General features: G+C 42.6%; 1 protein-coding gene and 1 long non-coding RNA gene across 3 annotated transcripts; one reads left to right on the top strand and one right to left on the bottom strand.

Annotated features, from left to right (window-relative positions):
- Window positions 1–25760: 25760 nt before the first annotated feature.
- Window positions 25761–34524, bottom strand: KLF6 (KLF transcription factor 6). Its single transcript, XM_002720810.6, has 4 exons — window positions 34227–34524; window positions 30832–31405; window positions 29298–29421; window positions 25761–28802 (listed from the first exon to the last, which is right to left on the bottom strand). Exons 1-4 carry the CDS (start codon window positions 34428–34430, stop codon window positions 28751–28753), a joined length of 954 nt encoding a protein of 317 aa, XP_002720856.1. The 5' UTR covers window positions 34431–34524; the 3' UTR covers window positions 25761–28750.
- Window positions 34525–53421: 18897 nt separating this feature from the next.
- On the top strand, window positions 53422–54859 carry LOC138844885 (uncharacterized). Of its 2 annotated transcripts, XR_016219389.1 has the most exons (3): window positions 53439–53685; window positions 53960–54075; window positions 54616–54859. It is a non-coding gene; the product is annotated as an uncharacterized LOC138844885 (long non-coding RNA). The 2 variants fall into 2 exon arrangements; XR_011381300.2 differs by lacking the exon at window positions 53960–54075 and having other exon boundaries at window positions 53422–53685.
- Window positions 54860–72089: the final 17230 nt, after the last annotated feature.

The raw sequence follows: 72089 nt of genomic DNA, 5'->3' as shown, positions 1-72089 counted from the left end.
TGGGCCCCTGCACCTGCATGGAAGACCCAGAAGAAGCTGCTGGCTCCTGGTTTCAGATTGGTGCAGCTCCGGCCATTGTGGCCATCTGGGGAGTGAACAAGCAGATGGAAGACTTCTCTCTCTCTCTCCCTCTGCCTCTCTGTAACTCTGCCTCTCAAATAAATAAATCTTTTTAAAAAGAGAAAGAAAGAAAATCATAGAGACATGCAGACAAAGATCTTCCATTCACTGTTTCATTCCCCAAGTGCCTGCAATGACTGGGACTAGGACAGACCAGGTTTCCTATATGGGTCGTGGGAACCAAGCTACTTGAACCATCGCTTATACTCCCAGGGTACACATCAGCAAGATGCTAGAATCAGAAGCAGAGCTGAGGACCCAGACACTCCGATATGGGTTGCAGGCATCCCGAGCAGCATCTTAACCATCAGGCCAAATAGCCATCCCAACATTATTTTTTTTTTAATTTCCACATAGGAACTAGAACATGTGGTATCTATGTTTCTATGCTTGGCTTATTTCATTTAACGTAACAATCTCCAGGACCTTCCATTTTGCTGCAAATGTCAGGATCTCATTGTCTTTTATGACTTAATAATATTCCATCATGCGTATATACATTTGCTTTATCAATTCATCAATGGAGTCACTAAGGTTGATTCCATGCCTCGGCTGTTGTGAATAGTGCTGCTATGCAAATGGGAGTGCAAATATCTCTTTTGCATGCTGACTTCATTTCCTTTGACTATATACTCACATGCAGGATAGCTAGGCCATATGGTAGATTTATTTTTGGCTTTTGAGGAACCTCCATACTGTTCTCCGTAATAATTTGCATTCTCACCAACAGTGTATATGAGTTCCTTTTACTCCAAATCCTCACCAGCATTTGCTATTCTTTGTCTTTTGTGAGAGAAATCATTCTTGTTGATTTGCAATTCCAGAGTGGTTAGTGATACTGAACATTTTTCCAACTATTTGTTGGCAATTTGTATTTCTTATTTTCAGCAACATCTATTCATAACCTATGCATGCATATTTTTTAGGATTTCTTTTTTTTTGGTTGTTGAGTCTTTTGAATTGTTTACATGTTTTATTTATTCTAGATGTATTTATTCCAATTGTATTTTTTAATTATTATCATTGGATTACGTGTATATTTGTTGTTTGATGAGTTCATTATTGATGTATAATAATGCTATGTGATAGGCATTTAGTCTAGCAGTCAAGATGCAAGTTAGGTGAACTGGATCCCACTTCAGAGTATCTCACTTTGACGCCATGTCCAGTCCTTGATTCCAGCTTCCTTCTGATGTGGACCCTGGGAGGTGGTGGTGATGGTCCAAGTAGTTGAGTTATTTCAGCTGTTCAGTTACCTAGAGAGAGTTTCCTGGCTTCTGGGTTTGGACTGGCCCACTCCCAGCAGTTGCAGGTATTTAGGGAACTAACTCTCTCTCCCCACCTCTAAAATAAATGTTTTAAATGTTACTGATTTTTGTGTGTTGATTCAGTATACTGTGATGTCATTGAATTCACTTATCAGTTCATTATAGTGTCTTGGTATATGCTGGAACATTCCTGTGACACTTGGATAATTCCCCTTTAACCAGGATGAGTGATATTTCTGCTGTGTCGATAAATTCAATTTGTTAGTATATTGTTGAGAATTTTTACACCTCACACTTATGTTCATCAGGGATACAGGTCTATAATTTTCTTTCTGTGCTGTTTTCTTGCCTGGTTCTGAAATCATAGTAATGTTGATCTCATAGAATGAGTTTATAAGGAGTCTCATCATTTCAATTTTTTGGAATAGTTTGAAAAGAATCAGCACTAGTTCTTCCTTGAAAGTTTGGTAAGATTTAGCAATATAGCCTTCTTGTCCTAGACTATTCCTTCTTGGGAGAGATGGTAATGACTGACTCAATTTAATCACTCATAATTCATCTGTTCAATGTCTTCAGGGTTCAATTTTGGCAAATCTTATGTAACCAGGAAAGTTAGCCATTTCTTCAAGTTTTCCAATTTGTTTGCATATAGAACTTCTCAATAGTCTATAATGATGTTTTGTATTTCTGTGGTATCAGTTATAAAATCTTCTTTTTTCTCTGATTGTACTTGTATCAATCTTCTCTCTTAGATTAAATAAAGGTTTATTGATTTTGTTTTTTAAAAAACAACTCTATTGATACTTTAAATTTTCTTTTCTTTTGTTAATATTTTATTTATTTATCTGAGAGACAGAGTTACAGACAGAGAAAGGAGAGACAGAGAGAAAGTTTTTCCATCTGCTGATTCACTAGCTGGTCTGATCCAAATGCAGGAGCCAGGAGCTTCTTCTGGGTTTCCTGCATGGGTGCAGGGGCCCAAGCCCTTGGGCCTTCTTCCACTGCTTTATCAGGATCAGAGGAAGAGCAGCCAAGAAGCAAGCCAGTGCCCATATGGGATATCAGTGCTGCAGGCAGAGGCTTAGCTACTATGCCGCAGCACTGGCCCTAATTTTATTTTCTAACTCATTTATTGGTGCTCTGATCTTTTTGTTCATTTTCACTAACCTTGTGCTTGATTTGTTTTTGGTTTCCTTTAAGGTGTTGGTTTTTATTTGATATATTTTTATTTTTTTGATATAGGCACTTATTACTTGTAACCTCTTAGTACTACTTTTGCTATATTGCATCTGATATGTTGGTTTCCATTCTCATTAATTTCAAGGAAAATTTAAATTTCCTGTTTGGTTTCTTCATTGGCCTATTATTGCTCATTCAGAAGCATGATGTTCTTTCTGTCTTTGTACATCTATATATTTTCTAGAGTTTTTTTCTGATGCTGATACCTTTTTTTTTTTAAGAATTATTTTATTTATTTGAAAGACAGAGTTACAGAAAGAGGTAGAGCCAGAGGAGGGGGGGTTCCATTCCACTGGTTCACTCCCCAAATGACCACAAAGGCCAGAGCTGAGCTGACTAAAGCCAGGAGCAAGGAGCTTCTTGCAGGGCTCCCAGACGGGTGCAGGGACCCAGATAGTTGGGTCATCTTCTAATGCTTTTCCAGGCCAAAGCAGAGAGCAGATGGGAAGACAAGCATCTGGGACTCGAACTGGCATCCTTATGGGATGTGCTGGGACTGCAGGCTGGGGCTTTAACTCACTGCACCATAGCGCCAGCCCCAACACCTTGTTTTATTCCATTTTAATTTGAAAAAAATGTATGCTATGATTTCTATTGTTTAGAATCTGTTGAGACATGTTTTGTGGCTTAATATGTGGTATATTCCAGAAAATGTTTCATGTGCTGATGAGATGAATGCATATTCTGCAGCTGTTGGGTAGAATGTTCTGTACATAATCTGTAGGTCTGATTGTTCTATAGTGTAGCTAACTTACTTTTTTCTTGAATTTCTGTCTGAATGATCTATCCTTTGATAAAATGAGGCGTTCAAATACTCTACTAGTATGGTATTAGAGATTGTCTCTCATTTTAGATCCAGTAATGTTTGTTTTATAAAATTGGGTGCATCAGCATGAGATGCACATACATTTACAATTGTCATTATCTTTTTTATTGAACTGATCCCTTAATAGTGACCTTATTAGTCTCATTTTAATTTTTTCTTGAAGTCTATTTTATCCACAAGCTTGACTACAGCTAGTCTTGGTCACTTTTGTTTCCACTTGTGAAATATCCTTTTCCATACTTTCACTTTCAGTCTCTGTGTCTTTACTGAGGCGGTAGCTGGCAGCTATGGGAAGGTGTTGTTTTAAATCCATTCAGACAGTATGTACCTTTTAATTAGAGAATTTAGTCCATTTTAATTCTAGGTTACAATTGACCAGTAATAACTTAGCCCTGTCATTTGAAAATTTTTCCTCTCTTTATTTTGAATACCCTTTGTTCTATTTCTAAGTGTTTTTTGTCCTTTCACATGTTTTCATGATGGTTGTTATCTGCCTTTTGCTTACACCTGTAGGACTCCCTTAAATGTGTTTTATAAGGGTAGTCTGGTGGTGATGAGCTCCCTGCTTTTGCTTGTCCTGGAAAGTCTTTGTTCTCTATCATTTATGAAAGTTAACTTCACTGGGTAAAATATTCTTGGTTAATAGTTGTTTTTTTCCTTTCAGAAGTGGAAATATATCTCTCTGTTCCCTCCCAGCTTGCAAATTTTCTATTGAAAAATCTGTCATTTAAACAAGTTCAGAGTCAGTGAACTCAAGGGGCTTCCATAGCCTAGACAGCTCATAGCAAGAGTCTCAGGTGATTGCTGACGTCATAAATAAGAGTGCCAATTGTTAAATCAACAACAGGAGTCACTGGGTACATGCTCCCCACGAAGGATCTCTGTCCTTAATGTGTTTTACTATGAAACTTAAAGACAACACTACTAGTCGAACAATACCCTATACCTTGTGCAGTTGTGTGAGGGCAGCCTGTTGAAATCCTTGCTTAGTGTGTACTAAGTTGATCTTCAGTATATGAAGGTAATTGAAAATGAAACTCGGTGGAGGGCGGGATGGGAGAGGGGAGGGCCACGGGAGGGAGGGAGGTTGGGGGGGGAGCCATAACAGTACAAAAGTTGCACTTTGTAAATTCACATTTATTAAATAAAAAAAAACTATATAACAAACAAAAAAAGAACTTAATACTTTACCCTTTTAGTGTTTTTATATTCTACTTAAAACTATAGGTTGAACTCTGTAATTAATACACAATTACTCTTAGGTGTTTAATTAATGCTATAACTAGTACTCAAATAGTATTTTACACTTTGTGTTTCTGTGTGGGTGCAAACTGTTGAAATCTTTACTTAATATATGCTAAATTGATCTTCTGTATATAAAGATAATTGAAAATGAATCTTGATGTGAATGGGAGGGGAGAGGGAGTGGAGAGGGGAGTGTTGTGGGTGGGAGGGAAGTTATGGGGGGGGGGAAGCTATTGTAATCCATAAGCTGTACTTTGGAAATTTATGTTCATTGAATAAAATAAAAGAAAAAGAAAAAAAAGAAAAATCTGTCATTAATTGTGTGCTTGTTTCCTTAAAGGTAACCTGGCACCTTTATCTTACAAATTTAAGAATTTTCTCTTCGTGTTGTACTTGGGAGAGTCTGACTATATTGTGTCATACTGAGAATCGTTTGTGAGTTAGTCTATCTGGTGTGCTCTGGGCCCCCTGTGGCTGAATGCCTACGTATGTCTCCAGATTGGGGGCATTTTAGGCAATAATATCATAAAGCCGATTTCCTAAGCCTCTATTCCTCTGTTCAACCTCAGGAATACTCACAGTCCATTTTTTCATTTCATCATGCCCCAAGTGTCTCAGAGGCTGTCTTCTTTCATATATAGATTTGTCTGACTGATATTTCAAAGGCTCATCTTCAAGTTTCAGTATTCTTTCTTCTGCTTGATCTAGTCTGTTGTTGAAACACTAAACTGTATTCTTGGTTTGATCTTACTGAGTTCATTTCTAAAACTTCTGGAGGTATCATTTTCAAGATCTACATTTCTTTGCTGAATATCTTAGTCATGTCATGCATTGTCTTTCTTATTTTGTTTGGTTGTCTGGATTCTTTTGCATCTCTGTAAGCATCCTTATAATCTTTCTAGTATATTCTTTTTCAGAGATTTTCTTCAATCTCCTTTTCATTGGGATCTGTTACTAAAGCATTATTGTCTTCCTTTGGGGACATGATATTGCCTTATGTTTTCATACCTTCTGTGTCTTTATGTTGGTGTTTTCACGTCGGGTGCACTAGTTGATTTTATCACTTTTAACAAGTGGATTTCATGCTAAAAAAAAAAAAAAACACTTTCTCTTAAAGATATGTCTTTTCTAAAAAACGGGGGTTTATTTGAAAGGCAGAGTTATAGAGGCAGAGAGAGAGAGAGAGAGAGAGAGATGTCTTCCATCTTCTGGTTCACTCCCCAAATGGCTGCAATGGACAGAGCTGGGCCAATCCAAAGCCAAGAGCCAGGAGTTTCCTCCAGGTCCCCCACATGGGTGCAGGGGCCCAAGGGCTTGAGCCATCTTCTACTGCTTTCCCAGGCCATAGCAGAGAGCTGGACAGGAAGAGGAGCTGGGACCCAATTCAGTGCCCATATGGGAGGCCAGCATTGCAGGCAGTGGCTCTACCCACTACACCACAGCACCGGTCCCGAAGATATGTCTTTAGCTGCAAGTTTGGGAGATGATTTTGGCTTTATTTCCAATTGAATGCAGTAGTCTTGTCTCATTATAGCTTCATCCACTGCAATTGACAACAGTGGCAGTGAGTATGTGGGGTGTTCCTCCAAGATCCAGCAAAGTTGTGTGGATCTTAGTAGCAGCCCATAAAGCAAGGCTTGGGGACAGTGGGACATTAACCCTCAGTCCACTAGGATTAGGTTAGGAGTATACTGGCCAGGGGCCCTTTATGGGTCACTTGGGTACCCACATTGGTATGGTCATGATCAGGGTTACAGTGGAACCTGCCAAAAGTCCAGCAGAGGTGTATGGCTCCCCACATGTCAGCCTCAGCTTTCTATGTAATGTGTTGGAACACATCTACATTTCATTCCTCCAGGCAATTTCTCTTCCCTGTTATGCTGCCTGGAGTTCAGGAGATGAAAGGAGTGAACTGTCCTGTGGTAAACAATGCCACAATATTACATCAAACCCAGAAACCAAAGCCAGTGCAGCATGGCATAGGGCCAGAGTTCCCTTTGCTATGGGGTACCTGCTGCTGAGGTAGGCTTCCAACGTGAGGCTGCTGCACTTAATATTGTGATACTGGATGGGACTGGTGCAAGTCCTGGGGCTCTGTCTACAGGCATTGACAATTGTAACAGACCCAAGATGCAGTTCTGTGCTCATGCTGATGTCATATTGCCCAGGGTTTGGGGACTTGCTCCTTGCTATCTGCCCATAGATGAGGAGTGGTGTGGTTAATGCAATCCATTGTTATACAGGCTGACACTAAACTAGGTTGCATCTGAGCCTCACACGTATAGGGCCCTGAACAGCCATGCAGATGCATGCTAAGCCTGCAAAAGGGTGATGCAGAGTGGCACAATCTGCTGTTTTAAGAGTGTGCAGGTCTCTGCCTGGTGCCAGGGCAGATCCATAGGCTGTGTCAGTGGCACTGGCTGATGATCACGGCCATTGCACTTTATCTGGTGTGGGCCTCACCACAGCAGACCCAGATCCGGACTCAAGGCAAAGCCCTATGCTCACTTTCTACTACTAATTCTGCTACTACCAATCTACCCCAACAGCCAGAGTCTTCCTCCACATCTGCTGGAGGTTGAGAGAGGAGTCTTGGAGATGGTTTCTTGGTCTCTGAGTTAGCACTAAGCTGGGTCATACCTGTGTCTCACAGATACCAGGCTCTACAAATCTTGGGAGTGTGTTTCTGGCCCACACATTGCTAGTGGCAATGCAAAATGAAGTCTGTCCTACCAGGATATATGCCTCCAACTGATACCTGCTCCAGGCTTCAAGGCAAAGTCCTGTGTTCACTCACTATCCTCCCCAGCAGCTGGAGTCTTCCTCTGCTGTCTACTTAGTAGACCTGGTACAGGATTTGACGTCTGAAGGTTGGTCTTGGGGCCAGGGCTGTGGTGCAGTGGGTTAAAGCCCTGGCCTAAAGCACTGGCATCCCATATGGGCATCGGTTCTAGTCCCAGCTGCTCCTCTTTCAATCCAAATCTCTGCTATGGCCTTGGAAAGCTGTAGAGGATGGCCCACGTCCTTGGGCCCCTGCACCCAAGTGGGAGACCCGGAAGAAGCTCCTGGCTCCTTGCTTCGGATAGGCACAGCTCTAGCCGTTGCAGCCATTTGGGGAGTAAACCAGCAGATGGAAGACTTCTCTCTCTGTCTCTACCTCTGTCTGTAACTCTTTCAAATAAATAAAATAAATCTTTAAAAAATGTTTAAAAATAAATAAAAAATAAAATCTGGTCTTTCTACTCTTTCCCTCCCCCAAGCAGGAAACATCTCTCTTCATGCTGTGCTACTTGGGGCTAGAAGAAAGGTGACGTGACAATTCTTTCCTTCCTGACTTCTTCAATGTGTCGCTCCTTTTTATTATATTCAAATCAGACACTGTGGCCTCTCATGTGAAAATGACTTGATACTGAGTTCAAATCGGTGCCTCTGTAGGCAGATTCCTTCTGCGTCTTGTTCAGTCACCCTCTTGCTTTGCCTCCTGAATAGGTTCTCAACATCACATTCCTACCCATCTTAATATTGGGCTGCTCTGGAGACTTCTGGCATCTTCAGCTGCCATTTTCCATGCTTTTCCTCTTTCTTTTAGGTTCCTTCCCCTGGGGCGAGACCCCAGATGCACTGTGTAGCCGTGAGATGCCAGTGTCAGGCAGAACGTGGCTCAGTGGCCACATGATCCAAGTAACACAACATAAATGTTACTCCTGGCTCCTTTCCAAAATTAGTTAATTGAGATAATGAGTTAAAAATGAAAGGGGGATTTTTGTTTTATTTTTCAAATTCACTTTACATAATCCTCAGAATAGACCTGAGTAATAATAAATGTTCTCATCTCTTTTAGACATGCTGAAGTTTAGGGAAAATTGTTAATCATGACCAGAACCACAGAGAATGTGACGAACATCACAACTAGAGTCAGGGAGACCCTCAAGATTTCTCTTTCTCTACATGTGAGCTCATTTTACTTTTTTTTTCTAGAACATTTTTATTTGTCACCAAGACATTTGTTCTTATTAGCAGTAAGCGTAAGAATGAAGGCTAAAAATAGTTCTTTCTTTTTTTAAACTGTAGAATGCTTTCCTTTCTTTCTCTCTCTCTCTTTCTCTTTTTCTGTGCATGTAAGATTGGTATAACATTCAGAAAGAAGTTGAATTTTTAATCCCTGAGTCAAAGTCATCTGCTAACTTTCAAGTTCCCTTGAATCTTCTACTGTTCTATTAGGTTCCAAACCACAGTTCCATGTGCAGTTGAAATGGCATGTTCTTCCATTCACAACTTCTGCATTTTGGTTATGTTGTGGGAGTGAGCACTGGCTCTGTGCTGCCCCCACATTCCACCGATAGTGCACCCTCCCTTACACTGAGAAGAGCTCTAGTCCCTCCAACCCCAAATTAACTCAGATCCTCTGTACAGAGACAGCTGCTCCTCTCACAAGAGACACAGGAAAGACCTTGCTCATCAGAATGACGGTCAATCAGGAGTAGATAGAAATGCCCAGAGCTGGCTTGGTGATACACTTGTTACAGGAAGTGAAAGACGGAACCAATGGTTTCAACCAAATTAGAGCAGAACTGAAAGTCTGCAAATAAAAATTACAGATCCTTAATCAGAGCTTTCCCCGTGCACAGGCTATATAAAAATATGCAATTCTCTAAAAGACTGAGTTTTTTTTCAAGAGCTCTTGAGTTATCTTGGTTTCTGTCTCTTGATTGAGAATTGACTCAGAAAGCAACGAAAGAGTAAATACACTGTATTCCCCTGGGTAGAACGTAAGTAGGTAACACACCAACCAGGAAGATACTTGTCCAAAACACGTCCCACTTCTGGGGCTGTTCACCTGACATAACCTGCTTGTACTTAGTTTGATATTCCCTTTTTGCAGTTTTAAAAAGCAAAAAGCACTTCAAGCCCTAACATTTTGTGTCATTTCTAGGCCAAACATTTTGGGGACCTTCTTAAAAATGAAATAAAGTCATCATTGACTCAGCTGGAAGGAATGTTAGGCAAAAAACAAATCTGACAAAGTCATTAAAAATTAAAAAGACTAAGTGGTTGAACAAAAGATGTCAAGCCAAGGTAATCTGTGAGATATCACTGATCCCTGCTCCAGCTGTTGAGTCTTTAAGCTTTGCACTCACACCTTAGATTTTCTAAATCGGTAATCAGAAGACACAGAAGGACAAATGGTACTTGCAAACAACTGTTTTGGATTCTTTGGGCTTCTTTCAATTCATACACGTTGTACAAAGCATTAGAAGGTCAAATGCGCATGCTTTTTGGTACTTTGAAAAAGAAGGAACTGACCATTGCTTACATTGCATGCCTTCAGTCTTCTCTTGAACACTAATAATTAAGCTTGAATTCCTGAACAATGACGCTGTGCTCCAGCATTAGAGTCTTGTGAAACAATGGCAGAATTTGCATATGAACCTCCCCCCAACCTGCTGGTTATAAAGACCAGTGCATCAAGATCTGTTTGTTCATTTGTTTTTCTCTCCTTTGAGAACATGGCATGAGGAGGGACTTCGAAGGGGAAGTCATGGCCAGGTGTCAGTTCTCATGTCATATGCACACTCCATGAAAAATATTTACCATGTCAATATGTTTTAATAAGCATTCATTATTTATTGGCTTATGACTGCTCAAGCAATACTACAGTAAAATGTGTTTGCATATGTCATTGCTTGTCATTGGAGGTCATTGGAAAGCACGCTCATTCCTACCTCAGCAGAAGTATGTGTGGGGGATTGAGACCCGAGAATCTTTAGGGAGGTCAGAGGCGCTCTGGGAATTAAGGATAAGGGCAATCTCCTTATTGTATTACCCATGAGGATAAAATAACACTTGCAAGCAATATGTACACTGTTATAAAATTACCCCAAAAACCAATATTCTTGAAATAAACTATTCTAGCAAACAGTCATGCGTACTGCTCAAAGTTATCATTTCTTTGTCTCTAATACGGCGGGCACACAATTCTATGACATTTTGGATTTGCTTTCTTACTTCTATCAATCCTGGGCCCTGTGTGTGTACCAACACCATTACCATTAACAGACTTTTCCTGATCAATTCTTTCTTTGTCCCTAGAAAAATGATGTTCTGTAAATTAGAAAGAAAGGGAACTAGTATTTGTTGAATGCCTGCTCCAGATAATTCTTACAATGTTTTGCGAGGAAGGGATTTTTTTTTTTTCCACAAGACTCAGAGAGGTTGAGTCGCTGCAGCCACAGGGATTTAAATGCAGTCCTCCACCCCATGTCACTCTGTTCCCCCTACACTGTCTCCCACGGGATAAGCAATCACCCGACAATCCTGTTCAACGAGGACACTCCTTGAAGGCACTCCTTTGTTTTTCAATAAGGTGAAGGGTGGAGTTTCTTTTTATGTACATGCCCAGGAAACTGAGTCCTGGTAAATGTGTCAAGCTACCATTTCCAGGGTAGGATGGATTTTCCCAGAACAGGTATGAATGGGCAATGAAAGTGCAGCTTCTCACTTCAGCATCCACCCAGTTGCCTGTCTTCTGACTCACCGACCTTCTGTGGGGTGTAGAGTGCTGAGTCACTGCATCCCTCCTCAGTCATCCTACAGAGAATCATCTTGGTTCTAGACGCTGCTCTATGAAGAGAATTGATGGCTTTCAGTGAGAATGACTAAGACCTCAGCTACACGGCAGTCCTGAAGGGTCATGGGCATATTAGCCCAGTGGAATATGGTCTGGCTTCCAGTTTAGTGACATCAGCCTACGGGTATTCCATCCTAAAATGGCTTCCATAACACTTGCCCTCAGAGGATTTGAAGAAGAACAAAATAAGACAGGTTTCAGTATGTAGAAGTGGTCATTGCAATAAAAATAACCAAGAACTAGAAACATCAGGAAAAGGAATACCTTTGAGGACTTTAAAAAAATAAGGTTGCTTTTTACTGCTGTGTTTTGTTTATCTGATGCTATTTAGGTTAGTTGCTTTTGGTTTAAACCATCAACCATCTGGGTTCCACCTAATCTTGCCAGTTTTCATTTAATAATTTCTACTGGGGAGCCAGTGTAGTAGCACAGCAGGTAAAACCACCACCTGCAGTGCTGGCCTCCCATATGGGCACTGGTTCTAGTCCCGGCTGCTCCACTTCTGATCCAGCTGCCTGCGATGGCCTGGGAAAGCAGTAGAAGATGGCCCAAGTCCTAGGGCCCCCGCACCCGAGTGGGAGACCCAGAAGAAGCTCCTGGCTCCTGGCTTTGGAGATGTTTCTTGTCTCTCTCTCCCTCTCTCTCTCTCTCTCTCTCTCTCTCACTGCCTCTGCCTCTTTGTGATCTGCCTTTCAAATAAATAAATAAATCTTTTAAACAAATCCTATCAGGACCTGACTGGCAGGACCTCAGTGAAGTTCAACATGCTGTATAAAGCTGTGTCAACCCCAGAACTGACTCCTCAGATTTGCCCATCAGGGAAGAAAAAGCAACACTTCCACTGAAGCCTTTCAAGCTGTACTTAACCAGACGAGAATCTCTACCAAATCTGCCCTGAAGACCACTGATTTCTCTTGCCCAGTGTCTGAAATTCACCCCATTGTTAGATGGAGGCATCCCTGGGAACTTCCTATCCTGGTGGGGATTTTTGGCTATTACTGGTGCTGGAAGGGGCAATGCGACAATCAGTAGGAAGCCCATTGTCCTATTCAGAAATAAAAATAGCTCAGCTTTGTGCCTCTCTAGCTTGAGGTGAGCACCAAAACCTCCAGTATCATTTGGACGACTTTCAAGCCAAATTAGTGACCTCCTGGTGCCAAATGTAATGACTCTCTCCCAGAGGTATAGGGAGCATGGCCATAGAAAAGCTTTAGACATGGGTCCTGGGCACCAAAGACTTGAAATCTGACTATACAAAGGACAAGCAGAAATGTTGTCTGAACAAGAGACTGGGCAACAGCTAGCCGAACCCTAATGTAGAAAGAATGTCACGGGGCCAGCACTGTGGTGTAGCAAGCAAAGCTGCACCTGCAGTGCCGGCATGCCATCTGGGCACCGGTGGCTGCTCCACTTCCGATCCCGCTCTCTTATGGCCTGGGAAAGCAGTCAAAGATGGCCCAAGTGCGTGGGCCCCTGCACCCACGTGGGAGACCCAGAAGAAGCTCCTGGCTCCTGGCTTTGAATCAGTGCAGCTCTGGCTGTTGCGGCCAACTGGGGAGTGAACTAGCAGATGGAAGACTTCTCTGTGTGTGTGCCTCTCCTTCTCTCTGTGTAACTCTGACTTTCAAATAAATAAATCTTTTTTAAAAAAATAAAGAATGTCAGTAGATGACTATTTATCTTGTGTATACTCCAAAACTCGTTTGTTAATTGTTAAATTGTTAATTACATCTGAATTGCAAATGGTTAATTCTCTTCACCATCCCCAACACAGCACACAATAGTTAGGATAAGTAACGTCATGTTTGAGCTTAGTTTCTGGGTATAGAAAGAAATTTAAATGTGCTCATAAAATCCAAATACCTATTGCATTATTGAAGGTCACTAATGGTCAATGATCAAGGCAAAAAATCAATTAGCTGATCAAAGGATTGCCTCACTTGGTTGATATCCAAGCAGCAGGATGGTTCATACAGAATTACAATTCTTCTAACAGCTATAGTCACTGACTATCGGGTTACACATAAAATATAAGAAAAGGGCTCTTTAACTTTGGTGGTGATGAGAGAGGAAATACTGGTATTAAAAAAATAAATGCTGACAAGGAGGATTGCAAATCCAGACAAGGTGAGGGTTTGATACTGTTGCAATCCATGCATTCTTCATTCTCCATATGGGACTTGCTTGAGGTTCCCAAGGTCACAGAAGCTGTGATGAAAGTGATGCAGTAGGAAGCAAACAGGTCTGGGTGCTGCAAGGCCTAGGTTCTTGCCTCAGCTCTGGCACTAACATCCTGGACTTATTACATAAGATTAAATAACATTCATATTTCATAAGCATGCAAATAAAAGGCAGCGCAAAGAAAGCCTCAGCGCTGAAATTGGTCCAGTGACTGAAAGGAAGCTGTGGCAAATAGGATCCTTTGATGAGTCTAAGCTCTGTAGGAGTTAGATACAATACTTGAACAGCCTCAAGTCCATATCTACAAGGTATCAGGACTTGGCATTGAAATGGAAATTGATTTTAAGCAGAATATTCTGTCTGCTGGGCATTGAGCTCTTGCCAAGAGGTCCATTCTTCTTCTCCTGCCTCTGCAGGCATCCCAAACTCCTGGCTCTGATGCACTGACCTCGGGGCTGTCATAGATTTGAACATCCAACGCAGAAGCTCATTCATCCTCACGATAAAGCTGAGAGGTAGACACTGCAAATCCCGTTTGAGAGACAAGAAGGATGGGGGCCCCACAGTTTAACAACTCCACGACTTCTCCTGGTTCCAGACTTTTGGAGCTGGCGTTTGAATCCAGGTCCGTGTGATGCTGAAGCAAGTCTGTCTTTGCATTTAAGACCTGTAAAACATTTCTCTCCATGGGCTGTGAGACTTGCCCTGTCAGTAATGTCCCTGCTGCTAAAGAAACAGGACAGGGCGGAGGATGGCTGGTGTGGGCCATCACCCTGGGGCTGGGTGAAGAAAGAACATTCTGGATGCCCAGATGGAATGTCACCAAGGAGATGACTGCCTAGAAACGCAGGTGTGATCTGTGCACACCAGAAATCATTTCAGGGTTTGTTTTGACACTGTCAGTGTTGCTGTTATTTGCTGGGGGGAGTGAGGAAGGCCTCTGGGTGGCTTTTTTGTTACCCTGTTGCCCTGAGGCCAATTTTTATCCAAAGTGTTCTCCATCCCTCAACTACAGCTACTGTTAACCCTCAGAATGATAGTGTAGAGTGGAGACAATGCTGTTTGGACTCCCAAGTCAAACAAGCATTGATCTGATGAATTCAAAGCAAGGCGGCCACTGCTTACCTCAACACACACTTAGTAATGCAGTTACTTAGCTGAATTTTCCTCTCCAGAAATACAAGGGTACATCAAAAAGTTCATGAAAAATGAGTATAAAATATATGTTCACTTTTCGTACACAAAAAAATTTAACTCTATCCAGTATTTTCATAGTATACATTTTCATAGGTTTTTTGAACACTTCACATTTGGCTAGATTTCAAAAATTTTGCACCAAAATAAATTAATCAATTTTTTTAAAAAAGAAAAACTATTTATTTATTTGGAAGCCAGAGTTAACAGAGAGAGGGAGAGACAAGGAGAAAAAGATTTTCCATGTGATGGTTCACTCCCAAGTGGTCTCAGTTGCCAGGGCTGAACCAGGCCAAAGGCAGGAATCAGGAGCTTCTTTCAGGTCTCCCATGTGGGTGGCAGGGGCCCAAACAATTGGGTCATCTTTTGTGGTTTTCCCAGGTACATTACCAAAGACTTGGATTGGAAGTGAAACACCTAGGGCTCCAACCCGTGCCCAAATGGGATGCCATTGCCAGTAGCATCAGCTTTACCTACTGCAACACAACGCTGGCCCCAAACTGATCTCTTTTTTTTTTAAGTTTTTTTTATTTATTTATTTTTTATTTTTTGACAGGCAGACTGGAGAGTGAGAGAGAGAGACAGAGAGAAAGGTCTTCCTTTGCCGTTGGTTCACCCTCCAATGGCCGCCGCGGCCAGCGCACTGCGCTGATCCGATGGCAGGAGCCAGGTACTTCTCCTGGTCTCCCATGGGGTGCAGAGCCCAAGGACTTGGGCCATCCTCCACTGCACTCCCTGGCCACAGCAGAGAGCTGGACTGGAATAGGGGCAACCGGGACAGAATCCGGCGCCCCGACCGGGAATAGAACCCAGTGTGCCGGCGCCACTAGGTGGAGGATTAGCCTAGTGAGCTGCGACTCCGGCCCCAAACTGATCTTTTAATCCCATTTTTCTAGGAGCTTTGTGAAGTGTCTTTATATCTGTCTCTCCATAAGTAAAGAGTAGTCAGCAGTAGGTTGATCATAAAGTGTATGACTGATCATGAAGCAAAGATGAAGACTGGAAGTAGATGGAATTTTCATGTCCAAATGCAGAAATCCTAATTTCTGTCAGCTACTTACTAGGGTCACTTATTTGGAGCAAAGGAACCATTAGCAGGAATGGCAAAATACAAGCACGTCCTAGGAAGAGCTCAAGTGGCACTAGAATGCCAACATCATCTGTGTGTGCTGCTTTCCACTTATTCAAAGTGCTTCTCTATGAGTCCCCTGGGACTCCATGATAGTTCACGAGTGCATTTTTAAACATTATTTTTCCTGTTTTACCAAGAAGGAATGATAACAGTAGTCTGAATCCCACTGAACTGTAATTATGAGGGTGTTTCATAAAATTCATGGAGAAATGGAATTAAAAGATCAGTTTAGGGTGCAGGCAAGTAGTGCCGTGGTGGAAACACTGCTTGAGATGGCTGGCTGGGTTCAGTCCTAGCTCCATTTCTAATTCCAGCTCCCTGCTAATGTGTTCCCTGGGAGACGACAAATGATGCCCGAAATTAATGGAAAAAAAAAAGATAAATTTGTATTGATGCAAAAACAATTTGGAAATCAGAGTGTATTGTTTTTTACTTTTTAAATTTTTTTGCATGTATTTGAAAACCAGAGAAACAGAGATATTCAGAAAGACAAAAAGAACTCCCATCTACTTAATGACTGCACAAGTACTTTCAACAACCAGGGCTGGAACAGGCTGAAGCCAGCAACTAGGAATGCAATCCAAGTTTCCTACATGGGTGACAGGGACCTAACTACTTGGGCCATCACCTGCTGCCTCTCATCACGCACATTAGTAGGAAGCTGGAAGCTAAGAGCTGAGACTTTAACCCAGACACTCCAATGTGGGATGCCGGCATCCCAAACAGTGTTTTCACCACTATACCTGTGCCAGATAGGGTTTTCCATGGTGCGCATTTCCCATGAGTCTTTTGAAGTCACCTTGTGTATTACCTACCTTCCTGCCAGATTCTAGGCTAAGTTCCTCCCACCTTTTATTTCCAGTCCTAACAACCATCCAGCATGTTTGTTATCAGCACCCTCAGTTTTACAAATGACAAAACTGAAGTAAAGAGAAATCACAGTACAGCCACATCATAATACGGGACAGAGTTCTACTGGTTAAAGGTCAAGGGAGTTTTTCTGTGCCACTGGACTTGAGAGCTGCACACAAGTCTGGGGAATTTAAGGAGACAGGGGTTCTTCCCTGAGCCGAGAAGAACATCTTGGCTGAAATCATAGAGCCAGTGGTGTACAACAGGCTGGAGATCAGACCTTCAGGCTCCAGCACGTTTAGTTTGTTGCTGACCTCTCTGGAATGGATATTTCCTCGTGATTGATCAAAAAAAATGATGGAATGGAAAAACGTGTGAAAGAGAAGGGCAGCATGTGGAAAAGTCCTTATGGAAGGGACGTGGGACAAGAACAAACTTCCTCTAAGTTATCCACTGCACTAAAAGTGGAGCGAGGCCATGCTTTTCTCAGTATCTCACAGGTGTTGAGCACCTCAGCAACACGCACACACATGGTTTCCCAGTTAGTGCTTACAGCGACCCTATGAAGCGGGTAAAGCTGCCACCTGCGGTGCCGGCATCCCGTATGGGCGCCAGTTCGAGTCCCAGCTGCTCCACTTCCGATCCAGCTCTCTGCTATGGCCTGGGAAAGCAGTAGAGGATGGCTTAAGGTCTCGGGCCCCTGCACCCAAGTGGGAGACCCAGAAGAAGCTCCTGGATCCTGGCTTCGGATAGGTGCAGCTCCGGCCATTGTGGCCATCTGGAGAGTGAACCTGTGGATAAAAGACCTCTCTCTCTCTCTCTCTCTCTCTCTCTCTCCCCTTCTCTCTGTGTAATTCTGACTTTCAAATAAATAAATAAATCTTTAAAAAAATAGAAATAGACTCAGAAAATACAACTTGCCCAGGATGCACCAAAAAGGGTCTTGACCTTGAGTTTTCCATCTCAGGTTCTACTGGCATCAAGTTCCCTTTAACTGGAAGAAGTCTACCTGCACTTTGCAGTGTCCTGTACACCAAGAGCAGTGACAATTTACTCATTCAGTGAACTTGAAGAAAAAGACAACTGTTCTGCTCTTATGTAGAAAATCAGTATGCAGTGGCTTGTAGGCAAAATCCACATTTTGTAGAAAAGGAAGTTTCAAGTTTGCATACATTTTAACAGGACATCTGGGAATATCCCATTCATTCCTCACATGCAAAAGAAATGTATCTGAAACGGAAAAGTTTTGCATTGAGTGTGGAAGTGATGTAAAACACTTGATGATTTTGGGGCTGGTGCTGTGGCACAGTGGATTAAAGCCCTGGCTTGAAGCGCCTGCATCCCATAGGTGCTGGTTCTAGTCCCGGCTGCTCCTCTTCCAATCCAGCTCTCTGCTGTGGCCTGGGATAGCAGTAGAAGATGGCCCAAGTCCTTGGGCCCCTGCACCCACGTGGGATACCCAGAAGAAGTTCCTAGCTCCTGGCTTTGGATCGGCGCAGCTCCGGCCCTTGCGGCCATCTGGGGAGTGAACCAGCAGACGGGAGACCTCTCTCTCTCTCTGTCTCTACCTCTCTCTGTAACTCTGTCTTTAAAATAAATAAAGTAAATCTTAAAAAAAAATACTTGATGATTTAAATTTTAATGACAGGCACAGAACCTGCTCTAACAAAGTTTCGCTTTCACTTCCTTGAGTAGTTCTGTTAAGAGGCATGTGCCTCTTCCTGGAGCATGAAATGCATTGGTGGATTTAGTGGATACGTCCTTCGCATTATTATATAATTGACACAAGAAGAGCTCATGGAGGGGATATTGCTGGATGGAGATAGCTCTTGCTAAAACGTCATGGTATTCAAAACCAAGTTAACGGGTTTTAGGATTTCCCTGATCAGTTGCCTCTGAACGTCAACTATTTCATCCTTTCAATTAGCTTTCCATTCAAGGTGAACAAGGAGAAGGATAAGAGTGAAACACCAAACGAGTGATTGGTCTTAGCTAAGCACTTCTAGGCCAAGAAGCTTCCAGAAGGGGTTTCAGTTTGGAGTGGATGAGTTGTCAAATTTTATTTAGCAGTTCTTCCTGGAATTAGTATATCCGTGATATTGGCAGAGAATGAAGTGGAGGCAGAAGATTTTTCTTCCCTTCCTTCCTTCATCCACTGAACTGCATTACTAGGTGTCCCGAAGTGAGAGATGTTGAATTGTAGATACACAGTTCTTTGTCCAAAGAAACCCAGATTCTGGGGAGGAAGAGAGAAAGGTGAAAAGGCCAGGTAATGACACTTACCTGGCTTTCCAGAAATGTCATTACACCTCTGGAGGGGTGTTTCTGACATCGTGATTCAACCACTGCATAGTAGAAATGAAAACGAGGTCTGTGTGCACCGTGTTCAGGTCTGTCCTGAGTATTACCTGGTTGAAATGCCAATACTTGTCCAGAATGGAGGACATTCTTCTGCCACTAATTCTCATGGCTATACCTCCTGAGCAGATCTGTGGCCAGAATGAATGGCCAGGTGACTTCGTATCTGACCAAATCACACACGAGTCGGGGGGGTTGTAAGGATGATGGTGGTGGAGCCATGGATATGCACAGAATGTGTGCATCTTTCATCATTATCACCAACAGGAGAAAGCACTGGCTCTTACAAACCCTGATGTGTGGTCTGGGGCCCCACACTCACAGCATTTGCTTTGAAAGGATCAGCTCATTAGCTTTGCAAACAATAAACAAAATCGTAAGTCGTCTCCTGCTAAGTATCACATAAAGTACAATAAGAAAGAAAGGACAGAAGTCAAAAGCAAGATACTTCCTTTGGGCTGGCAGAACCTGGAACTTTCATGAAAGATCTCAGGATTTAAACAAAGGCTTGAAGAGAAAATGCTGCAATAGATGTGGTCTTGTGTTCTCCCATTGACCATCATGCAATACGAGGTGGAAACACTCACGAAGTGGTGTCTGCAGTGGCCCTCAGTATTTGCTGAACTGCTTAGTTGTCTCTGAGATCACCTGTCCCTGGCTTCCATGGAGTTCAGTCGCAGGAAGGTAAGTAGGTGAGTAGGGAGCCTGCCCAGAAGACAACAGAATACATTGCAGTTCTGCCCCATGTTTTATGTAGGAGTACTTGCTCTTTATGTAGCGTCTAATGCGAGAAATTGATAAAATGGCCAAATATATTGCATTACTGTAATGGAAAGAGATGAGTTAGGTTGGATTCCTGAGTCTGACTCGCAGCGATGATTGTGTGAGTTAATTGTGTCTCAGTTTCAGCTCTACAGAACTGGTGTAATAATGGCTGCCCTACTTACCCCCGGGTAATGATTGGATGAGGGTACACATCAGTCAGTCTTGTTATTCAGAGCTATAGTCTCAATGCATCAGACTCCACTGCTCACTTCATGTTGAAAACTCTCAGTGAGACTGTGGTAAGAGAAAGGAAAGAACAACACAAAACCTCTGCAAATATATGATGTTTTCTTTTCACCAAGGAAAATGAAGGCACAGGAGGCGTGTTTGTGGGAGTTATGCATGTAGAAAAAAGGGCGGTGAAAATAATAAACAGCAAAGTACACAAAAATCAATTAATTCAAACCAAAAACAAAGAAAATATAACAAGTATAGCTGAATGTTAGCTCTATGATTTTAACTGGACAGAACTTATGCCAAATTAAATTGGCTTCTAGCACACAGATTAATACTTTGTGATGTATGAGGGTATTCCATGCTCATAACTCATTTCATTGGAAAGAATGTAAGAAATAATGCAAGGATTCCAGAGAACTACGAGGAGACATCTGTTTAGTGGGGACGTAAGTAGAGTCTACCTGATTCAGGGAGATTGAACAAATCTCGGGTTTATAGCCACTCACTCTAGAAGCACCAGGACTCCTGAGGCCTTTGTCTTTTGTCAATACCACGGTGAACTGAACTCATGGAATCTCCTAGTCAATTAAGTTCTGCCATTGGTCAGTATATTCTTGGCTTTTGACAGGAAAGTGTTGTACCCAAAGACTTGCAGAATTTCCTTCCTGAAACACTTCAGTATCACAGCAAATATTGCAAGAGGAAACTACTCATACAGCATAATGTTCTATGCTTGTTCTGCACTGAATTTACTGGAAAATTATGTTACAGGAGCGAAATGTGAGCATACTTATCTTAATGCCAATTATGAGAAAATCCTTTTTAAGTAAGTTCAATGGAAGGGTGAGAAATCTTTTTCTGATTCAAAAAATGCCTACCATTATCATAAAATAGTTATTATCTGTCAAATCACATATCAACCCTCCACAGACCTTATCTTGAATTCTTCAACGATCCAGAAAGGTTTCCTACTGTACCCATTTTACAGATGTGAAAAATAGTTCAAGAGCTTAAGCAACAAGCACAGAGTCAGAAATTAGCAGTCTTGTCATTACACGTGGGACGACTCACCCGATTGCACAAAGCAAAATAGGATGAATGTACACTCTGCAAATACGGGACTTGGAAATCCCTTAGAAAATAGTAACCCCTAGGTTATGCTCTGGCTAAAATTCTCCTAGGAATCTTAAAGTTTAAAGAAAGAGTTATGGCATGCTTGGGCAACAGCTACTCTGCCTTCTTGTACGGTTGCGTGGCTTCTAGGTGCCACCCCAGCCTGTCCTGAAAATATATGCATCCTTAAAAGGCAACAACATTCTTGATTACCTAAGTGCAGGAAGCTCTCTGGCTGGGTCATGATTGATTAATGGTGAGCCAGAAGCTCTGGGCAGGCCTTCCACACCGAAACCCTATAACCTTTCTGGTAAGGTGGAGAACTGTTGCCACAGTCTCCTCCTCTTTTTTTTTTTTCTTTTTTTTTTTTTTGAAGATTTATTTTATTTATTTTAAAGACAGAGTTACAGAGAGAGGTAGAGCCAGAGAGAGAGAGGTCTTCCATGCGCTGGTTCACTCCACCTGCTGGTTCTCTCCCCAGGTGGCTGCAAGGACCGGAGCTGCGCTGATCCAAAGCCAGGAGCCAGGAGCCAGGAGCTTCCTCCAGGTCTCCCAAAAGGGTGCAGGGGCCCAAGGACTTGGGCCATCTTTTACTGCTTTCCCAGGTCATAGCAGAGAGCTGGATTGGAAGAGGAGCAGCCGGGACTAGAACTGGAGCCCATGTGGGATGCAGGCACTTCAGGGCAGGGCTTTAACCCGCTGCGCCACAAGGCCGGCCCCAGTTCCCTCCTCTTGCCATACTTGAACACTAAGGGGGAAAATGCATTGGAGAAGTTCAGAAGACTGACCCAAGTCCTTTGAGATCATCCACAGGCACTGCCACTCCACACAGCACTGTGTGCAGTGCACTCTCCTGAAACGTAAGGCATATATATTGCTGAGAGCAACTTTAGAATGGAGAACTTCCTAGTGGCCTGTTGCCCTACAAATTCTCCAGTAGCTACTGTCTCCTCGTCTCCTTCTTGTGACAGGATATGATGACAGAAGATGTTTAAATTTGGATCTTTATAGCACAACATTTTAAATCTTGGCTGAGATGAATGTTCCCTTTCATTTACATTAACTAAATGATTTATATACTTGAATTTTTCCCAAAGACAATATTATCATGAAGAGTTCGATTTTTTAAAATCAACAGCTGTACAGACACACATGGATGCCTGTTGGTGTACTTGGTGCTCTAGCTTTCGAATTTGCGAATAAATAACTTGATTTGTGGAGGATGATATGGTGTGGAACGGAGGGTGGGCATGGTAGAGAAGGATTTTTCGAATCCCTGTCTGAGAGGGAAGATTTGGAACATTGCGTTTCACTGTTGTCTTAGCTCTCTTGCTTTCTCATCTCCTCACCAACACAGAGAAACGACACTTGGGTAATGCTGCTCGGTTTTAGAGGGAGTAAATTGACAATGTCAGTGCATGTCATTAAGCATCTTGCACATCTGGAAGCAAGTCTTGCACAATCCAAATGAAATGTGGTAATACGAAACTTCAGAATTGAGGAGAACAGAACTGTTTAGTGGGAACACTCAAGTCACCTATAAATGTGCTTTGTCATAGACAAAGGACAGATCTTAGGAAAATGATAGTATGTGGCATAATGTGCAGTTAGCCTTATCTAAGCACTTGAACTTTGAAAAAAAAAAATGTTGCTTGTTTGTGGCAGATTTGAGTCCAAGGATCTTAGGGAACAATTTCAGTGATCATGGTCCTGAGATGTCTATATATTATCTATCTCTCTATCTGATGATTGACCTATCTACACAGATTACATAAAGGAAGGTATGTGCATGGGTTAACATCTGGAGTATGGAGAGAATCATTTAGACAGTGGGCATTCTGGTTAAATCTGTCTTTTACTGAAAGTCCTGCAGTGACTCTTCAACCCAGAATGGCTTCAACCAGGCCATGTGGGACCCAGATTTGCTCTCTTCTTTGTTCAGAGAATTCTCATTAAGATTACTTAGAGTGAAACAGAAAGACCTTGCTATAAAATAAATCTAGTTAAATACACTTTGTTGTATTGCCTCATTTGCGTGATGCATGGACCTAATTTTCCTCTCTTTGTATCTTAACTATGTACATTAGGTGATTCCTGCCAATTAATGCAGTATGTCACATCCCCAATTGCTTTCTGTGTATTCTTAAACATTAAAAATAAATACGTGCCATCTGTCTCATATCTTGAAAGCAATTCAAAATGGTTACTTTTGTTTTCTCAGTATTACAGCACAGTTTATGGCTTTAGTGCTTCTGAATTGTGAGAAAGCTCAGTCTCCATCTCATAAATGAAACATCATTGTAGGATGAGTCCTACAGATTGAACAGAAGATACTCATGAGAGGTTGGGCAAGACAAAAAACAGGGTAGGACGCTGATTGGAAAATGTGATCTTTGGCATCCAAGAGGCTTGTACCAGACACTGATCCTGCTGCTTCCTAGCTGAGTGAAGGGAAAATGATATAGCCACTGAAAGCCTCAGCTTTCCTCATCCACAAAATGGGTTTTATAGTTGCTGTATACCGTATTACTACAAGCAATATGTACATAAGACATATCGCCTCCCAAATCCTGATTAAGGCATTTAGTAGATATCGACATCTTCATTGTAATCATCAAACTTTGTGCAGGGAACAATTCAGTTTGGAAAGGAGAATTATTAAAAAATAACTTAAGGGGGCATAATACTAAAACATAAGAAGGGAATTATGTATAAGAGCTGTTCTCTCTCTACAGCAATTAAAATATAAGAGCGAGAAGCTTCTCTTGAACTGTCTCCATTGTTCTTTGAGCAGAGAGGGGCTAGCCACTTCGACATGGAAAGAGGTTGGTGAATTGTGGAAACGCAGAAAACCTTGGATCCACTTACAGCTACAAGAGTACCTTTCAAAGAAGTTGTGTTATGTTTGCTGTCTTTACTTTCCAAATGGTGTGTCATAAAGCACCAAATGCCCGCATAACTTAACTGTGAAGGGAGAAGGTCAACCTGAGGATATTTTTTCCATTTTTTAGAACAATTTTCTTCAATGATACTTTCTCCTGTAGCACACGAGAAAGCTTTCTAGATCTAAACCAAGCACCCTGAAGATAGTGAGTGTGTAATTTGAAGTCCACCCTGTACTCAGAGACCACAGAATTGTAGTGCTATAGAAAATGCTAGACATGTGTGACCTAGCCCAAACTATTTTAGCAAGAAGCCAACTGAGGCCCATGTGGCTCAGCGTGCTGTCCGAAAGCACACAGCTCATTAGAGCTAGAACATTTCCTTTCTTTTAGTTAGTTTTCAAAAAATTTGTTAGGCGGACTGAAATATTTTAGACTTCTATAAATAATCTAGTTTTGCAGCTCATTCCCTGTGCGACAGTTCTGTTAACGGCCTTATTTGAACATAACTTAGCTGTTCGGCATAGCCTTTGCATGACAAAGTGGTCAAGTCTTTATAGTAGCTGAGAATGCATTATCAGGACTTTATTTAGACTGTACAGTTAGGGCAATCCAACTATTAGTCATCTTGACATGTGCTTCGGAACACACACACCCATGAATCCTGGCAAAAATGTCATCTGCTCCCTGCACCGTGCCCCACCACAACTCCTTCCAAACTGGTGGTGTTGTTACCATAGTTAACGAAAGAAAACGACCTAAAACTCCTAATGTGGGCATGCCTTTAAACCGTCTCTTCCCAATTACAGAACTCCACGTTTGCCCAAATGAAGATCTAGTAGGATGGGGAGCATTGCGCGCTGAAGCCACCTTAAACAGAGGGCACCCTTACCGTCAAGATATGAACGGAGCTCATTCCCACAGAAACACGCATTGATTTTACCCTGTCACTACTGAGCGGGCTAATAGAGTCTGAAAATGGACTGCAAGATGCATCAATCCAAGCTGATGCACGCAGTAATGTAAGACTGAGACTGACATCAAAAGCTACCCACTAGAACAGTCTTAAAAGACACAAAGCTGTGTATTTCACGTTCAAATGGTAGACTTAAGGCATCCCATTGGCCTTTAGAAGATGTAAAAATCCTCTGGTGCTATGATCTTTTACTTTCTGTGTTAATAGCACAGGCTGGGTGATAACGAAGAACAGGTTGAGGAAGGGCATGGGAAAGGCTTTCCTGCCTGCGATCACACTCACTCCTCCCAGACACTCCTCAGCCAGGTGTGTGGCCGAGCCAGGTGAGGGAAGGCACGTCCGGCTCTCACTGCTTAGCCAGAGCAGGGCTGCGGCTAAGTGGGAAGTGAAAGGGAGTCACTGGGGTTTGTCATTGTGCGGATGCCTCTGTAATACATTCCCCTGGCTGGAGTGACAGGAAGATAAAACGCAGCAAGTGTTTTCCTCCTGTGCCCCAAAGCTGCGTTGTGGTTTTGTCAATCTCTGGAGAACACTGGAGGCAGTTCAGAGAGAGTGTGTCAGGCTCCTCACTGCAGGTCCCAGGACGGGCTCTGGTGAGCAGAGAGGAAGGGACTGAAATAGGCAAATGGCCCTTAGGGTTGCACAATGGAAATCTCCAGGAGGAAGCCAAGATGATTAATGCCACAGGAATTTGTTTCAACATCCTCCCTCCCACCTCCCCCAGAAAAACAACCAGACTCAAGATGCTGATAAGAATTCTTTTATGTTATTCCAATAAAAAATACATTCATACAGAAATATAACAATCTTGCAAAAAACAATTTCAAATAAAATCTTGTAAAACAAAATTTTACAAAAATCTTACAAAGATTCTTTAGAGAACAGGGTGCTTCCAAAAAAAAAGAAATTTCACTAATAGAAATTTTTTTTTTAATTTCAAGCAAAAAAGTTTCTGCTTGATTGAGGCTCAGTTATCACCTGAACAGAATGTACTTCTTTATGCACTTGCTTATTATGAAAATTACAGGCATTGACATATATGGCACCCAGCCCCACCCAGTTAAACAACCCCAATGGTGTTTCATAAGTGAGACAAGCCAGTGCAAGTGTTTTTTTTTTGTTTTTTGTTTTTACTGTCTTTTGTTTGCCGTCTTGCTTAATGGAATTGTTATGGCTAAGCACACAGCAGGGCCAAAAAAGGAGTTTTCCAAAACCCAGCAAATCAAGGGCTTGGATTTTGAATAGCCAAAAGAAAAGTGCATTTCCCCCCTAAAAAAAATGAAAGGAGTTCTCTAGGTAAATGTGTTAATCAGCCAGATAAAAAACCAGTTAGGTGAGCTTTAATCATTGCCCATTTCCAGGAAGATCAAACAAAATACCAGCTCAGCCAGACTCACGTGTGTGTGTGTGTGTGTGTGTGTGTATAAAGATCCACACCCACAAGCCAGCAGCTGGATGAAATATCAGCTGTCCATGCTGTGGTATGCCAATTCGGGGAAATTACTTCCGGAAAAACTGGGAGAATCCACATGCTGAGAAAAAAAAAATAGCTTCATCTGCATAAAAAATGTTCTAAAAAAGATTCCCTGTGATTAGCTTACCCTTAGGTTAAATGTTCTAATAAGGCTGAAATTCAAAATCAAAACCTTAGTGTGTCTGAGTTCAACAAGTGTGCCAGTATTGTGTTCACGCCACTTCTGAATGGCCAAAGGTACCCTATTCCAGACCTGCCAACACAGACGAGTAGGCTGGCAGTTTGGAATAGATTCAACGCCAAGAAAGCCTTCAGCAAATCATTAAATTAAAGATAAAGCCTCTATAAAAGTTATAGTTTTCATTTTTTACCTCCTTTATGGCCATTTTGAAATATTTCTTCACAGGCTGTAGAGTTTTCTAGCTAAACATTCTAGCTTCTCCTTAAAAAAAATATTTATATATTATCTATATATATAATATATATACACATACACATACTGTACACACAAATATACATACACAAGAATTCCGCCCACTTTTTAAAAGTAGTATACTTTCTGTATTACCAACAGATAGCTAGATAGATATGTGAAACTTGTGCCTTTTAAGCAAATACACTGACTTTTTTTATACTTCTGTATCTTTTAATATGTGTGAAAATGTTACATATTAAATACAGCCGGTGTGATCTGTACACTTGGTGTGCAAGGTCTATATGAAAGTGTCATGGTGGCAGAATTGGTCAGATTTGTCAGTCATCGCGTGTTTTCCATCTCAACACTGACAGTCAAGTTGTGTAAATATTGAACAAATACTGACGTTTTAAGGGAGTTTTCATCTGCTTGTCTTTGTGAAGGAGGACCTCAGAGAGAATTTTTTTTCTGTATTATACATGGATACAGTACAATGCCAGGTGAAAAAAGAGCCTTAATAAAGCATGCATCACCCTTACCCCTGTATGAGACCCCCAATACGGGGTCACTTGCATAAGGCACCATTATGAAGGTCAACAGTGCATTAACAGCTAGAAAACCAGAAATTAGTCCTCAAGGCATAAATAAGAGAAACATAGCTGCATGAGAAAACAGTTTCTAAGCTTTAGTGGTTTTATCCACCCAACTGAGAAAATTTTTAGCTTCTTAGCCTAATGTACCATTAGACCAGCAATTTCTAGCCCAGCTTTTGGACACTCAACACATGTCCAGTTTCTTCAAAGGGCATCACAAAATTCTCCAAAAAGTTAATTCAAATTCAGAATCATTTAAAAAATAATCCTATGCTGCACAATGCCTTTCGAGAAGGGAGTGTTACAAAATTGAAGGGGGAAAAAAATTGTGTCTTGCCAGGCCCAGATGGCTAGGGATCGCTGTAATAGACAAACTGTATCTTAGCTGCTCCTTAACTGGAATCAAGATTGCAGTCTTGGTTTAAAAATGGAAAAGCATATAGTTTCCCCAGACCATGCATGACTCGTTGTATTATAAGGAAAAGTTATCATTGTGTTATATTTGTAAATACACAGCTTATACAATGGGTTACAAATGAGCTCCGTTGTAGCAAGTGAAACAAGCTACTTGACACATTGCACGTTTTAATAGCTGCACCAGACATCAAGAGTCCCTCTCATACAAAACAAGGGGGAGGGGGTCCCCCTCTCCACATCACTCGCCACTCTGGGGTCCTGAGTTCCCACTCCCACCCTCCAAGTTTTTCTTTCTTTTTTTTTTCTTTTTATTTTTTTTGTGTATTTTTGTTGTTGTTGTTTTTTATTGTTTTGTTTTTTTTTTTCTTTTCTAAGGTGCGGACACCCTCCCAGGAAATGATTGGTGGTCGTCTCATCTCATGGTATATTCCTTACACACAAAACATTCAAACTACTTTTTTTCTGTCTCTTGCAGTTTGGCGCCACAAGGAAAAAAAGTCTGCCTCATCATACAATCAGTAATAGATCCTCAACATACAGTCAACCCAACCATTAACATTCTCAGTGCGCATGCTCACAGCAAAGGCTTAAGAACCACTCGGAAGGTTAGGTACCAGTGGCGAGTCCAGGGTCACCCAAACACCACGCACCACAGGTGCTATGCCGCTTCCTCCATGACTTTTTAGCCCTCGAAAGACCTTCCAAGGAGAGGCCCTGGAGGCAACTGGGTAGGGTGCAAAATGGCATGCTTTGGCTGGAACACGCATCCCTCCTTCCACGGCCGTCTCTCAGCCTGGAAGCCTTTTAGCCCACAGGATTCACCTGCTCTCCGCCCTCAGAGGTGCCGCTTCATGTGCAGGGCCAGGTGGTCGGACCTGGAGAAACACCTGAGAGGAAAGCAGACGCACAGTTAGGTTCCCATCCTTCGCTTCCTCACAGACCCGCTCTCTCACTTCCTTGCAACCTAACCTCTGCTGCGGCAAAGGTGACTCTCCTCTAGTCAATGCCAGTGTTCTCAGGGACAGGAAGTCCAACTGATCGGGATGTGAATTAATTAAGCTGGCCAGTTCTTTGGAGAATGAGAGCTGACCTCCTTTCTAATTCTTCTAATTACAAAACTCTTGGAGGCCACTTTTCAAAAAGTATAAAGGAACTCCCTGTAGGTACCCATGGTACAGGTTCTCTTAGTATGGATAATTAAAAATAGGAAAGGCTTTCTCAAAATCCTAGACTTAAAAGAATAGGAACACACGGCAGGAAACTGTCTTTCTTCAAACATCTACTACACACCTACTCCGTTTTGGTCACTGCATTCCCACGGTCCCACACATCTTTCCAACACAGTTCTCATGCACATTACCTGTCACATACGTGTCACATACCTGTCACAGTGAGAGCATTTAAAAGGCTTGGCACCGGTGTGCTTTCGGAAGTGTCTGGTTAGCTCATCACTTCTTGCAAAACGCCACTCGCACCCTTCCCAAGAGCATCTGTAAGGCTTTTCTCCTGGGAAGAGAGCACATGACAAGTGAGCCATGACCTCCCCAGCACGCTGAGAGAAGGGGGAGACCCAACACGTGCCGGGGCAGCACGTAATTAGGGGCCCCAGGGGCCTCCAGAATCCATAACCCAGCTCTGCTTAAAGGAGGTCTTCACGTCACTAGGAGCAGCTCTTTGGCCATCTAGCCTCAAGCCTCCTCTAACTGCTGTCCCATGAAACCCATGTTTGGCAAAGCCCATGCTGCCACAAAGTTAACGTGTAACAATGACAATTACTCAGACTGGTGAAATGCTTGCAGGATGAGGTGTCAGCCCGCTGGACCCACAGCCTGGTGGAGGGCAGAGTTTTATTGCTTTCTCCATGGCAACTGTTTCTCGCCAGCACTATTGTGCTCCTTACTCACTTCTCTGTGGAATGAGTCTTTGTAGTTTTCCCCTGGGACCGTCTACATTTCTACAAAACTGGAGTCATGAGTTTCTGGTAAACTCCATTCCAAAGCCCTTCCAAATCGCTTTCCTAATGGCAAGCAAATGACCAAGTGCACTTCATTCCTCGGTCAATTGAGAAATGCGAATTCAATAAAAGTGCTGGCGGACAGGAAAGAAGTCCCTGAAACCAACCTCGAGGGTACATTGGGAACAGGCATAGACTTGGTTTTCAAGAAACCTGGGCCCCTAGCTCTGTCATCCAGCTCTTCTGGGACCCTGCCTCGGTGCCCCAGCCATTTGCTTTTCTGTTGGGAATTTAAGAATTTGCACCACATGATGCCTGAGGTCCCTTCCAGCTCTAAATTTTGCATTCGTTGTACTAGAGATTGTCATGGTGGTTTTAAATGGAATGTTTAGCTAAGGTGTGGTATTTCATTAAGAAATCACAGGGGTCGCTTTACGTGAAATCAAACAACACTGAGAACTTCTCAGTAAATACCCCCTGGTCAACACTTCTGCTGACAAGACACAGGGGCTCCCCCTGGGCTTCACAGCACTACCACCAATACTAGCATACATACTCCATGCCTCCCAGGGACCCTTGATCCTTGATCTCAACCCAGTTGAGTTTCACTTCCAAAAAAAAAAGAGGAAGAGCTCAACTGAATATTTTGCATGGGCCCTGGTAGAATGGGTACCATGAGCCTTGATAAATTGGATTGCTAGATTGGGTAGAAGCCTGGGTGTCAATCTAGCCTCTTCTCTGCTTAAATCTACAACTGTTAACCACGTGTCCACATCCAAGGTCTAGTCTTCACGATTCTACACTGAGCTCCAAAGAGACCCAATTCTTTGGTGGAAAGAATTTGAAGAAGTGAAGATGTGTGTGTTCCAATCGCATCCTGTGAAACGCTAGCTCCCTCCCAGGGCTGGTGCATTTCCGGGGCCCACCAATGGCTGGCCTCCCAGGCCCGTGAGGGGACTGACCTGTATGAGTACGCTGGTGTGCTTTCAAGTGGGAGCTTTTGGTGTAAACTTTTCTGCAGCCGTTGAAGTGGCACCGATGTACCCTCCTCCTGCCATCTGGGGAGGCGTCGCCGCTCCCCTTGTCCCCCGGCTTCCCCGAAGTCCCACTGCGTGCCTTCCCAGGTGAGGGCAGCTCACCGGGTCCACAACCCCACAGTTGAGAAGGCTCCCTGCTCAGTTCTGGAGAAGAAGGAGGCGTGGAGGTGACGGAGGAGCTCAGATTTCCTGAATTGACTAAGACGTCACTGATGGGGTCAGAGGTAAACTTGGAAGTGGGAGAAAGTTCCTCTGAACTATCAGATGATTCGCTGCTGACATCCGAGTTCAGGCTGTTGGTCTCCAGGCTGTAGCTAAAGCTCGGGCTGATCAGAGAATCCTCTGGAGGACTAGAAGTCACCTTCAGTTCAGATTCCTCCTTTTTCTCCCGAGCCAGAATGATTTTGGTCCACAGATCTTCCTGGCTGTCAAATTTGATTTCTGAGGCTGAAACATAGCAGGGTTCGCTCTGCAGGTAACGTTCCAATTCCAGGCAGGTCTGTACGAAGTGAACCGAGAGAGAAGGCACGTGACTGTTATGATTACTGAAAACGGAACCAACAGCACATTTCCAAAAACATGCAGGAACAAAGGACAGATAAAACTGCTGCAGTGCCACTATGGGTGCAAAACCTTTTGCAATTGGAATCCATGTCCTTAGGAAAGTTAGAAGAAATTTGTTTCCAGGAATGGGTAAGAATTCAGAAGGAAAAGCAGAGAGTGAAACAAACCTCTCTTAGCTTCCCCAATGTTGGATAAAGGGCCACAATGGGTGATGATCACTAAGCCTGTTTTTTGTTTTTGTTTTTTGCTATAGTTACAAGTGTTGACGTTTCTAATGCGTTTCCCCTGTAAACCACACAAAGAAAATCAGCCTTACGCTCACCACCGCCCCCCCCCAAACAGGTTTAACCAGATTATCTGACACTGTCAAGAACCCTGGGTATTAAGGAAAGCCCCAGTCATCCATCCACCCTTCACAAACCACAGGTATCCACACAACAGGACAGAAAGACTGCACAGCACATAATGTGTTCGGATGGACCCCGTTGGGGACACAGCTGACGACACAGGGCCATACTCAGAGAACAGACAGCAACTAACTGTCTGTATTCAAGGACATCAATGGAGCTGCAGAGAAACCACCCATTTCCTGTGTAGCCCAGACCGAGTCCATTTTCAAAGAATGCCATTCCCAAGTGCAGGGCCATGCATGCCACAAAACTTTAATTGCTTCTACAGTGGTCAGAGAAAAACAAGAAGCTTCAACAACAGGAGTGGAGGAATCATTCCAGAATGGCCATCTGCTATTGTAAAGGAAGCAAGGGGGAAATTACTCCACGGCCCTGCTGGGAGTCCCACAATGAACAAGAACTTTATCTACTGGCCAAGAGTACAACTGTATGAGTCATCACTCCTATTTCTTTCACGCAATGCCAAAGGAGACTTCCTTTTGAAATTCTGACCAGCAGCCAAATAAGGACCCGGTTCAAATATACATGCAGTGTGTCATGGACAGGGTGCCCCTCCCCAGCCCCACAACCAACCTTTCAAGAAGCTACAACTGCCGAGATCAGCATCCCCTCTCCCCACCATTTCAAACTTTCTAGCCACTGGAAAAGAAAAATGGTAGGAAACATTTTAGGATTAAATGATGTCTGCCCTGATACTCACTAGGATCAGTTGCCTGCATGCCCATATAAGGCTGGCTGTACTACTGGCAATTCCACACACTGAAATTGCTACACCAAGCTGCTCTTTTCAACAAATCATTTGCAGGGCGCGCACCGTCCTGAGCACAGGCTACCCAAGGGGTTCATGCTTACTTAGCAGTGTGCCTTCTATTGTAATATATGCACATCCTGCCCCCTCCCCACAGACTCATCAAAACAGCAAGCATGAGCAAGCAAAGGGGTAAAATCATTGTTTTCTCTCTCCCCCTAAAATTAGATGTCTGAGTTACAGTGCATACGAGAGTGTTCCGAAGAGAGGCGGCGATGTTATTTTATTGATGTTCCAAAGACACAGGAAAGCACATTTATTGCGATCTTGTTAAACTTTCATAATCTGGCTAATTTAAAATCTCCATTATCCTGATGAGCACCAGGGACCTCAACCAAGCTCTCAGAGAGTTTAAAAGCCTCTGAAGGCCACCAGGAGCCAAGTCTGGCTAGTTGCCCAAATCCCAAATGCCCGAAGGAAACTACTTAGATCAATTTCAATCACGTCCTGTCTTTGAGGAGGAAAAAGGGGGGAGGGGGAGAGGAAGGCAGGAGAGGATCGGGAACAATTAAGCAGGCATCGGAAGGCTGCAACACTTCGCATTTCATCCTTCTTAAAAGCTTTCTAGACTTGGAAACCCACAGAACCTATTTGATCAGCTAATTCACTCTGTGACAAAAAGCAAACAGCTCGTCAGGGCGGAGACACAACACGGGGACCCTCCTGCTATCTTTTTATAGACAATGGGGCAAGTGTTGGAGTCTCTCTCCTCAGGCAATCCGAGGTTTTTAGAAGGAGAAAAAAAAAATTAAGTTTCTAAAATTCGCAATGCCCCACATTCCAGTTCCAGTAAAATGCCGGAAACAGGGGTTCTTCTTCCCAAACTAAGACTTGAGGCAATTAGGAAGGGCTGCCTGTCATATGACTGACAAGTCACTGGTGTGTGCAAACAGTTTTTTTTTTTTTTTTCCTGGTCAACAAGAGAAGCAAGTAAGAAAAATAAGACAGAGCTAGGTTCATGTTAAGAATTCCAAACAAGGAAAACAAATGGGAAATGCCCTAGATCTATGTTTCGTTGTCAAAAATGTTAAGATTAAAAAAAAAAAAAAGCTGTATGGATACACACCAAACAGCAAAACAAAAACAAAATCTTAAAAAAAAATGCCTTGGCAGTCCGTGCGAGTGCGTTCATATGACAACGTCCAGCTGTGGAGTTTGGACCCGGTACAAACGCCAGACTCGTGCCAAGGGCTCGGGCCGGGATCAGGCCGAGGAGTTCGGGTTTCCCCCGGGGTGGATGCTCCAGACGCTCGGGTGGCAGGGAAAAAACACGCCGGGCACCGCGGAGCCGGGCTCGCTCGGCTCGGCTGTCAACTCCGCGGCGCGCTGCAGAGCGACCCCCGAGCGTGCCGAAGGGCGCTCCGAGATCAGGATTTCCATGTTTTTTTGTTTTTGTTTTTTTTTTTTTTTAAATGACTCGAACCACAGCAATCATCCTCATCCAAAGCTGCACCTCCGAGCACACACCACCCTGCCTGGCGCCTCCACGCACTCCCTCCTCGGCGCCCTGGACACGTGAGAAAAAAATCCCTATTTACCTGTTGCCAATATTCCTCCAGGGACGGGAGAGCCGAGAAGTAGCCCGTTTCGTGCACAATCTGGAGTTCCTGGAAGATACTGCACATTGGGAGCACATCCATGTCGGGTTGGAAAAGACAGTCCCCGCTGTCGGGAACACGGGGAGGTGTGCGTTCTGGAGTCGGAGCCGAAACTCTCCCCGCCAGGGCAGGTGAAAGTTTCATGCAAACTCAATCAGACGCCCCGGTCCGGACCCTCCCGCAGCCCGCAGCGCGCGCGCGGAGCCCACACAATATTTGCAAACACCGGACTGACTGCAAACGTAACCCCTGCAAAACTTCCCTATTCAAAGCTCCTCTGCCAGCCTCCCCCCTCCTCCCCGGGCTGGCTCCCCCCACTCCCCCTCCCCCCACGTGACTCGCCGCGCGCCCGCCCCGCGCGCTGCCCAATCCGGTCGCGCCCGGCCCGAGGGCCGCGCGCAGATGATGTCAGCTCCGGCCAATGGCGAGCGACATCGCGCAGCGGCCCCGCCTGGCGTGACCGAGCCTCTCCATCACAGCCCTCCTCATTGGCTCAATTCGAACTCTGCCCTCTCTGATTGGAAGGCGGCCTCGCAGGCTATTTTTAGCAGGGTATATAAGACGCGGGCCGTCGCGCGCCGGAGGAGTCGGTGCTGGGAGGTGCGCGGCCGAGCGCCGTCGTCGGCCGGCGGTCGGGGAAGCCGGGCTGAGGGAGCCGCTTTGGGGGGAACCGTGCCGGACTGCGCCCGCCCGGGCCCCTGCGTATCCGTCGGTGTGACCCTAGCCGGGCCCGGCCGGGTCCGGCAAAGCACCCTACGCAAGCTTGCTCCCTGGCGGCCGCTCCGTCCGTCTTTGTCCCACTCAGCTGCGTCCGGTTCCCCTCCGTTCTCACACCCGCGGCGTCCCACGCGGTCCCTTTCGCGCTGGTGCTCCGTCCCCCTCCCTGTGCAGCGCGCGGGGCCGCGCTGGCCTCCGCGGGCTGTCCCTGTCTCCCCCGGGGTCCCTGTCTCCCCCGGGGTCCCGGCTTCCGGCCCGTCCCTCTGTGCGTCCCGCTCCGCAGGACTGCTGCACGGAGCCGGGGCGGGGGCGCGCGGGGCGCAGGTTTGCTGAGGGGACCGCAGGGTCGGCTGGCGGGGACCTGGGGGACGGGTCGTGGGCGACCCTCCACCCCCTCCCCCGGGACCCTGCGTGAGGGGAGCCTGGGGCCCGCCCCCACCCGAGGGTCCCTGCGCTGCGCTGCCCACCCTGGGGCCGGCGGCGGGCACCGTCAGGTGCACACATCGGTTGAGCCTGAGGTTCAGGAAAAGGATCGAGGAGCCAGTGCGCTCAGATTCTGTGGAGCGAAGCTTACCTCTGCTTGTTAGAAACGCAGCGTCTAAGGTCTCCAACCCTGCTCGTGTGTTTTCCTAAGCCCCCAGTAGTGCCAGCTGAAGTTTGAGGACCAGGCGTGTATAGTTTAAACGTCCTTTTGTTTGTTGTCATACAATAACCCTCATTCTGTGAAAATGCGGTGTTTACTTCTGATTGGAAGAAATCTGTTTATGTTGCAGAAGGCAATCTCAAAGAACCCTCACCAAGGTTAACAACTAGGTTTTCCCACGAATGTGTAAACAATTCAAATTAGGTTGAGACTCTCATTCAGTGTGTGTGTGTGTTTAATAAAAATTATCTCCTAAAATACACTGTTATGTTCATCTTAAAGAAAAATTCCAGGAACATGAAGAAGAAGCATTTTTAAAATTCAAAACAGAAAACATAAAATTATAACCACTAATTTAGAATAGAGTGTGATTAATATCCTTTTTTAAATATTTCTGAAGAAAGGTGTGTGTAAAATAATTTTAGAAGATCTCGTATATTAAATTTGGGAAGACGAGTGATTTAGGATTATGAGGCTGTAAGATTCTAGAAAGTGAACTGTGTGAGTCAAAAGTTAAGAGAAGTATCTTTATTGTACCTGTTGTGTGTAGTAGATGAAGATGGGCTTGGCCTTTATTCAGCGACAGAGGCAGAACTGGCCCTCATAGGGACATGTGCCTTGTGTCTATTTCCAGGAACGGAAATGCCTGTGCCTTGACCCATCCACAGCTTGGGCAAAGTCTTCAGTCACCAGCAGCTGGTAGTATGTGGGAAATGGTAATTTGGGGAGAAGGTTTTCTCAGGTTTGTGGTGTTGGTCCTAATATTATCAAAGGAATCAAGAATCAGAGTAAATGAACAGCGGAGGGTCAGGCATTCCAGAACAAATAGAGGAGAGTTGGGTGAAGGGAAAAGGTAGCCCCTAAATCAAGGAAGTCGTAGTGGTATCAGTAACTTGCTGTGCAATGCATTTTGGGTGTCAAGGAGAACAAGTGTTTTAAGATGTTTATCGGGGACTGCCAGCTTTGTGGCGTAGGGGGCAAAGCCACTGCCTGTCATACAGGCATCCTATGTAGGCATCGGTTCAAGTCCCGGCTGCTCCATTTCCTGTCTGGGAAAGCAGCAGAAGATGGCAAAAAAAAAAAAAAAAAAAAAAGCAGCAGAAGATGGGACCCTGCACCCATGTGGGAGACCCAGAAGTTGTTCCTGGCCCATGGCTTCAGACTGGACCAGCTCAGGCAACTGCACCCTTTGGGGAGTGAACCAGCAGATGGAAGATTCTTTCTCTCTATATCGTTCTCTGTAAACTTTGCCTTTCAAATAGATAAATCATTTAAAAAATAGTGTATCTAACATTCTATCACCATAGAATGCTATAGAATGTAAATTCATCTTTAAAGCATGCAGTGCCTGATACTTACAAGATTGTATCATTTATTCTTACAAGCGTGAACACAATTTTAGATGTAATACAGATAAAATGAAAAACCTAATTTTCAGAAAAGAAATCATCAGGTATAAAAACAGGACAAATAGGTAGGCTGAATCCTGCTGTGTCCATTAGCAGCCAGGCCAGGTACTGACACACATAAATTTACAAAATAGGCAGAAGTCTCTACAATGCTTATGAGTGAGGATCAGGCAGGAGACAGTAAAAGTCTTACCACAGGGCAGCCCTGTGGCACAGTGGGTTAAGCCTCTGCCTACCACTCTGGCATCCCATATGAGTGCAGGTTCAAATCCGGGTTGTTCCCGGCACCAGAAATGACCCAAGTGCTTGGGCCCCTATGAACCCACATGGGAGACCCTGATGGAATTCAAGGCTTCTGGCTTCTGCCCAGCCCAGCCCTGAATATTGTGGCCATTTAGGGAGTAAACCAGCAGGTGAAAACTAACACTCTCTTTCACTTCCTCCCTCACTGTAAGTCTGCATTTCAAATACATCAATCTTAAAAACAACTAAGGCACTACCACTACTAAACAGCATATAACTCTTCAGTGGGAAAGTATCATTAGCTGTGTTAAAGACAAAAGATATGAATGGGTTCTTTTTTTTTAAAGATTTATTTATTTATTCGAAAGTCAGATTTACACAGAGAGGAGAGAGAGAGAAAGAGAAACACAGAGAGAGAGAGGTCTTCCATCCGATGGTTTACTCCCCAATTGGCCACAATGGCTGGAGTTGCACTGATCTGAAGCCAGGAGCCAGGAGCCAGGAGCTTCTTCCGGGTCTCCCATGAGGATGCAGGGGCCCAAGCACTTGGGCCATCTTCTACTGCTTTCCCAGGCCATAGCAGAGAGCTGCAGCGAAAGTGGAGCAGCTGGGACTCGAACCTGCGCCCATATGGGATGCTGGTGCTTCAGGCCAGTGCATTAACCTGCTGTGCCATAGCGCCAGCCCCGAATGGATTCTGAGTTTTAAAACAGAGCAAGAGCCACAGAAAATCAGAATCATTCACTGAGAGAAAGTGTGGCATGGGATTCTAGCTATCCATGCTACTTTTGACCTTGGTCATATTGCTTAAATCAGAGATTTAAAACTTAAAATTAGGTTGGGGGCAGGCACTGTGGTGCAGGGGGTTAAAGCCCCAGCCTGCAGGACCAGCATTCCATATGGGCACCAGTTCGAATCCTGGCTGCTCCTCTTCCTATCCAGCTCTCTGCTGTGTCCTGGGAACACAGTGGAAGATGGCCTAAGTGCTTGGGCCCCTGTACCCACATGGGAAACCCGGAAGAGGCTCCTGGCTCCTGGCTTCAGATCGGCTCAGCTCTGGCCATTGCAGTCATTTGGGGAGTGAACCAACGGAAAGGAAGACCTTTCTCTCCCTTTCTGTGTCTACCTCTCTTTCAAAGAAATAAAATAATTATTAAAAAATAAAAAAAATTAGTTTGGTTTGATTAGATGAGATAATGTATTAAAATATCCCCTTTCATGACAAATGGTAGAGTTCAATGAATTAAAGTAGTAGTCAATATTTCTCCGTTCCTAAGTTTGTTCTTCATATTTGTTTTCTAATAGTCCTCTGCCTTTTTAACAGAAGGGAGGGCGCAGACAGGAAAATGAAATCAACTTTGCAAATCAGAGACAATGTTGGACCAAGAGCTGTCTAATAACCCTACACAAGCTGATGTCTCTTACCCTGGACTGAAGATTCTGGCTCTCCTGTTCCCATCTCTCCCAGTCACAGAAAGCAAATCCAGTCGGTGGGTTTGGTCCTCAGTTTCTCTGGCAAGTTGCTCATCTATGCCGTCACTTCGCCCTCTGAAGTGTGGGCCCAGGCTCCTTTTTGCTCTCCTGAATGAAACTATTTCCTCACACCCTCACCACCTTTTCTTTTCTACCCTCCACTTTCTTTCCTTCTGTTCTCATGTTTCCAGGCCACACTGATTCATTTCATATCACAGAGCTCTTTTGGCTGCATTTACAAAATAAACAAAAAAGTAAAACCAAAACCATTGTTTAAAATAAAGGTTGCACTTTAAAACCAAGTTTTTATATAAATGTTAATGGATGATGTGTTTGTTTTGAGTGCTTTACAATTTTCCTGTTCTTCTAGATGATTCAAGAGGGCCTCTTAAGAGGACTCCTATAAATCTTGTTCTGAGAATCACCCCAATATTGCTCCCTTAATAATACTGACAGAAAATGCCATGCCTGTTGGGCAAGAAGTCAGTTTGCTTTGCCTTGCTGTGTTTTTGGTGTCATTGTCAATATATTGCTTCTCCTAAAGGAAACCAGTTAACCTTTCATCTGTTTTTTTGGTTGTTGTATAAAATATAATTGTTCAAGTACTTTTCAATCATTCAATGATAGGTGCTATGTCGGTGTAAAATTTTCATATTTGCTATCTTGTTTGCGTATAGGTTAAAAACCACAAGTCATCTTTTCCCTTTTTAGCTTTTTTCTGAAATTTTATGAATTTTTTCGGAATGAAGAAGGTCAATTACTACATGACATGTAAGGTATAGACCCACCATTTGAAGTAACTTGGTGCTGAGAATAGTTAATGAGGGACGGTGCCTTATGAATAACAGTCAGTACATGTCCTGCTTAGTTTATCAACGTAATTGCGCTAAGTGCAATGATCATAATTCTTCTGGGGCATTGGTGGGAGAAAATTTGTATATACCCAAAAGCTTTTTTGGAATAGTCCTCTTTCGAAAATATAATATTAAGGTGAGACAACTATGACATTCACCTCACAAAAGAGGCTCTTAAAGATCTTAGTGAAACAACAGATACCACATCTATAGATCAGAAAACTCAGCGTGGTGGTGGTGATGTCCATGCTCAAGTTAGTCTACATATTCAACACATTTCATTATAATTGCGGTAGAAATTGTCATATTGATTCTAAAATGTATAGAAAATGCCAAAGAAAGTTATAACAATCTTGAAAGTTGGAGGCCTGATATATTTCAAAACAATATAAAGCAAAAGAATGGCTTTATGACAATAGTGTAAATATGTACAAATTACTCTAAAAGAATGGAGAGTTCAGAAATACATCCACAGTTTTATTTTGATTATTTTATTTTATTTTATTTATTTGAAAGACAGAGTTACAGAAAGAGGGAGAGGGAGAGAGAGAGAGAGAGATCTTCCCTTTACTGGTTCACTCCCCAAATGGCCACTACAGCTGGAGCTGAACCAATCTGAAGCCAGGAGCCAGGAGCTTCTTCTGGGTCTCCCATGTGGCTGCAGGGGCCCAAAGACTTGGGCCATCTTCTACCGCTTTTCCAGGCCACACCAGAGAGCTAGATCAAAAATGTAGCAGGCAGGACTGAAACTGGTGCCCATATGGGATGCCAGTGCTGCCTGCAGGCCAGGGCTTTAACTGGTTGTACCACAGCGCTGGTCCCTGTTTTGATTACAGAAAGATGCTAAGGTAATCCTAGTGCAGCTTACTGAACTCTTGGATCTGTGGTTTACTATCTTTCATCACATTTTGGAGAATTACTAAGGCCCCATTTCCTCAAATCTTCTTCTGTCCCATTCTATTTATTTTCTCTTGAACTCCAGTTATTCATATGTTAGACAGCTTGCATTTTTCCACAGATGTCAGATGCTTGGTTTTGTTTACTTGTTTTTTCACTCTTTTTCCTCCATATGTTTCATTCTGATAGTTTCTATTGACCTGTCTTCAAGTTCCCAGATTCCTGACTTCATCTTGTCTTCTGATGGTCCCATTGAAAGAATTTCTTGGATGTCATGGTAGTTTTTATTTCTTTGATTTCCAATTCATTCTTTCTCGTAGTCTTTTTCTACTGAAATTCCTCATCTTTTCCTAGTTATTCATTTTACTCAAGAGATCATGTTTGTCTATCAATCATGGTTATTTTAAAGTCCTCTGATAGTTTGATCATCAATTCTGCTGATTTAACAATGGCTTGTTTTGCCTTGATTTTATTTCTCCTAGTGTTTGATTGTGTTGAATAGAAAAGTAGAGACTCAGCTAAGTAGAACTTTCTTCTCAAAATGGACCCAACAGTTTTCACTACTTAGCTCTGATTATAGGGCATGGACTGGCAAATTTTTTCTATAAAGGACTGTGTAAATACATAGCTTAAGCTACATGGTCCATAGGGTCTCCATTGCAACTCTGCTATTGTAGCCCTAAATGGGCTAATGGGGAGTGGACTGGATAGATGGATAGATATGCCATAATGCAGATATAGTAAAATACTAAATGTAGAATATGGATGGTATGTATATAGGTGTTCACTAAATTTTTAATTTCCTCTGTGTATATATATATTTGAAACTTTTCTTATTGAAAAATTGGGGGGTATGCTAGAACAGAAAATATAGGGGGCCATGCTACAGCGCAAATTGGTTAATTAGAGTTGCTCTAGATACTGAAACCTAATAGTTAATTTGAAGTTTGGACAATCACCTATCATCTCAAAGCTCCACTACTGTGTCCTATCAGATGGGTCAGCAATAATGCCTCCTGCTGGCTCCTGCTCCCCTGGGTAATCTACAGGCACATTCCGGCTTAACTAAATTATTCCTCATAACAACACACACAGAACAGTTTCTAGTAATCATCTCACTTTACAGATCAGAACTGAAGCTCTGAAAGAAAGAAAGAAAATGAAACAGCTTTCAGAGAGTATACCATTTACAAATGTTACATCTGGAGTTTGATCTGGGATTTCTTTGATTTCCAGCCTTGAGTTTACCCATCATGCTATAGGGCCTCATGATTCAAATTAACTATTTTGCTGAAACCCATATTGAATGGTGACATGAACATTTAAAGGCAACTTTTAAGAGTTTAGTTCAAAATTTCTGTCTTTAATTAATATTAAAGACATTAAATATTTAATAACATTAAATAATTAAATATTTGCTACAGTTATGCTATGAAGACTCAAAGCAACTGATGAGTCAGAATTTCAAATTAATGTTTGTTTATAGCATATTAGTTTCCTGCAACTGCTGTAACAAATACCACCATGTTAGTAACTCCACTGAAATTCTTTCCTCATGGCCATTATGACTACAAAGAAGAGGTTGCAAATTTCTTCTGAGCACACCGTCAGGGCATGGTAACAGGGAGATGAGGTCAGCTATAATCGTGTCTCTGCCATTTCCACTATGGATTGTACAGAGGTGGATCTCAAGTTTACAGCCTGAATCAGAGAAGTAGCTCAGTTAACTTCTTGCAAAATGGTGCATGGATGGTAAGCTTTCGGAGTTTTTGCCTGTCTGCAGATACATTGCTCTCTTTTATGATAGCAGACCTCTTCCAATGTCAGTCTCTGGGAAGTGACTGGGAAGTCTTCAGCCGTCCTTCTTCCCTCTGCAAATGTCAGCAGGCACTCATGTTAACAGAAACTTCTAAATGCAGTTATGTTACCCACTACTCTACAGGCCACCTATAGAAATTAGCATTCAGAACATCCCCTTAGGAATGTGAGCCTTTTTCTCCATTGCATTCCAGATTCAGTTTTTGTGCTTCATATGGCTTTTCTGGTTAATTTTCCAAACTTAGGGTTCTCCTTCTTTGCCCCATGATAAATCAGTATCTATAGCTTTCTCTTCCTGGTAGGAATTCTATCCAGGGCTCTGTAAGAGGCAAGTAATTTAGGAAAATGGGCAGGGGGCTGGGTAATTATCTGCATATTTACCCCAAACTAGACATTATCTCAAACATTTTCTCTAGCTTTGAGGCAGAGTGTTCTGCTGGAATGTAAATGGCTGAATTTCGGGGGGATGAGTGGTAAGGGTGAATTGGTGAGGTCTTGACTGGTGCACTTGCCCCACAAATAAGACAGTCAGTTGATTCCTCTTTGGTCGCTTCTTACCCCATTTCAGTTTCCATTGGAGCACAAAGGTGCTCCTTAGGGTGGCCTAATGCTCTTTGCTTCTTAAAGCCACTTTCAGTGTGGTCAGGCTGCAAACTTCTTTTACTCACCTTGTGCAAGGTACTGCTGTCTGCTTCCTGCTTTCTACAATTTCGTTGAAATCTCACATGCGTTGGTGACTCCCTGTTTAATCCCTGTTATATGTTCCTTTTTGTAACGGCACATTTTTATTTCACTGGGGTCTGAGAAGAATGGGGACATAAATCTTGTATTTTAGTTTAAACCAGAGACCTGAATTTCGTCCGAAAATAAGTTTAATAAGCCACATAATGATCTAATTAAATGTGAGTTCACAGTACATGTTTTCTTAGTTGCAAATGATGGACATCTATTATCTTACCATTTATGTTATTGAATTTTCCAAATGCTGATAAATCTAAGATGGAGGGAAAGAAGGAGGAAAGGAGAAAGAGAGAGGGGAAATGAGACAGAAAAAAAGGGAGAAGGAATGAAAAGAAAGGAAAACTTTTAACTATTCGTGGTATTTCAGGAAGAACGCAAACTGAGCTTACCTTAACTAGGGAAACTACATTTACAACCTCACCAATGCGAACATGGGCCAAATTTTTGTGATGCTTTTCTTTGAAAACAAAAATCTCCTCCAGAATAAGAGATACTCAACTTTGCTCAATTCAGATCTTTATCTCTTTTCTCATTTCCAAGAAGCAATAGCACATTCTATGAGTCAGAAATCTATCATCTATCAGGTAACACTTTTCAACCAGCAAATACATCCATTCCTCTTAGGCAAAGCGTCTGAAGTTTATTTAAAGAAAAGCATATTCTGTTTTGAGCACTCCAATTAACTTCTGTGTTAAACAACAGGGACCAAAGCAAGTCCCACATAGTTCAAATTCCAGTTGCTGGGATGAGCAGGGGACAGGTAAACAAATGACGTCTCAGAAAAGGACAAATGCCAGGAGGGAATGGGGATGGGGAAGGAAGGGCAGGGCTCAGGGAACACTGTCTTAGGTGCTTCCAGAACAGAAGACTGAGCTGGTGGATGAAAGCTAGGCATGGTGTTATTCGGCAGGAAGTGTTTCCAGGATGCCGTCATCACATGATATGCAGTCCTCATTTACCCTTAATTTTAAAAGATAGTTAAGGATTTCCTAAACGGGATTCCTTCATGTACACATTGTGCATTAGATGACATTTGTCGCAGGCCACCTCAAATACAAACGTTGAGTAGGTGGCAAGGAAATGCGCTTAGCTTCTTGGTAGAGACAAGTGATTTAAAGCATGGAAGGGTGTCTAGAAGACCCTTCTGCTTTAGTAGGTGGGACAGTATTTGATTCTGTCGTTGGAGACCTGGTCAGTCACTAGACCATTGCAACTGTCCCTTCAGCTCTCCCATGTCCTATGATTCCAAGCCAGTAAAATATCTCTGTTTTGCCATTTTGTGGATCAGATAAAAGTCCTTAAACGGGGGAGCTTTTTTAGGAGAGTCAGGATTCTGCAGGGGCTGGATCCTCCATCCAGCAATATCCTCCGACACTTGCTTCTTGTGCTGCCAAACTCTGGCCAGTGGACCAAACAAAGCCGGCCTCCACACGCATTTTGTTAGAGCACACATCGGGGTCTCTTCTGTTTCATTACGTGGTCCTGCCTCTTGTCATTGTCACTGGACTTGGACAAGGGAACTTGCAGCTCAATTCCCACATCTCAGAAAACTCAGGGCACCCTGGCAGTCCACACTGCCACTTCCAATGTAGAGGTGACATTTGCGCTCCAAGTTCTAACCAGATGGGGGAATGGTTTGAACGGTGTGTCTCCTTCATGCTTCCAGGATTCCTTGACATGTTTGCAGGGATCTGGAGGAAATGCTGAGTGAGTGAGATGAGAGATCCAGGCATCATGCAGACACATTTCCTAACTCCTCTGCATTTCTGTTCAAGACGTGCTTACCTGGCAGGACTGGCAGAGGGTTAAGTGAGATAATGTATGCCTTTTCCATAATACAAACTCGGCCAAACAGAAACACTTTTTTTAAATAGCACATGACAATTGCAAGCCTTCTCCACCTGAAGAGTCCATGGAGATGCAGGGAAGATGAGCACTCTTCTTTTTTTTTTTTTTTTCTTTTCCTGCATTTCCATTTCCACTTCATTTTAGAGACACCAACGTCCTCACTCAATGAACTTGAAACAGCCTCAACTCATAGGAATGCACCAAAGCGTCCCTCTCCCTGTGCTGGGTGGCTGAGGCTGTAGCAGGAGAGTTCTGGCTGTAGTGCCACTCAGCTCCTCCTTTGACCCAGCACTTGTCCCTGCCACCTCCTTTCAACCACAGATCATTGATTCCTTTGTTTGCGTGCATTTCCCCACCCCCACTCGCTGGAAAGATCTCAGTGGGAAGTGGAGACAGACACTCACACGGACGTACACAGACACGCGAACATCAACATGCAAACACACAGGCAGATGTAGAGCGAAACACGGAGGCACAGAGACACATCCACATATGCGCAGCTACACCGACTCAAAAAGCCATGCGCATGGCTACTATGGCCAACTAGTTCAAGAGTTTGTAGTCCACTTAAGGCAAGTTAGAGATTGAATGGGTCTCTTTGACTTCTCAAATCTTGCATTGTATTGCTGGGATGATCAGATTCATAAAAGATGTCAGGCCTTAAGAGTATTTCCATGATTAATTTTAGGGACTAAAATAGCAAATATGTGGCTAGAATTACCTGTGCTTAGACATCATGTAATTGAAAGCAAATCCGCTTGTTGATGTGCTATTTATAACATTATTTTAAAAGGTTATCTTGTTCGAATAGAACATCGCATTTACGAGTTAAATTCTGAAACTGCCCAACCAAAAAAAAAAAAAAATGATACTTTCAAATAACAGGTTGTCACGGCAGCGTGAAAATGTTACGGTGTGACCGTCCCTCTCTGAAATGAGCACGCCACCACAATGACTTCAACTTCTGTGGTGAGAAATCACAAGTCACTCTTAGGAGTCAAGAAGCCCTCACCAGATGGCAGAGCAGAGGATGTTTTCTTAAAGCTTGAAGGTAAACTATTACATGACAGAGCACAAGAAAATGCGTTATTCTGAAAAAGCAAATCGATGAGCTCTGTCACTTTCAAAAACTAAAATTACAAAGGCCTCTTCATGTCTCAAGGAAAATAATGGAGCGGAAACATCAGCCGCTGTGGTTTTCCTGAATAGATTTCAGCTTACATGCATCACCGGCCATTTTTTTGGAAAGTTAAAATTTCACACATTTACAGACATCAGTTGCTTCTGATCTGCCATAAAGGCTTGAAACCACATGTGTTTTTCAAACTGCCAACCCAAGATAATGTCTAGAGTGTCTTTTTTTTTTAAAAAAAATTTAATGCCTAAATTAGATCTATGCTGAGTGTGGAAACAGCAGATAACTGGCAATACAGAGTTAGCAGAGGGGCAAAAAAAAAAAAAAAAAAAAGGAACTTTCTTTAAGCATCTCCCCTCCCCCCGCAGACAATGCAAAATGACTGCATTGTGCTTTTATCGACAGAGTTGCACACAGCCAATGCTCAAATCATTTCAGAGATAATGAGACATTCTGTTGCTCGGTTCACTATTTAAAAATATAAAACCAACAATTACAGATGGAAACTATTCATTCTGAGATTTAAGGAAGAACATGCAAGGGAGGGAAAAAAAAAAAAAAGAGCCCATGTCTTTTTATTTAACATCTGAGTATAATGTAAATCATTTTGCCACTGCTGCCCTGATTCTCCAGAAAGGGAGCTGGAGTGTTTACAGAAAAAAATGTCCCAGCAGGGACTGTGTGCTGTGGATCTGGGTCTGGTCCTGACCCAGTCCCAGCTTCCAGGAGGCCTCTAGTGCCTCTGTGCCCCAAGAGGCCAGAGCCATTGCTTCCTGTGGTTGCCTGGTCTTCTACGCTTTTGCAACAGCGTGCAACAGTGAGAGATCCCCTTAGAAAATAAATGGCATGTCAGGAGGAGACTTATGTCACTAAGAAAGTCGATGATTGGCAAGAAATGTCTCACACATCTAACTACAATGAAGCCCTTCCGTTAGAGTCTGAGTGGGTGGATTAACAAACACTGAATTATTAAATGTAAAGAATCATTTCTGTTTATTTGAAACACATTTCAGTAGTGGATACATTGTTTTCTAATAGCCTATTAACTGTAAACACATAATCAGCTTCTGATAGGCCAGTTGCTTTAGTTGTACACCTGGAATTTGTTTCAGTGATCTAAGCATTTGTCATGAAATATATATATATATATATTTTTTAAGTTATCAATTTGCACCATGTGAGTATAAAAGTTTAGTGGCCAAAGAAAAACTTCAGCCCAGCCGTGGTTATATTGTATAGAAACTCTGAAGTCAGTCAAATCTTTAGAAACCCAGTACAATTCAATGTCTTTAAAAATTTTCCTAACCCAATGCAAGCTTTCAGTTGATAGCAACGATAGCAATATTGACTCCTATAAAAGGCTTTCCGATCTAGAATCTATGCCCTTAGGAAATACTGAACATATATTTCCTTTCACTAACAACCTATTTACTGGATTCTAATACTTGTGAAAACCTAGGCTGCAATATTTTAATGATGTATTAATTGAGGCATATTCCTCGATTTCCTGGAAAACATTAATTAAACTTTCAAAGCATTAATCTCCATTTAACATTCGTTTCCAAAGAAAATATATTATTTAGAAAACAAACATTGTTGCCTTGCAATAGGCTATTATTTTTTTTTTCAAATGAGCCAGCACAACGGAATAAAATATATGATCTGTAGTTGCTGAGGCTTAGTCATTTCCTGTTTCAATAACAAGAATGTCATCAGCTAGACTCTAACCAGCACAGTTTGTCACTGTGTATGTGGCTTTATTTGTACATGTTGCCAGAAGGTTCTTAGGGAAAATACACTCATCATTTTAATACCAAAAAAGAAACTGTCAGTGAGCAGTTTTGGCTATGCCTCATTAATTATTTGTGCCATAACCAAGGCTTCGCAGTGGGAAGGAGAACGTTTGCCTGACTGCATTTGCCCAGGGAATTCATAAGGCACTCGTGTCACCAGAGCTCTCACACCAGTGCACACTGATAGTCCGAAGACTGAATAGTGCACCCCAGTGCTATGATAGAGCGCCGGAGCTGAGGCTCAAAAAGCCTGAATTGTTGCCTGGCTCTGCTAAGTGATCATTTGATCTTGGTCTTCTCTTTCCACACTTGGGAAATTATGGTATTGAATGACATGATCCCTGTGCTTTCTTCCTGGGGAACATTCTAGGCTTCTTTTCCTAGAATCATGAAATTGGGTTGGCATTCTTTGAGTGGTCAGTGCCTGAGATTCCCTGAATTTAGAACTTGGTTCCCCTCCACCCAGCCCCTCCCCCGCAATCCGCTGGGCTGATTTTAAATGATTCATCTGTATGAGTCATTGCCACACTGTCTTCCGGACAAGATGCCTATCAGCTGCCTCTGTGCTACCACTGTTTCAAATCACTACAGCTTAGCAGCTGAAGATTCCAGACTGTGCACCTGGTCACATAGGTAGAAGACATTACGCAGGGCTCCCAGAACTCAGCTGGAGCGTTAGGGATGAATTCAGGACTCTAGTCTGACTCCTTCTGAAACACACAGGACTACCTCTGCAGTCAGCGTGGTTTGGGGCAGATTCTCAGTAAGTGGAGTGGCATTTCAGGGATCTTCCAAGTCTTACCTAAAGGAAGTCACCCGAGTGACTCACCAGGTGCGACAGACATTCCCTTAGAGTAAGAATGAAACAATATCCTATCAGGGGGAAGAGGGATTTCCTGCTACGAAAGGGGACCTTAGATAAAAATTGACTCGTGGGTTCTTGCTTCCTTTTTTTCTTTTTTATAATTTTTTAAAGATTTATTTATTTATTTGAAAAGCAGAGCTAGAGAGAGAGAGAGAGGCCCTCCATCCAGAGGTTCACTCTCCAAATAGCCACAATGGCTGGAGCTGTGCCGGGAGCCTGGAGCATCCTCTGGGTCCCACACGTAGGGGCAGGGCCCCAAGGACTCAGGCCATCCTCTGCTACTTTCCCAGCTTCAGTGTTAAAGTTTTGTTGTCTAACAAGGGTCTGTAAGAGAGTTATGGATTGCTATTTGGAGTTTTCACCTCACCCCAGTTAGAATGGCTCTCATATAGAAATCACCAAGCAATAAATGCTGGTGAGGATGTGGGGGAAAAGGGTCCCTAATCCACTGTTGGTGGGAATATAAACTAGTACAGCCACCATGAAAGAAAGCCTGGAGATACCTCAGAAATCTGAATATACACCTAACATATGATACAGTCTTCTCACTCCTGGGAATTTACCCAAACCAAAGAAATCAGCATCTGAAGGAGTTACTGTACCCCCGTGTTGACTGCAACACAATTCATAACAGCTAAGATATGCAATAAACTCAGGTCCATCAACTGAAGACTGGATAAAGAAATTATGGTATATGTACACTATGGAGTACTACTCAGATGTAAAAAAATAAATGAAATCCTGTTTTTTGTAACTAGATGGATACAACTGGAAACCATTATACTCAGTGAAATAAACTAGTCCCAAAAAGACAGATATAATTTGTTTTCCCTGATCTGGGGTAACTAATAGAATACCTAAAATGTAATGTATTGGAATGAAATGAACATTTTGAGATTTGATGATTGCTTATGGCCCTTGTCTCTTCTGTTGAGGAATAGTATTTTTTTCCTTCATGCTATTTTTTGAACTCTTTACTCAGTGTAGGGTTACACTTATGATCATTAAGTAAACTGAAAACAGATCTTTGTACGAATTAAGGGTGGGAATAGGAGAGGGAGGAGGAAGAAGGGTTGGAGCGTGGGCAGGAAGGAGGGTAGGGTAGGAAGTATCACTATGTTCCTAAATCTGTATATATGAAATACATGAAGCTTGTATAATGTAAATAAAATTTTAAAAAATTATGGAAAATGCACATTATAAAAACTATTCATAGATTTTGTTATTTTGCACCCTAATAAAATTATCTTCTAGTTCTAATTTTCCAAGAACTATTTGAAGCTGTCTTACATAAGGGAGGCATATGAATTCTAATATATTTTTTCAAAATTCTCATAGAGAATTACATTATGACCATGTTTTCTCTCTCACGTGTACGTTGAAAATTCCTCTACAGTTTGACTATGAAGGCATCCTTTAGTTGTAATAATTAACATCTTATTTGCATTCAGTACGATTCTAAATTCTTGGTAGGTGCCTCATCTGGTGATAGGCATTGTGTAAATATTTGCAGTCAGTTATGAAGAATGAATAACATGGGCATGGCTGTTTTCCTGTCCTTTTAGGCCAGAGTTGCTTTCTGTATAAGGATCTGTGACTAGGCTGAATCAGTAAAAATGTAATCGTTAACTTGTGCAGCATGATCCTGTGTACCTGTGACTGGCTCCAACACTCCTTCGTTGTCACTGTGATTCCCCTTTGGACCCAGTTACATAAACACTGTTTAAGATTATGCTGCTTAGCAACTGCTGAAAACATTGGGAATGCCCTGTTTTCTGCAAAAGCCTGCTACTCCAGGGGGAGGGCACTGCAGGTGTTGGAGAAAGCCCTGTTCTTTTTTTTTTTTTTTTAATTTTTTGACAGGCAGAGTGGACAGTGAGAGAGAGAGACAGAGAGAGAGGTCTTCCTTTTGCCGTTGGTTCACCCTCCAATGGCCGCCGTGGCCGGCGCGCTGTGGTCAGCGCACCGCGCTGATCCGATGGCAGGAGCCAGGTGCTTCTCCTGGTCTCCCATGGGGTGCAGGGCCCAAGCACTTGGGCCATCCTCCACTGTACTCCCTGGCCACAGCAGAGAGCTGGCCTGGAAGAGGGGCAACCGGGACAGAATCCGGCACCCCGACCGGGACTAGAACCCGGTGTGCCGGCGCCGCAAGGCGGAGGATTAGCCTAGTGAGCTGCAGCGCTGGCCGAAAGCCCTGTTCTTAGGAGATGAGCCCTCAGTCTGGTCAGTCTCAATCAGGCTCCATCTGATGCTGAAATGGAATTGGGCTACTGTCATGCTTTCAATAAGTTTATCAAAGACTCAGTTCATTCCTAGCAGTTAGAAGCAATATCTTGGTCCCACGAAAAATATGAGATATACAAAGTCTACTCCTGCATTGCTTTGGTTTATTGAGAGTTTGTGGGTGGGTATCTACTGGGAATGGTCATTCCCTATTTCAGCTCAAATCAGACCAACAATTCAGTCACGTAATAGTCTCCCAACAAGTCCTGCCCCTGCCATGCCTGCTCCCTGCCAGCTTGTTCTGTGTTTCTGAGAAGAGTTCTCCCACCATAGATTCATAGATGTCTACATGATACTATCCTTTCCATTTTCAGATTTCAAAGTTCCCCCAGGCTAAATCTCTTCGCTTGAAATGCAAGTTGTAAAGTGTCAATTCTCAAGTGCCTCTATAATCTCGCTTAACTCTGATTCTCTGCAATATTCTACAACTAGAGCCATACCAGTCTATTTCCTAGCCTGGAACATGGTAAAAAAAAAGTACAAATGCACTTCTTTCCTTTTCCTTTTAGTTTCTCTCTCTCTCTCTCTCTATATATATATATATATACACACATATATATAGAATATATATGAATATATAATATATATACACATATATATAATATATACATATATATAATATTTTGTTAAAAATTTTGACAGTCATATAGATGCGTTCATATTTACAAGACACCATACAATGTCTCAATACATTTATACATTGTGTAAGATCCAATAAAGATCTGAAACAGTTAACATTTCTTTATGGTGACATCAATCAAAATCCTATCTTTTAAGTTTTGTTTTTTCCTTTTCCTGAAAAACACATACTACATTATTTTTAGTCACCCTCCTGTGCAAAAAATCCCAGAACATACGCCTGCCTACCTATAACTTACTACCCATTAATCGCTTGGCCTTGCTTCCTCCTCTCCTCTGCCCTCTGCTGATCTAAGATCTTGGCTTCTTACAGAGCTCCAACCCTGCCTCTGAAGCGCTCATTTTCACCTCTCTGGTATAAGAGATCTCCTTGTGCTCTGCAAGCCGGCAGCACCCTGCATCTGGAGTATTGCTTGGGAATTATGATGTGACCAAGATGACTGCGTGACTGTTCCGTGAAAGATAGATGAGGGAACTGCGTCCCCAACATCCAGAACATTCCACCGGCTCGCAATAGAGCAGAAAGAGCTTTTGAAGCTGTTCCCCTGTTCAAGTCTTGCTCCCTGAGCCCCTGTTTCTTCACGTGTGGCATGGAAACACTAAAAATCTCCTTCCTAGAGTTGCTGGACTCCGAATAGTTAAAGGAGGTGATGGACGTTAAAAGGCTGGCAGGATGCTCCCAATAGCAGATAATCAGGAAATGCATTTTCCAAACTCAGAAAGCTCACAGGAGGAGCTGGCTTGTGAGCTGTCTTTGGAAAAACAGTCTGCCCCAGGTACTATTATTAGTAGTAGAGGTTTAGGGTTCTGAATTTGGGTGCTTGATAGGGGCCTCCAGTACCCTGTGTCACTTAACAGTGGCAAACCAAAATAAAAGATCCTGGCAAACGGTTAGCAGCCATTCCTGCTGCTGTGGTCATAAACCCTGTTGCTATTTTCGGGCCAGTATTGTTCAATCTGGATTTAGTTTTCCTTTGCTGTCTATTTTGGCTTTGACTTGCTCTGAAAGGGCAGGCTCCACACGGTGTGTCACGCCAGTGGCTTGTCCATGGTCTTTGTCCAAGTTTACGCAGTTGGGGCTATCATCAATGGGAAAAATAAAAGATAGGAGAGTTTGAAAAATGTATCTTTCAAAAATATACTTTAAAACAAATAGATATTTTAGAAATTGATTGTGAAGCTCCTTCTCCACTGTTTCTCTGTAGTAATCCAAATATGTGTGTGTGTCTGTGTGTGTCATGTCTGTCTTTGTCTTTGTGTGTCTGTGTGTAATTCTTCAGCTATTCCTCTGTTTTCTGAGTAGGATCTCCCTTGGAGTGCCAGGAGTTGAGTTTCTCTTTATACTCACTAAGGAAGTCAGTACAGTGTACCCACCATGTAAACTTGGGGCATTAACATTTTGTGTTTATTATTATTTTAACCAATTATTGTTCTCCATTTCAGAAAGTCTCTGCTGTACAGGAGCAAACATCTACTATCCTGCTACAGAACAGAGAAAACACCATCATTTTCTTTACACTTCTCCCTTATCAGACGGTCAGTAGGATGTGCGTGACAAAGCAGCACGTTGCCTGTTCCCCACAGAGGGTCTCAGAGGGTGACCAGGGTCTGTGATGTCTGTACCCTCAATGAGGTCAGCGTGTGTTTCTATAATGAATGGGGAGCTTGCTTGCACAATGGGAATACACATTACATGACACGTACTAACTACAAGGCTCACTTCCTGCTCACAAGGGTTAGAGTATTTTTTTTAATCGTTCTGAAGGGCAAGAACAGCGTTGTTCTCACTGTCAGGCCCCAGGTCAGCCGAATGAGAGCGACGGCAGGCTCGCAGGCTGAGTTACTCTGTGTGGCATCGGCGAGAGTCCTGAGACAATTGAAGAATTCGTCTTGAGGCTCTTGCATGTCAAAACTGAAGAGCTCTGAGTCACTATCAAAATCCGGCAGCTGCCCATGCCACAGTTGATCGGACTTACAGGAAATCTACACGCAGGTGAAACAAGCCTTGGCTCCCGACTCCTAACTTTCAGTTCAGAGAACGGTGAGTTCCCAGTACAAGGGAGTGGAGCTGATGTCATTGAAAAGATATTGCCTTGCTTTGAAATCAGCAAGCAGGTTCAAAGTTCTCTAGTACACACACAATGAAAAATGTGTCTCTGAATAGCCATGGGCAATTTTTTGATAAACAAATATTATAAAAAAACAACCTCCCCCCAACTGTGGGCAAGGGTAAAAAAAAAAAAAAAACATGTATATGATTTTTCCTTAAGGAATGCTACATAGTTCTTACATGTGTATTATGATCCTATTTTCAGTTACAACTTTCCCAGAAGATATTGTTGGGAGTGAAAATCCAAAATTAGCTCTAGGCCAAGAGTGAATAATTTCAACAGCCACTCTACATGGTTTATATTTCTGGAGCCATATATGGGTAAAAGTAATGATTGCAACAGGAGGGGGAAAAAAGGAAACTTTGTACACAACAGAACAAATATTTTAATTTTCACATATGAAGGGCTTCAAATTCTTAAGGCATGCGGAATGAACTGTGGGTAGTTTTAAAATTTGCTTTCAGTAAAAATGCATTTGAAATGCTTTACTAATTTTCAGGGGTAAATCAGGAAGCATTGCTTCCAGTAATTAATATTTAACACTTGGCTAGCATTTCACTTCTGTATGTGTTCCCCACCCCACCCCCTTTTTATAACTAGAAAGTAGTGAAAATTTAATTGAATTTTGATGATAATCTTAATGGCATCATTCTCTACAACTTTACTCCTGAAAGACACATCACATTTGCAAATCAGCTTTGCATGCTGTCTGGATAGTTACATAACTTTCAGTGCTTAAAGAGTAACATTATATGTTTATGGGGCCGGTGCTGTGGCATAGTGGGTAGAGCTGCCACCTGTAGTGCCAGCATCTCATATGGGCTCCTGTTCTAGTCCCGGCTGTTCCTCTTCCAATCCAGCTCTCTGCTATCATCTGGGAAAGCAATGGAAGATGGCGCAAGTGCTTGGGCCCCTGCACCTGCATGGGAGACCGGGAAGAAGCTCCTGCACCTGGCTTTGGATTGGTGCAACTCTGGCTTTTGCAGCCATCTGGGGAGTGAACCAGAGGATGGAACACCTCTGGACTGCCTCTCCTTCTCTCTGTGTAACTCTGACTTTTAACTAAATAAACCTTTAAAAAATTATATTCTTACTAATGTAAAATGCTTTTATTTTTTCAGAGTAAACAGATATATCAGAAATGCATAGGGAAATTGCCTCAATTTGGTAGGAACTCATCAAGGCTAGTTATCAAAGGCCTCTCAAGAGTATTGCCAGCATAACACACATGGCCATCCTCATAGGACTGGGAGTAGGCATTGGAACAAAAAAGACAAATTATGGCATTTCCTGGCATGCTGTCGGTTGACTTGATCATTGAAACTGTCAGTTGACACCCTTGACAGCCAGTTCAGAAGCTGGTGAGAGTTAAGAAAGGACTACAAATTTGGTGTTTGACAGGCGCTAATGGGTGTCTCCAACGCTTCAGGAGCACCTTGAATGTCGCCAAGTTCAAAAGAACATTCCACTGTGGAAGAACAGCCGAAAGAAGCAAACTTCAAGTGAACACCCTCTATTAGAAACTGAACCCCACGGTAAGAAAATGCCAGTGACCAACAGCAAAGGAGGCAGATCTGATTTCAGTAAATCCAGCGTAAAATTGCAAAGAATGACCATTAAGATTCTTTTAAAATCCTATAAAATGGTACCAAGGTCAGACAAGGCCGTAGTGAATCATTTGAAAAAGAAATCAAGAAACAATCCTATTTCCAATGGCTAAAAACAATCAACCAACCAACCAAAGCAATGATATTGGGAATAAATTTAACCAAAGATGAAAGATTTCTACAAACTCTAAATAATTGGTGAAAGAAATTGAAGAGAGAGGCTGGTGCTGTGGCATAGTGGGTAAAGCCACCGCCTGTAGTGCTGGCATCCCACATGGGTGCCAGTTCGAGACCCAGCTGCTCCACTTTCGATCCAGCTCTCTGCTATGGCCTGGGAAAGTAGTAAGGCATGGCCCAAGTACCCAGGCCCCTGCACTTGCATGGGAGATCTGGAAGAGGCTCTTAGCTCCTGGCTTCGGGGTCAACCCCGCTCTTGTTGCAGCCATTTGGGGAGTGAATCATTGGATGGAAGATCTCTCTCTCTCTCTGTCTCTGCCCCTGCCTTTCTGTAACTCTACCTTTCAAATAAATAAATAAATCTTAAAAAAATTGAAGAAGACATAAAGAAATGGAAACATGTCCTGTGTTCATGGATTAGAATAATTAATATCATTAAAATATGCAAATTAGGGCAAGCATTCTGGTACAGTTGGTTGAGCTACGATTTGGCATACCTGAATTTCATATTAGAGTGCTGCTTCCAGTCTCAGCTACTTGGCATTTCCCATGAAGCTTTCAGCTATTCCACCTGGGAGACAGTAGATCACGGCCCATGGTCTTGGGTTCCTGCCACCCTTGTGGGAGATCCAGATGGAGTTTTTGGCTCCTAGCTTTGGACTGGCCTAGCTCTGCCTGTTGTGGGCATTTGGAAAGTGAACCAGTAGGCAGAAGATATCTCTGTCTCTGTCTCTCCCCCCTCTCTCTGTCATTTAAATCCTTTAAAATATATAATTTATTGGATGAAAAGATATGCACACTATACAACACAATTTATAGATTCAATATAATCCCTATCAAAATCTCAATGACATTTTTTCACAGAACTGGGAAAAACACTGTTAAAACTATATGGAACTACAAAAGATCTCAAATAGCCAAAGTGATCTTAAGCCAAAAGAATAAAATAAGTGTGAAATTACAGACCAGAAACTTCCTTGTTAAAAATATAAAATGAAATTTCCCTTGTGTTCTTTAAAGTCTATAAAGAGGCAGAACACTGGAAAAAATTGCTAAGAATTTAAATTTTCTCATTCTAAAAAATGTATTTGAAAGTCAGGGATATGCACACATACACACACTCACACACATATTGAGAAAGAGAGAGAGATGCCATCTGTTGGTTCTTTCCTCTGATATCCACATGGCTGGGGCTAGGCTGGGGCTGGAACCAAGAAACAAAAACACAGTCCAGATCCCGCATGTGGGTGGCAGGAACTCAATTACTGGTGCCATCACTGTTGTCTCCCAGGTTCTGCATAGGCAGGAAGCTGGAGTTAGGAGCCAAAGCCAGAAAATAAGCCCCGGTTCTCCAATATGGGAAGCAGGTGCCTTAACCACCAGGCTGGAAGGTTGCCCTGAGTTCTCCCCGATGTAGATATCATCAATGTTGAAAGTTGAGTTACAGTGGACATTTGTTTGCACTTTCTTCGTGGGTATGCGTTAGGAGAATGAGGATTTACTTGTTTAGGATAATGATAGCTAGAAGAGTAGAATACAAGCCCACCAATTTTTCCCAACCAGAGAGGGGAAAAAAAGTCAATCTCATTGATTTGTCAGCAAATGTGAACTGAGAAGTTTCGAGTAAGTATAACTTGTAGAAATTTGAGGAGACTGAAAATGAACATGAGCAATTCTGAAACAGTCTCGGAATGCTGGCAACTGATTTCTTTTAATACCATAAACACATAAGTATCTACAACGTGCATTGCAGCTTGATAAATACTGTGAATATAAAAGAAGTTACATGTGACTCCTCTTCCAAGGGAAACTGCAGCCTTAGACAACTGACATAATCTTAAATCCCAAATAAGGATCACAGTTGGCAGATCTGCTTGTATATGCTTGGATTCTCTCCACTTGGTCATTGTGTAGGTTACCATGGGAGACTTCTAAGTGGAATCTTCCAGTGATTCAGGGTCCATTCAGTTATGGCTCATGTCACCTATAGTAATACTTTTTTTTTTTTATTTCTGCAGTAATTTTCTACCAAGAATATATGCCACTTCAGGAGGGCTGAACAGCATCTTCATGGAGTTGTAATGTGAGAAAGCAACTCCTTCGCCAAATTCTGCCCCAGCTGAGGCACTGCCTTGTGGAATATATTCAGATTCCACAAACATGCTGTCTTGCTGTACATTGTCAATATACTAGTGGAAATTAAATTTTTCAAGTCCTTTTCCCATATATCTAAAACTTATAGATGTAAGAACTAGCCTTTATTTGAATTGTAAGGACTAGGCATCCTAATACTTACACATCTTTCACAGAGAAATTTTGCTGCTATCTGCCCTCTAGATTGGCTCACCTTTCCCTCCAGTTCTGCCACGCGCTGCACAAGCCAGTGTGCTCAGTGTTTTAGACGACAATGACAGCATTTTCATAAACACTCCTATCGAATGTACCAGGATGTTTTTCATTTCAGTGCTATTCATTCTTGGACTTGGATTAGTACTGATATCAACATAATGCCTCAAAGACATCTGTCCCCTGCTGTCACCTTTTATAGCTCATGGGCAGCCACACTGGCAACAATAATGTGTCTGTCTGAGTGTAGGTGACTGAAGGTAATAAACAGTATTGAAGAGTCCTTAACTGTACCCATGCAAACATTTTTTGGGCTCTGGGTCTGACTTCTTTCAACAACTTGCTGTTAGTGGACTCTACAGGCCTGCTTTAGAAAACCCTTCAATCTGGGTTTATAGTCTCAGCCTTCTAAGGCAATGAAACAGAGAAAAGAAGAAAAACGGCAGCGAAATGACTTATGTTTTGCTTTTGGATGTAGCCACGCCAGCTTCTTATAGGTCCTTACATATTCAAACTTCCTGAACTGAATTCTACTCACATTGGCCTGTTTCGCTGTACAGAGTCACCCTCCAGGATGCCGGATGCAGGTACTTATAGGTAATCTACTGTAGAAATAACACTTGCGTATTCATTTGTGGCCAAGGTTTGACTAAGTGACCTATGTTTCTCATTTTTTGTGTGTATGTGTTTTCTGGAATGGAATAAGATTTGCTTAGCCTCCTAAAAATATCTGAAGTTGAGATAATTTAAGTCAAAATGCTTAATGATTTAGGACTCTGGGAAAAATGTGTACTCTCCCATGAGTTAAATGAGAAAAAAAAATATATTTTGGTACAATCCTAAGTCAGAAGTATGTGCTAAGTGCTCACGTTTTTGACAAGATTCAGTGGTGGTTTAGAATATGTACAGACATTCTTTGATCATCCTCCTCTTAGAGAATGGAGGATAATTCCCCTCTTCTTGATTGTGAATTGGCTTAGTGATTTATTGATTTATTATTTAAAGATCTGTTTATCCCAAAGTCAGAGTTACAAAGAGTGAGGGAAACAGAGAGAGATAAATAGATAGTAGATAAATAGATAGATAAGTAGATAGATAGATAGATAGATAGACAGATAGATAGATAGATAGATATATCTTCCATCCACTGGCTCACTTCCCAGATAGCTGCGACAGCCAGGACCAGGCCAGGATGAAATCAGGAGCCAAGAATCTCATCTGGGTTTCCCAAGTGGGTGCAAGGGCCCAAACACTTGGGCCATCTTCTGCTACTCTCCCCAGGCCATTAGCAGGGAGCTGGATAAGAAGTGGAGCTGCTGAGACTCAAAGTGGCATCCATATGGGATGGCAGTGTCACAGGCAGCGGCTTTCCCATCACACCACAGCACTGAATGTGCTGAAAGTGACTGCAATTGGGAGACCTGAAAAGGCAGTATGGATTCTGCCTTGATCACTTGCTTTAGAATGCGTGCTCTGGGGAAGGCTGCTGCCATATTGTGAGGACACACAGCCAGCTTTATAACCTGGTGTCTCCTGCAAAGAGCCATGTGATTGAACCATGTTTGTGATAGATTCTGCAGTACCAAGGTAAACCTTCTGATGACTCTTGCAATCTATTATGCACAAACTCATGAGAGATGCTGAGTTAATTCACCCAGCTAAATTGACCTGGAGTTTCTAAATCACAGAAACTGTGAGACAATTTTGTGTTTTAGGACACTAAATGTGGGATGATTTGTCATACAGATATAAATATCTAAAATGGAAAGGACTAGTGTTATTAAAATATGGAGCTATACATGGAAATCCTAGGAATTTTCTATATTGTTTATTTGACAGTGAATTTTTGAATATTTTGGAAGAAGGACAAGTACATGAGTTTACCTTTCATGGACTGAGCATCCCTAATCCAAAAATCCAAAGTCCAAAATCATCTAAAATCTGAACCTTTTAGAATGCCGACACAATGCCACATGAGGAAAGCTACAGACCATGAAATTGTGTTTCATGCACAACTCAGAGCCCATTCCCAGGAAATCTCACTATATACATGCAGATATTCAAAGGTCTGAAAACAGTCAAAATCTGAAACATGTTTTTGTTCTAAACATTTTGGATAAGGGCTATTCAACCTACCTTGACTAATGCTAGAATTCTTTGGAAACCTGAGAGTTTGTATTGTGGTGTTATGCTATCTCTACGCTTTGAGTGGAAGTTTATATTATTTTATATGCTTCTATATCTAAGAGGACGGACATATTTATGTTGAGGCAATTTTTGTAGGCACAACTTATCAATAGATAATTGATGACAAAAATATCGATATCTTCTCAAACATAAAAACATGCCTCCAAAAAGTATCTTTGCAAAAAAGGAATGAGAGGATGATAGAAGTCACCCATGTTAAAGATAATTCAGCCAAAAGTACTGAGTCAATAAGAAATGGAAGTATCCTGTAAAATCTTGTCTCATTCTTATTGTTTTGAACCATCTATTGGTGATTCCCAACCTGTTTCTTATTCTATGCTTTTTGATTCATTTTAACAGATAAGAAACAGCTACCAAACAGACCCCACATCAGGCAGAAGAGCCCTGAGCCCCAAACCTAATGATCTGAATATATATGGGGGATGGAGCAGGGGTTTCACAGATTCTGGGTAACAACAGACATTTCAGGCCCAATTTTTCAGTAACTAGATAATAATAATTGTTGATCACAGGAAAAAAAAACAGAAAATATAGATAAAGAAAGGGAAGATACTGCACATTACCCATAAAAACACACCTAGACATAATCAAGGCTACCAGACTGATCACTGAAGCAAAGCACTTGGTTGAAGAGGAGAAGTTGAATTCCTGTGGCATTGAGAATTGCGGGTGGGGGCAGAGAGGCATCGTACCCATATCTACTGGACAGCAAGCAAGATATGTAGAACTAGTGGACACCTGACCACCATTAACATTGCATTGGGTATAGCCTTTACATTTTCACCAGTCAACTGAATATCAATCTGTCTATATACATAGCCATACTGTCTTTGTACTGCCTTTAACTTTTTGCAATAGAACAATATCAGCCATACTGTTTGGCAACTTGCTTTCTTTCTTTCAAGAATGTATTGTGTTGATTATTCTGCCCTAATGAATAACTATTTGTCAAATTGTTAAGTCTATGTAAGAAACCATTATAGAAATATGTACTTTTTGAAAAAGATTTTTATCTATTTATTTGAAAGTCATAGTTACACAGAGAGGAGATGCAGAGAGAGAGAGAGAGAGAGAGAGAGAGAGAGAGGTCCTCCATCTGATGGTTCACTCTCCAGATGGCCACAATGGCCAGAGCTGTGCCAATTTGAAGCCAGGAGCCAGGAGCTTCTTCCAGGTCTCCAATGCAGATGCAGGGGTCCAAGGACTTGGGCCATTTTCTACTGCTTTCCCAGTTCATAGCATAGAGCTGGACTGGAAGAGGAGCAGCCAGGTCTTGAACCGGCGCCCATATGGGATGCCAGCACTTCTGGCCAAAGCATTAACCCACTGAGCCACAGCACTGGCCCCGTGAAATGAGTGAGTTCTCCCATTGCTCACAGGAGGAAATCCAGAACTAGATTATAGGACACACACGCTTTTTAAATTTTTGGTATATTTCTCATATTACCTTCTTAAAGACATTCTATCAGTTTGCATTCACATCATTTGTGTTTTAGAGTGGACACACAACATTAATTTGATAAATCTGTCCACGCTCAACAACTAAATGTTTGCTCCAAGTTTTAAGGAATTCAGACACATTGCAATGGTCCCCCAAGCCACAATGTCCTCTGCTGATTCATTAGATTACAAAAACCATTGCTGTTGAAATCTAAAGATGTCCCCATCATACCCGATGCTACACTCATTTTATATATGAGGGAAACCAAGGCTTAGGGCAATTAAGTAAACGTTCAGTGTTCCCTGAATCACACAAATGATCAATTTCAAAGCCAGAATTCAATTTTAAGATGGTTGATTCTCAAGCCCAGGAGCCTGACTCCTACACTCCATTGTCTCCTGATGCTCTCCTAGCCCCTCTCTGCTGGACACATCAGGGGCTGCCTGATTATGAACCTTGGTCACCTGCTGATTCCAACCACTTAATTGTTGGCCTGATTGACCTGAGCACTTAAAACACTAAGACTAGATTTCTTTTTAATGCATGGAACATTAGAGGTTTCTGAATGGAAATACTCTTCAGGAGGCCAGGATAAGTTAAAATCCTTGGCTATTTCTTGATGTGATTTTGATATAGCATATTTTGTTTTTAAAATATTTCATTAACAATAATTATACATATTTACAAGCATATAGTGTAACATTTTTGTCTTTGTGCTCCTCGAAGCATATTTAAAAACTTAAGATTTAACAACTTTAACATTTTGCCATATTTATATCATATGCAGTTATACATGTTCATAGTATATGCAGTTATACATATACATATACAACTTATATTATTTTTCTTGAAGACAGGAATATGAGTATCACACTATGTGGTATTCAAGACAGTGATCATGAAGTGTAGAAAGATGAATGAATATATTATATAGGTGGAAAAATTCAATGAGGATGATATAACAAACCATATACCAAAATATACTAACTATATGCCAAATAATGCATCTAATACATCTATGGAGAGAGCATATTTTAGATATCCTAGAGAGAATTCCCTGACAACTAAGTCTTTTCTACATGTACAACGAATGGATAGCAGTGTTTTTTTTTTTTTTTTTGGATTTGCAGATGCACAGAGAGAAACTATTTGAAAAGAACCTACTTTTTTCCTTTTTTAACACTTGCTTCCTCACTTTGCTGCAGTGTTAATCACATGGTGAAAAAGGCACATCTGTGTGAGTCCCGTGAGCATCTGCCAGCTAACGCGCTGAGGCAGTTTAAATGACTTGGTGTTATTCCATCTTCATCAGGATGCAGCCCCAAACTGCCATGCCCGGGAAAAGGAGGCAAATCCGACTTGTAACAGCACACTTTGACACTGATGCTCCACAACATGTGGTTATAAAAACCAGGGCTATGCCGACACTTCTAAGAAGAGCACCGCATTTGTCATGTTTCCTCTTTTGTTTCTTCCTGATTTTTAATTTCTTTAAGAGGCCCAGGAAGCTGGATGTTGTCAGACCCTCTCACCCTCTGGCATATGGAATCACAGTCATTCTCACTGTCACTGTTACTCCTATGTTCTCACTCTGTGATGCTAAACCTCCAAAATGTGTATGCTGCAAGCTAATGCTTCGTGTGAGGGTATTAGGGGGAGAGACCTTTTGTAGCTGATTAGGACATGAGGGTGGAATGCCCATAAGTGGGACTTGTTCCCTTATACATGAGGCCCCAGAGGGGACACAGTGAGAAGATGCCACTCATGCACCAGCAAGTGGGCCCTCATCAGCTACCTCGACCTTGGACATCAGTGTCCAGAAAAATGAGGAACAAACTTTCTGTTGTTTATCAGCTACCTGGTTTATGGCACTTTGTGATAGCCACCTGAATGGACTAAGACACCTTGTAACAAGTTCCTCCCCAAATTGAGCCACTTAAAACAATGCTCCTATTTTTTCTCATGATTTTGTGGATCAGAAACTTGGGTAAGGTTCCCAATACAGTTCTTAGTTGGGGTGTTAATGCAGCAGCGGTCAGACACCAGCCAAGGCTGCCTTCACATGGGAACTGCTGTCATCTGAAAGCTCAAGTAGGCTGAATATTCCAGATGGCTTTGTCACAAGGCTGGCATTCAGTGTTTTCTGTTGGCTAGAAGCTCAGCTGGGACCATTGTCTGGACTCGTTATATGCAGTGGGCTCTCCCAGAGCAGGTATCTGCAGCAAATGACAAAGGGCTGCACAACCTTCGCTGGTCTTACTGAAGAAGTCCTGCCAAGGCGTGTCCAACAGAGTCTTGTTTGTATGGCCAAGGAAGGTCAAAGGGAAAGGAGATAGACCCCCATTTCACAGTGGATCTAGTGCCAATAATTTTACTGCTGTTTTTAAAAGCAGACCTAATCAATCTTGGGTTATACACTTCCCAAATGGAATAATGTGATTTCCTTACTGAGTTACCAAACAGACACTTCGGCGGGGACCTATGTGTTTATTTTGGCCTCCTTACTTATGACAGAGCAAAGAACTTGTAAGAAGCGTGCCCAAATAAAAGTAAGACCTTGGCATCACACTTCATGCATTACAAAGAACTCCAAAACATATTATCTCTATGTGTCTCATCCCAACTCAGAGGTGCACAGAGAACAGGAATTCTGTTTCCAATACACACACACTGAGACTCAAAAACATAAGTGACTTGCCCAATAATCCTCGATGCCTGATCTGCCTCCTCAGTAAACTACCTGTCACTTCCACTCAGCAGAATTCTTTGCACCCGTCTGAGTCATTTTGTCAAATGCTTGCCATACCGGGGCTGTCTTTAAGAGCTGTGTAGCAGCTCTCCAATAATCAGGTGCTATTATTGTCAGCAGTGGGAACGGTCCAGTCGGATCTGTCTCACTGACAGGTGTGCATTGCGATGTGACACACCTGTCAGCTCGGGGAGTCAGTATTTGCTAATTACAGTTAAATTGTATGTAGAATATTTCTGACTACAAACATAAATGACTCTCCCCATCAATTAGTTCTAAAGAGGATTTCAATGATAATCCTAGATTCATTTCTCTGTGGGGAGCTCAACACATGTGTGGGATGTGCTAGCATCAGCTTATGAGTGTTTGGTTCTTGGAGACCCATGTATTTGTCCAGTTCTAGACTTGACATTTTGTTGTTTTAAGAGTTTTGTCTTCTATTCTTATGATAGCAAAATACATGTAATATAAACTTTATTTTTTTATTATTTATTTATTTTTTGACAGGCAGAGTTAGAGAGAGAGAGAGAGAGAGATAAAGAGAAAGGTCTTCCTTCCGTTGGTTCACCCCCCAAATGGCCGCCACAGCCAGCGCGCTGAACCGATCCGAAGCCAGGAGCCAGGTGCTTCCTCCTGGTCTCCCATGCAGGTGCAGGGCCCAAGGACCTGGGCCATCCTCCACTGCACTCCCAGGCTACAGCAGAGAGCTGGACTGGAAGAGGAGCAACCGGGACAGAATCTGGTGCCCCAACTGGGACTAGAACCCCAGGTGCCAGCGCCAAAGGCAGAGGATTAGCCTAGTGAGCCACGGCCGCCGGCCAAGTTTATTGTTATAACTATCTTTATGTGTACAGTTCTGTGACATTACACATATTTATGTCATGCAACCATCACGACCACCCATCTCCATAATTCTCATCTTGCACAGTTGAAATTCTCTACTCATTAAGCTACACCTCCAGATTCCCCACACCCAGCACAGGGACAACAATCATTCTATTTTCTGTCTTGACGGTTTTTACTTCCCTAGGTGCCTCACAGAAGTGGAATCATACTGTATTTGTCTTTTTGTGATGCATTTAATTCTCTCAACGTAGTGTCCTCAGGGGCGATCCATGTTGCAACATGGGTCAGAATTCCCTTCCTTTTAAAGGCTGAATGATGTTTCATTGTGTGGCTACACCGCATTCTCTTTTTTTTATTATTTAATAAATGTGAATTTACAAAGTGCAACTTTTGTATTGTTGTGGCTTCCCCCCCCAACCTCCCTCCCTCCGCGGCCCTCCCCTCTCCCACTCTCTCTCCCATCCCGCCCTTGATCGAGTTTCATTTTCAATTACCTTCACATACAGAAGATCAACTTAGTATACACTAAGCAAGGATTTCAACAGGCTGCACTCACACAACCGCACAAGATATAGGGTATTGTTCGACTAGTAGTGTTGTCTTTAAGTTTCATAGTAAAACACATTAAGGACAGAGATCCTACGTGGGGAGCCTGTACCCAGTGACTCCCGTTGTAGATTTAACAATTGGCACTCTTATTTATGGCGTCAGCAATCACCCGAGGCTCTTGCCATGAGCTGCAAGGCTATGGAAGCCCCTTGAGTTCACCAACTTTGAACTTGTTTAGTCAGGGCCTTGTCACAGTGGAGGTTCCTTCCTCCCTTCAGAGAAAGGCGCCTCCCCCCTTGATGGCCCATTCCTTCCGCTGGGGTCTTGTTCACCAGGATCTTTCATTTAGATTGTTTTTGCCACCGTGTCATGGCTATCCATGCCTGTGAGACTCTCATGGGCCTTTTAGCCAGATCCAAAGCCCCACGGGTTGATTCTGAGACCGGAGTGCTGTTTAGGGTATTTGCCATTCTATGAGTCTACTGTGTATCCTGCTTCCCCCGCAGGATCATTCTCTCCCTTTTAATTCTATCCTTCATTGTTTGCTTACACTGGTCTTATTTGTGAAATCTCTTCGACACTTACCCTATCTTTTTGATCGGTTGTGTATTTATACTTATCACTTTACCAAATGTGCTGGCATTGGTACCTGCCTCCTTGGTAAGACTGAGTTGAAATCCCCTGGCACATATCTAGTTCCACCATTGGAGGTAAGTCCGATTGAGCATGTGCCAACCTATATATCTCCTCCCTCTCTTATTCCCACTCCTATTAAACCGCATTCTCTTATGCATTCCCCACAAATGGTGGACATTGTTGCCCTGACCTTTGGGCTACTGTGCTACTGTGAACATGGGTTACAAGCATCGCTTCAGGACCCTGCCGTCAGTTGTTTTGAGGATATAGCCAGAAGCAGAAATGCTGCATCAGATGATCACTCTATGTTTCAGTTCTTGAAGAACCTTTGTCCTATTTTCCAGAGTTGCTGTATCATTTTCATTTTTCCACCCACAGAATACAAGTTGTTTTTGTTGTTTTTTTTTTCAAAGATTTATTTATTTATTTGAAAGGCAGAGTTGAGAGAGAGAGGGAAAGAGAGATTTTTTCCATCTGCTGTTTTACTCCCTGCAATGACCAGTACTAGGATTGGCCAAAACCAGGAGCCAGGAACTCCATCCAAGCCTCCTATGTAGATGACAGGGGCCCAAGTATTCGGGGCGTCTTCTGTGGCTTTCCCAAGCACATTAGCAAAGTGCTGGATCAGAAGAGGAGAAGGGACCAGCACTGTGGCATATCAGGTTAAAGCCCTGGCCTGAGGCGCTGGCATCCCATATGGGCACAGGTTCGAGTCCTGGCTGCTCCACTTCTGATCCAGCTCTGGCCCTTGTAGCCATTTGGGGAGTGAACTAGCAGATGGAAGATCTCTCTTTCTCTCTCTTGCTCTCTACCTCTCTCTAAAACTCTCTTTCAAGTAAATAAAATAAATCAAAGAAAAAAATAAAGGAGAACCTTATGGGAGGTTGGTGTTACCCATGGTGGCTTAACCTGCTTCCTGACAGTGCCAGCCAGGAGAAGACTTAAGTTTTAAAGAAGGATTAAAACATAGGGTAGCTGGAGGCCCACTCTCTGTCTTTACAGTTTAGCAGCTCATTGTGCTTCATGCTAATGACTTCTTCTGAGAAGAAAATACTCATGTCTCCGTCTAAAGAATCCTTTTTTCAAGGAAGCACCTAAGAAATAAAAAAAAAAAAAAAAAAAAAAAAACGGAAGTGGGTGGGGACAGACTTCTGACCATGGGGAGTGCTCATTTATTTTTTTGTATGAGCAAAGCCCCGTTCTCCACACCCACGTTGCTGGCTGTGCTCTCCTGTGATGTTTCCCATCCTGGACACTTGCTTCCCTCCCAGGACAGGAAGGAGGATAAGCCACTGGGTTGATTCCACCAAGCTAAGAGCCTCGATGCTCTACTTGCCTGGGACCTCAAGGTATCTGGATGTGAAAAGGAACTTCTCCACAGAAGGCAGGAGATGTTGTTTGTGGACGCTTTGCCAGGCAACAGGCCCCACTGCTCAGGAAAAGGTTAGTGATCAATAGGAATTTCAATTGGTTAGGGAAGTAGCAGCCCATCCTCAATTCAAATCACACTTACATGGTATCAGAGACAATCTGCATCTTATTCTAAATGGTCGCAATAGAGGACATTCCAGAATTTAGAGTAGCTTCTTGTCTCCTGCAAGTGGTCACTAACTCCTTCACAATTCCTGTTCATGGGCCTTTAGGACCGAGGAGTGTTTTTAAGCACATTTATCTTCAGAATAAATGAGGATGTTCTACAGCCCATTGTTACCCCTTAACAATATGTATTGAATTATTATGAAGCTCAATCCGTAGAAAAGTGACAGGTGCCTTACTCGGGTGGCTGTCATATATAGATCTAATATGTTAGGGCTTGATGGGAGGGTGTGCAATGAGACTTAAGGTAGGGTTAATTTATGTCATATTGGCAACTCAGCTGCCCTAACATTCATCAGAAGCTTGCCCAGATCTATTACTATTACTCTAGTTGACTGGAATCTATTGAAATTGCTGCTTTGTTGACTGCATGCTAAGAGACACCATTAATCACAACTAGCTTTATGTGTGAAAATCATTTATCTTTGTCATCACGTGTGTTCAACGGCTTTCTTTGCACTGAGACGATCCCACGTCCAATCACAATTATTACCTAATATCACCTTCAGAACTTGGCTCTGTCATTGTAAAAATCTGTAAGAACAACATCGCAGTGACCAGCATTTCAAAACACAGTGCAAGGAGCAGTAAACTGGACAAAAGCAATTCTGAGCCTCCAGGGTTGCTATGAGTAAAAGTGACTGACTTACTAAGTCCCCTTGAGCACTCCTTTTTTTTTTTTTTTTTTAATCTGCACATCAGAGGCCTCTGGTCTTTGTTGATTGTCCACAGAATTCTCAGCAATGCGTGTCCTTCCTGGAATCCCCGAGAGGCTCACGCAGCTGGTCAGTGGTTGGCCTCTGAAGCCTCGGTGTCAGCCAGTGAGCTGAGCGGTGGAGAAAGTATTACCGTGAGTGAGACCACAGTCCTGCATGCCTTTGCCCTTGGCCGAAGGAGGACATCACATGTCGTTCCAGGCAGACCTTGGCACAGCATCTCAGCTGAGGAAACGATTCTGTCCGTTGAGCATGTGGTTTGGTCTGGGATGTTTGGTTGCAAAGTCAAGAAACTGCTCCAGTTATGTTAAAGCAAGCAAACAGCCTAGCTGACTGAAGCTTGTACTGGAAGATACCAAACTTAAAGGCAGGATTGACTGCCAGCCACTTGACAGATGGGTGGGAGCCCGGGTCCGAAAAGCTGTGCAGACTATGGCTCGTCCCTTCCTCCTGCCGAGGAGAGTCTGAGCTCCCTCTCTCTCTGCTTCCACAACCGCGGCCTGTGGTTCCACAATGTCAAGTTCGGGAACCCAGTTATTGCAGACTAGGGATGAAACCAATTCTATTGATGAATTCTTACAGCTCCAATTAGTGGAGTGCTGGTTCATTCTATAGAGAAGGATGTGTGTGCATATGTGTGTGTGTGTACATGCACATGGTTACACACATACACACGCACACAGGTGCATATATGTGTGTACATGTACATGGTTACACACACACACACACACACTGGATTTCTAAATAAGAATTTGTTTAGTTTACTGTTGATATTGACGATCTTGTTCTGCCACTGTTGTCACAGATTACTGACTGTGACTATTTCTTCCACTGTAACATGGAAATAAAAGGAGGAACTACTTCCAGATTAATCCACTAAACTCCTTCCACCCAAAGTAAGGCCATGCTGAATTACTGATCAGTATTTCCTTCCTCTGATTTTCATGTCCCTTTGTTCCATATTCATATATTCCTAAAAAGCATACATCTTTTAAAGATTTATTTATGTATTTGAAAGTTACAGAGAGAGGGAGAGACAGAGAAAGAGCTCACTCCCCAGATGGCTGCAACGGCCGGAGCTGGGCCGATAAGAAGCCTGGAGCCAGGAGCTTCTTCCAGGTCTCCCATGCAAGTGCAGAGGCCCAAGGGCTTGGGTCATCTTCTACTGAAAAGCATGCATTTTAATTTCAGATTTTCTTTTAGCTTAATAGAAAAGATAGCTACTTATATGATTTGAAACATATTTTTCAGCAAATGCTATGTGTTTAAATTTATGCAATTATTGCTGAAGCTAAGTGTTATATTTCTAATATTCATCTTTCCTAAATTGGTAGCAGGAATATTATCCACTGACAATTTTTAGCCAGTGAAACTAAAAGGTTTTTTTTTCTCCCTAAAGCCTATTATTTAAATTATTTGGTTTATTAAATTATAAGTGAAATGTGAATTAATTTAATTTTAAACCTTTATTTTATTTGAAAGTCAGAGTAATAGGGAGAGAGGAGAGAGAGAGAGATGCTTTATCCACTAGTTTACTCTCCAAATGGCTACAACGGCCAGGGCAGGGTCCGGCTAAAGCTGGGAGCTTGGAACTCCATCAAGGTCTCCCACTTGGGTGGCCAGGGCACAAGGATCATCTTCTGCTGACTTCTTAGGTACCTTAGCAGGGAGCTGGATAGGACGGGATGGGGATGGGGGACTGAGACTCAAACTGGCACTATGATAAGGGATGCTAGCATCACAAGTGGTAGCTTAGCCCACTGTGACACATTTCTGGCCCTGAAATTTGAATTTAATTAAAGGCTCTTTTTTTTTTTTTTTTTTGTATCTGTTTGATGAAACAGAAATATTCATGCTGTAATTATCGAAAGCATGTTTCAACTGCATGATGAACAAAAGAAGTCAGACATAAAAAAGAATACTGTACGATTTTATTTCATGAAGTCTCAAAACAGGTAAAACTGGTGTTTAGTGATAGAAATCCCATCAGCAATTGCTTGGGACAAAAAAGTGGAGGCAGTTCTCTGAGGGTCACAAAGAACCGGTGTTGGCAGAAGTGTTCTGTGTTGACTAGGTATTGTAACACAGGGGTATATCTTTGTGAAAATACATCAAACAGTTCCTTCAAAACAAGAAGATTTGAGTATATGCAAACTATGATTCAAAATGATTCATTTAAAAGTGAAACCTGGGGCCAGCCTTCCAGCTAGGGGCTTAAGCCGCCACCTGTAACACCTGCATCCCCTAACAGTCTGCCAGTTTGTGTCCCGGCTGCTGTTCCCAGTTGAGCTCCCTGCTAATGTGCCTGGGAAAGCAGCAGAGGATGGCCTGAGTGCTTGGACTCCTGCACCCACGTGGGAGACCTGGCTGTTGTGGCTATTTGGGGAGTAATGCATTGGATGGATGTGTTTCTCTCTGTCCCTCTCTCTTTCTCTCGCTCTCTCTCTCTCTCTCCCTCTCTCTCTGTCGTTTCCCCCCTTTCTCTCATTCTGCCTTTGAAATAAACAGAATTGAAAAAGTAAAAGTGATAGGTGTTTCATATGTTTATTGTGGTGATTAAACAAGAAGATGTATGTACAACACTTACGGAAGGCAGTGCCTAGGACACACTCAGCATTTAGTAAATATTGGGATTCGTCCTATTGTTTTTGCTTGTGTATACACAGCCACATTCCAGACAGTGCAGTATGAAGTGAGGTAGATATCCAAGGTCCGATTGTGGAGGCATTGACAGCTGCGGAGACTTCTGAGCAGGGAAGCTGTCGTAATGAGAAATTTTATATATTTTAGAAGTGTTAGGATACTAAAATGGAAAATTCCTGCCTGGCGTAATCCAATCCTATAAACTGTTCAAGTCAAGCTTTTGAAAATGAAGCCCACAAGACTCACCCTGCTACTCTCAAGGTTGAAGTGATGAGGTTGGAAATTCTGAGTCAAGGCAGGGAACCCTCGTAATAGACCTTGAGGAGTCTTGAGCCTTGTGGCCATTTTGGTCCCTTCCACATGTAGGCGTGTGTTTCGTGATTGCAAATTAACCAAGTGATTGAGTATAAACTTCACTTATTTTGAAACTCTCTAGTTTTTCTCCCAGCAACATAACAAAGTTACTAAATCTTCCTGGGTAGCAGGTGCATAGATTCTAATAGTTTTTGTCTCTGGACCAAAGAGGAGAGTTCCAATATACCCAGTTTAATTTTTATTATTCATAGGTAGGTGCTGACATTTAATATTCTCACATAAAATACTCATTAATCTTCAAACCTCGGCTACAATCTTACTACATAACAGTCAATGTTTTCCCAGGGAAAAACCAGACAATCTGATAAAGCAAGACTTCTTGCTGAGAAGGTTAGGGTCCTGATTTGAGTTACCAAGAGCAGAGCCCGCCCAGTCAGGGACTGATTTGGGTCATGCTTTCTGCAGATTCTGAGTCAACACACGAATCCACTTCTAAGGAAATGTT

The sequence above is a fragment of the Oryctolagus cuniculus genome, chromosome 13, assembly GCF_051225735.1.
Source record: "Oryctolagus cuniculus isolate XC-2025 breed Fujian yellow rabbit chromosome 13, ASM5122573v1, whole genome shotgun sequence".
Taxonomy (NCBI): domain Eukaryota; kingdom Metazoa; phylum Chordata; class Mammalia; order Lagomorpha; family Leporidae; genus Oryctolagus; species Oryctolagus cuniculus.
Note: the sequence above shows the minus strand (reverse complement) of the source record. Positions and strands in the feature narration are given on the sequence as shown.

What these genes read in the sequence shown, in the direction of transcription:
- KLF6 (XM_002720810.6), bottom strand. Translation starts at nt 34,430, where the DNA reads ATGAAACTTTCACCTGCCCTGGCGGGGAGAGTTTCGGCTCCGACTCCA. An exon ending in TGGAGGAATATTGGCAACAG is followed by an intron (nt 31,406 to 34,226) that starts GTAAATAGGGAT and finishes CACTTCGTACAG; the next exon opens with ACCTGCCTGGAATTGGAACG. An exon ending in AAATGCTCTCACTGTGACAG is followed by an intron (nt 28,803 to 29,297) that starts GTATGTGACACG and finishes CTTTCCTCTCAG; the next exon opens with GTGTTTCTCCAGGTCCGACC.